Raw genomic sequence first — 72,089 nt, 5'->3', positions numbered from 1 at the left:
CTAAATGTCTGCAAGATCCGTTGAAAATCTAATGTGTATGGGGGCTTCCCAACTGTCCCATGACAGCAGACATGACAAGAGAAACAAGAATCAGGTATGTTGGATTCCAACATGCTCTATCCTTTGATCGGCATATAGATATGCGTAGCATGCCTGGTTATGGGGAGTATTAGATTTAGTATTGGATGTCACAAAAACATTGCCTGGGGCAGTCTGAGCATTGATCTGGCCTGTAAACAGCTTTTGCTGAATATTTTCATTAGGCACCTTGGCGCCATTTTCTTGTTACCCTGTTATGCACAGCTCTACAGGTATGGACACCTAAACAAGCAGTGTCAGAAAACACGTCCTCAAGTAGCCTAAGCTGTGACTGACAGCCGACCCAAGCTACCATGCACGTTCATGTCAGACTACAGTCTAGCTGTCTGGGAGCCAGTCATGCAGAAGCAATCCTCCCAGCTGCCTCCCCATTGAGGAGAAATCACATTTGGAGCTGTAGGCTGGAGTTGAATCCACATAGTAATGACATAATGTGCAAATTACCATCTGTCCATTGGAAGTAAAGTTCCCATGATCTAAAGCACCAATAGTAGCCAACATCTCCACAACCTTAGGCATCATACACATGAACGTCTTGAAATAAGGTAAAGACAGAGATAAAATATGTGCTCAGTATTTATTTCACTATTGTGTCCGTATTTTAGCATTTTTTTATTTGTATTTTCCAAATGAATATATTTTCTGCTTTATAGCGGATAGAAATAATGACCCAATACACAGATGTCATATAAATGTAAAATCTTCATCTGTATTATGGATCATTATGGATCCATTTTGCATACTGCCATTTGGACCCCATATAGAATTAAAGCAGTCAAAACATATAGTAACATAGTAATATATAGTAACATAGTTTGTAAGGTTGAAAAAAGACTCAATTCAATTCAGTCTATTATCCTACAATATTTTTCCAGAGGAAGACGAAAACCCTCATGAGGAAAAACGCCAATTTTCCACATCTTGGGGAAAAAATTTCTTCCCGACTCCAAATCTGGCACTATGAATAAATCCCTGGGTCAATCTAGTAACTATAACTTCCAATATTATTACAGTAAATAAAGGCATCAGGGACCCTTTTGAACTCTTTCAGTGAATTCACCATAACCACTTCCTCTGGCAGAGAGTTCCATAGTTCCACCGCTCTTACAGTAAAGAATCCCCTTCTATGTGTAGGCATGTGAATTGCACCTTTGACTAACATTCGAGGTATTACAAAACATAATAATGTGAAATGCATACAAACAACAAGTATGATCGTATCCATGAGGCCTTATGTATGGTGAAATTAAATTGATAACAGGGTCGGCATTGACAACTGTAAAATCTGAGCAGCTCCTTTATTGTCACTGTTCAGCTCTGGTGTAGTGATGTCATCAGTGCTAGACACAGCACCAGTGTGATGATGTCAACATCTGCTGCTACAGGGCCCACGACTTGAGGGGACCCAGGCCACCAGCTGACACACCCCCCCATATGCCCGGTGGCGCCGCTAGCAGCCGTTATGGCTGCTACAGCGGTAGCGCCGCTACTATGGGGCCCGCACCGCCGAGCCTCCACCAAGTATAGGCCGGATGACACAGGATCTCTCATGCCTGTAGGTGTCGCTGGCACCGGAGGGGGCCCCGGTGCTAGCGACAGCCAAATACATGCATTAGTGCTGAATGGCCCGACCATTCAGCACCTTACAATGACGCTGATTGGCTAGCGGCGCGATGACGTCACCGTGCCGCTTCCATGCTTGAAAGGCGCTGATTGACGGGGCAAGTCATTCTGCCCCACCAATCAGTGTCATTGGACGACGCTCGTCCAGCTCCAGCAGACCTGCTCAGAAGAGAGCAGATCTGCATTGCCAGCGAACAGCGTGGGAACCGGATCATGTGAGTATGTAAACGTTTTTTTTCTCATAAAACTGTGAGTGGGATTATGTACAGGGGGGTCATCTATATGTGGGCCACTATATACAGGGGGTCTATATGTGGGGCGCTAGCTACCGGGGTGGTCTGTATGTGGGGATGTGGGGCAGTCTATAGGGGGGGTCTATATGTGGGGAGGTGGGCCACTATATACAGGGGGTCTATATGTGGGGCGCTAGCTACCGGGGTGGTCTGTATGTGGGGATGTGGGGCAGTCTATAGGGGGGGGTCTATATGTGGGGAGGTGGGCCACTATATACAGGGGGGTCTATATGTGGGCCACTATCTATGGGGGGGTCTATATGTGGGGATGTGGGGCACTATCTACAGGGGGGTCTATATGTTGGGCACTATATACAGGGAGAGCTATATGTGAGACACTATACAGGGGTGGGCTATATGTAGAGCACTATCTATAGGGGAGCTATTTTTAGGGCACTTTCTATATGGTTTAGCTATATGTGGGACACTATATACAGGGGTGGGTAACCTGTGGGGCACTAGAAACAGGGTGTCTATATGTAGGTCACTGTCTACAGGGGTGGGCTATATGTGGGACACTATATACAGGAGGAGCTATATGTGAGACACTATCTACAGAGGTAGGCTATATGTGGAGCATTATCTATAGGGGAAGCTATATGTAGGGCAGAACGGTGGCTCAGTGGTTAGCACTATTGCCTTGCAGCTCTGGAGTCCATATGTGCTCACTATCTACAGAGGCTCTATGGGGGTCACTATCTACGTGTGTGTGTGTGTGTGTGTGTAGAAATGTTTTAAAAGTGAGAAGCTGAAGACATCTGAGCGGAAAACTGCAGAAATTGGTCATGGCCGGTAGAAATCCATCACAGAGGTCTGGACCGGAGGGAGAAGAAAAGAACTAGAATCTGAGACGTCACCAGTGAGTCACTTAATGTAAATGTTTATTCTGCCTCTAAATAGCACTGTAGTCACCGTATGATCTGCAGCGAAATGATGGGTGGTATGATTTTTTTTTTGTGTGAAACAGAATCTCCCAGCATATCCTCACCATTATTCGGGCCATGCTGGGAGCTGTAGTTTGCGCCGTACAAACCTATATGGCAGGGGTTGCACTAAATTGAGCTGTATTTGTTCTGGTGTTGTATATATGTACTGGTTCTGATGCTGTATGTAAGTACTGAGCTTGGTTCTGGTGCTGTGTATACGTATGAGATTTGTTTTGGTGCTGGGTATATATGTAATGAGTTTTGTTCTGGTGCTGTATATATGTACTGAGCTTGGTTCTGGGGATGTATTTATGTACTGAGCTTGGTTCTGTTGTTGTATTTATGTACTGTGTACTGAGCTCGGTTCTGGGGATGTATTTATGTACTGAGCTTGGTTCTGGGGATGTATATATGTACTGAGCTTGGTTCTAGTGCTGTATATATGTCAGAGCTTTGTTCTAGTGCTGTATTTATGTACTGAGCTTGGTCCTGGTGCTGTATATATGTACTTAGCTTTGTTCTAGTGCTGTATTTATGTACTGAGCTTGTTTGTGGTACTGTATATATGTCAGAACTTGGTTCTGGATCTGTAGTTATATAGGATATATTTATAATAACAAAATTGCAGGGCAGATGGAATTGTTCTCAATACATTGTATATTTAAATGGGAATCTGTCAGGTAGTTTTAACCCCTTGAACCGCCACCATGCGGTAATACATGACCTGGCAATATTTCCAAACATTCCCATGTATGTTTTTTTCAGATGCAGCAAAATGCTTAAAATCCACTTTTAAAACGGTGCACACTATATGCTAATTACTCATTAGAGGGTCATGGGGCGGTGACGCTATCCTGAAGAGTCACATATTCCTGCCTCCAAACCCACCTTTCCATGTCTGAGTGACATCTCCCTGGCTGATACAACTTTCTCGGATGCGCCATTGCCTTGTGGCACCATACATAAATGGGGGGGGCTGTGTGGCACTATACACAAGGGGGAGCTGTGTGGCACTATACACATGGGGGAACTGTATGGCACTATTTACAAGGGGGCCTGTGGATGTGGCTCTATCTACAGGGAGCTGAGTGTGGCGCAATCTACATGAGTCTGCGTGTGGCACTTTCTACTAAGGGGGGGGGCTGTGCTGCATTTTCTACTAAGGGGGGCTGTGTGGCACTGTATGCAGTGGGAGCTGTATAGCACTATATACAGTGGGGGCTTTATGGTTATATCTACAGGGAGGTTGTATGGCACTATCTAAAAGGGGGAGGTGGGGGCGCTATCTACAAATGGGGTGTGACACGGTCTATAGGCGGGGCTATATAGCACTGTCTACAGGGGGGATGTATGGCACATTCTACAGGAGGCACTATTTATAAGGGGGGCTGTTTGTGGCACCCGGGGGGGGGGGGCCAAGTCAAGAGTTTGCTATGGGGCCGTCTTTCCTAGTTACGCCCCTGAATGTAGGTAAACTGTGTTGTGACACTGTAAGAGGCACTGCTTGGTTTCACTATGGCTGGCATTGTAAGTGATGTGGTTGAAGGCAGAAGAGGCTAGTCAGTGGGTGCGTGTAAGGAGGTGAGGTAGAGATGAAGCCAGCTGTAACTGGCACCCAAAGGCCCACAAAAGCCTAAAGTCATCTTGATTATGGAAAATGCAATATCTTTCTGAATGTGTCAAAACTATCCTATTGTTTACAACTGATTTATGGCCAAAGTTCACACAAAAAATTGTTCTCTATCTGTACCTCACCACTGTCTCTTTTCCAGGTTTCACTTCGTGTCCTTGAGGTTGCATGTTATCTGATACAAATGACTTTGGCCGGATCTTTCCACAGTCTTCCCATTAGCTGTTTTTTTTTTTTACTTTTTAAATGTTTTCCATGAGATACGCTGGTTCTGTCGGATATTGATCATTTCTACATGCATAGACATAAACATGCATACTCTGAAGACGAATCTACTTAATCAATTGACAACTGTCTGTCCATCTTCCGATCGACCATAAAAATTAGCAAAACTAATTACCACCTTCTGCTTTCTTTCTCACCTATTGCATCTAATGATTATCTCACCTCTTAGGGCTCATGTGCAGTCGGAGCGTGTACAGCAGTGAATAGAGGCCAAGCGGCTCCCTAATATAGGTCCACTCATCCTCCACGTGCTGCCGTACAAGATTCATCGTGTACTGTTTGTTCTGGTTCTAGGAGAGAATACCTCTGTGCATACGGCATCCGATTCAACATTACGCAATTTTTTTCTGTTGGACTCATATGACATTGCAGGCACAAGGAAGTGCAGTAGTGGCCCCATGTACCTCTATAGGGGCCTTATTAGGTCTCCATACAAAACTGAGCTGAAATAGTTCCATGTGCACGAGGCCTTAGATTTATGATCTTTTTGACGAGGGCTCACTTCTCATGTAATTTGTCTTTTTATAAATTTTTCATTGATTATTATTAATTGTTAAAGTGGGGGCCTACTCCTGGATCCTAAACTCCAGGGCAACCACAGCAATGGACCCGCACTTCACTTTGTATGGTTTATTACTCAGTGTGATGTTAAGGTTTCGTTCACGTCTGTGTTGGGACACTTCACGGGTTCCGTCGGACTTCGGTTCAGGGTACCCATGAACGGAATCCAAACTGAAACAAACGGAAACCATAGGTTTCCGTTTGCATCACCATTGATTTCAATGGTGACGCATCCGGTGCAAATGGTTTCCGTTTGTCACCATTGTTTAAGGGTTCTGTCGTTTTGGTGAAATCAATACCGTAGATGACCGCTATTCTTCCGTCAAACGACGGAAACCATTTGCACTGGATTCGTCACCATTTAAATCAATGGTGATGCAAACGGAAACCTATGGTTTACGTTTGGATTCTGTTCATGGGTTTCCCCGACGGAAAGGTCCGACGGAACCCATGAACGGAGTACCAATGCAGATTTGAACGAAGCCTAACATGAGAATGTAACAAAGTGAATCCCTGCTTATTTTAATTTTAAAGAAATTAGGGAATTAAATGAGTAACAATAACCTAATATGCTATTACTGTAGCATATGGGACATGCAGAGCTGCTGGGGGATTCCACATATCTGGAGGTTCTCACAGACATGTTTCAACATCTTTAAGGGCCTGTTCACATCAGCGTTGCCCTTTCGTTGAGGGGTTCTGTCGGATGTTTCCATCGGCTTTAACCCCTCAACGGAAAGGCAAACGGAATCCTTAGATTCCGTGTGCATCACCGTTGATCTCAATGGTGACGGAAACTTTGCGAATAGTTTCCGTTTGTCACCGCTGTGAACGGGTTCCGTTGCTTTGACTGAATCAAGAGCGCAGTCACCTGCGCTATTGATTCCGTCAAAACAACATGACCCGTTCCCAACGGTGGCATTCGGAAACCATTAGCAAAATTTCCGTCACCATTGAGATCAACGGTGATGCAAACGGAATCTAAGGTTTCCGTTTGCCTTTCCGTTGAGGGGTTAACCCGATGGAAACCTCCGACAGAACCCCTCAACGAAAGGGCAACGCTGATGTGAACAGGGCCATAGTTTGCCGTCAATTGGCCCTCTGTATTCTGCTGATGGGTCTGCAAAGCAAGATGTCCAAAGGGTTATTCCCAACACCAAAAGCGATGGCATATTGTTAGGATATGCTATTACTTTCTAATCAACTTTGACTGCAGGGAATCCTAATATTTCTTCCCTGCGCAAACTTAGAAGGGGACGCAGCGCTAAAGGAGTGCTAGATATTTGCCATCACTTTCTGTGAATAACTCTTTAAAATTATGATAACACAATTCCTGTGGCTAAAGGAAGAAATTCTAAAATATATTTGGGGGTTCCTATTCAAGCAATTATATACTTTTTAAAATTTGTAGGGACTGTAGTGTATGGGGCAAGAGAGGGATAGGATTGCAACGTCGGGGGAGTAGTCCACAATCCATAAGGGCAAGATCTATTGGACTATAGACTAAAACTTTGACCTGCAGGACTTCATATACCCGACCTGCAGCCTATTAATTTTGGTCAACATATTGATTAGACAAAACCTTTTATATGTCTTTAATAAAAGTTACCTTTTAGCGAGAACGATCGTCTTTTTTTTTAGTACTAAATCCTTTTAACGTGGCTTCACTTTATGGCAATTGTTTAGTCATTTCAGAATCTTTGCTATGTATTTATTTTGCACCAAAATTAATTGACTGCACTAAAATGATCGAAATTGTTACATCCGTTTTGGGGCTGTGGCAGACTCCATGAGTTTTGTAAGATGTAATTAAGAAGATCAATATCATTTTTTTTCAAGTAATATTTAAGACCCAGTAAGTGGAGTGCCAACTAAGGATTCTGCAATATTTAAGACACTATTTTTAGCTAGTCTATTGAAAGCACATAAATGGATTTCATCGGAGGCCTCGATGGTTGGAGTTTGGAAGAGCCTGGTTAACCATATTATATTCATGGAATGGTTAATGTATTTTAAGAAGCAAAGTATAAATAACTTCCTTCCGATATGAGGGTTAATGTTTGGAAAAACCTTTAGGTGAACGATTAAAAGTTTTTTTGTTTTTTTTATTTTCTCTGCCCAGTCACTTATAGGTTACAAGATCAGCTCTTTAACTATTAACCAAATAATTTCCTTTAGAGGTGGAAAAGATTTAGCTAAAAGAGGAGAGATGTCACAAATGCTTCTGTGCACCATAAGAAAACAACAACTCTATACGTTACAAGCCCATAGTGCTCCCTCCCTACAAAGAGTACAAAACAGCACTTCACACAAATCAAGGACTGTATATCCCATGCTGATCGATGCACCAATCACCTTAGCTTTATTATGGTATTTTATTGATGCCCTAAATTTAAAGTGGTCTGCGCAGGTAACAGGCTACTTTTAAAAGGAAGCTTTTGTAATGGAGGCCTAGGAGATAAAGGGGTATTAACAGAATAAAAAAATGATCATCTAGTCACAGGTTAAGTGATCATATTCTGATTGCTGGGAGCCCCACCACTGGGACTCCTACCGATCGAGAGAACAGGGTCCCAAACCCCAAGATTTAATGTATCCCCCACAGTAAGGAGGAGGTTGAATGTAAGCACGGTCGAGCCGTTCCATTCAACATTTATGAGAATGAGGGCAGCTGAGCGCTGTACTCGGCTGGTTCCGTCATTCCCATAAACTTTGAATGGAGTGGCAGTGCGCATACTCAAACATGTTGAGGAGGAACCGTGTTTTCCGGAAACCCCCATTCTAATGATCGGTGGTGGACCCAGCAATCAGAAATGTATTACCTATCTTGCAGATGTATCAGAATTAAAAATTCTCACCTAACCCCTTTAAGCTGGTCATACGCATAAGAATCGAAATGCTTGAAAAGGCTGATTTATACAATTTTCTGCAAACTGTTGGCACCTTTTGTGACACAAACGAGCAAAAATAACAATGGAAAAGTGATTCTTCCGTGTTGGATTTTTATTGTACGATATTCGGTGCAATTATTGGAAATACTTGGAAAATCGTTTGTGTCAGATGACAGAAGTGTAACCAATCAAAAGAAGCACTGCCTAGATCAGCCCAGGTCAAACATCAAGGCAGAGATTGATCGGCGATTTGTCATTTTAACCTATGGTGTTGTCCAGAATTACCGACCATCACTGAATAACAAGTAATTCATAAAATGGCCTTTTGAAATCTGTGTATGGCCAACTTTATTCTAAGACTGCAACCATCCCTTCACTTTCGTTATTTACACTTGGCAATCGATAATATGAAGGGTGTACATGACAGTAACCTAAAGGGTTAGTGAACTGGTATGATGACCTCTCACCAAGGTTCACAAGAGGACAGTAATGTCAATGGTCAGAAACAGACAATGGATTATGCTCTACTTAAAATGTCAAAGGTCAAACATATGGTAGAAAATGGACTTTAATTGTTCTTGTAGTGATTTCATGTTGACTCGAGTCTTTGTATTACCGAGCTAAATAATAAAGCCGAAATATTGATAATGAAAGTCTTGTATCACTGTGGGTCGACCAATGGAGTACAGCAAAATTACAATCTCCACCACCCATGGGACCACCTAGGGTTTGCTTTATAAGATTTAATCTCTTATCACTTCTTTAATAATCAACCTGATCATTTAGAAAAATAAATAAAAAAAATCTATATATTCTGCCATGTTCATCCCCCAGATTTGCCCTCTAGTCAGTTTTCCCTAGTCCATTGAAGGGTTGTTCCCATCTTAGGCATTTTTGGCATATCCACAGGATATCAGCGGTCTGTCGCTACATTTATAACGTTGCCTCGCTCGTATCGCGCTGGAAGGAAGGAGTCGCCCGCCGAAGATTGATAGCTTTCTCCCTATTACTAAGTTTAGGCAGATCGCTATAAATCATCGGTGGCTGGGCGAGTGCCAGCTCATAAATACGCCAGACTCCTTCCAGAATGATGCGAGTTCTGCAATGTTCTAAATGTAAGTTAAAAAAAAAATCACTAAACTATCAGATATTAGTGACAGATCGCTGTAATCAGCAGGCAGCATAATGTCACGGACAGGTTTCCTTTAAGATAATTACGGTTGTGTCAGGTTTTTTTTTTCTCCCCCTCCTCCTCCTCTGATCCCCTCCTTTTGCTCCTTTCATTTCCTTATGGTAAGGGACAACACGGTCTTCACTCGCTATGGTTTAATCTAAAACGTGATGCTTTTGTTAACCTGTTCCATATATTTCCTGTTAACCCCTTAGTGACCAGCCCATTTTAGGCCCTAATGACCAAGCTATTTTATTCGTTTTTCTATAGCCGCATTCAAAGAGCTATAACGTTTTTATTTTTTCGTCTACATAGCTATATGAGGACTTGTTTTTTGCGGGATTAGTTGTACTTTATAATAGCACCATTTTTGGGTACATATAATTTTTATATTAACTTTTATTAACCTTTTTGGGGGGGGGGGGGGGATTATAAAAAAACCCTGAAATTCCGCCATTGTTCTATGCGTTTTTAAATTGACGCCGTTCATTATGCGACGTAAATAACATATTACCTTTATTCTATGGGTCGGTACGATTACGGCGATACCACATATGTAGAGGTTTTTTATGTTTTACGACTTTTGCACAATAAAAACACTTTTGAACTAAAATTATTTGTTTTTGCATCGTCGCTTTCCAAGAGCCGTAATCTTTTTATTTTTCCATCAATGTAGTGATTTTTTGGGCTTGTTTTCTGCGGGACAAGACGTAGTTTTGAATGGTACTGTTTTGGGGTACATGGGACTTATTGATTCATTTTCATTATGACTTTTCTGGGGGGCAATGGAAAAAATTGCAATTTCGCCATGGTTTTTTGCGTTTTTTTTTACGTTGTTCACCTTGCGGTTTAAATTACATATTAACTTTATTAATGGAGTCATTACGGTCGCGGCGATACCACATATGTGTACTTTTTTTTTTTTTTACACTTTTACTAAATAAAACCACTTTTTATGGAAAAAAAAGGGATTTATTTTTTTACTGTACTTTTTATTAATAATCTTTATTTCACTTTGATGACTTATTTTATTAGTCCCACTAGGGGACTTTACTGTGCGATCTTCCGATCGCTGCTATAATGCTTTGGTATACTTCGTATACCAGAGCATTATTGCCTGTCAGTGTAAATCTGACAGGCAATCTGTTAGGACGTGCCTCCGGCGTGTCCTAACAGGCATATGTCCAGGGCAGACCTGGGGGCTTTTATCAAGCCCCCGGTTGCCATGACAGCCCATCGGAGACCCGCGATTGCATTCGCGGGCCGCCGATGGGTGACAGAGGGAGCTCTCTCCCTCTGTAAACAAAGTTAAATGCCGCGGTCGCTATTGACGGCGGAATTTAACAGGTTAAACTCGATCGCGGGCGTTGGAGCAGGAGCTCAGCTGTCGTAAAAAGGCGTCAGCCTAGCCTAAGGCCCCTTAGTGACCGACGTAAAAAGGCGTATTGGTGGTCACAAAGGGCTTAAATGCTCCACTTTAACTGCACACCGAACGTCTCTTAGATTTCTTCTGCAATTTTCTCCTTGAAAATGAGATTACTGAAGAATAAAACTCCGCCAAAGACTTTCCATTGTAACTACAACAATACTTGAATGACAAAATCGTTGTTTTGTCAAAGATATTGTAACATGCCTGGTTAAAATTTACAGTCAATATCAAGAGTAAATCTCCCAAACCACAGAAAGAAATCGATGGTGGAATTTGTGGGTCATTCTGGACGTGACTGCGGATATCCCATGCTGCGTAACCATCTGGCATTTTTGGTCACATAACATTATGGTCAAATAGTCCGATGTCTACACAGGATAAGGACGGCAGGCAGTGAGTGTTGTTCAGGTAAACACTACGTACAACCAGTGAACATACTTGTAATGAATTATTTACATAAGTCCACCGAACTTACTGAACGGTTATTGGTGATAAAACGGAGCAACCAATATTTCCCTGATATATGAAGTCACAGTTCACAGAGGCCACCAGGGACTCTACCAGCTCCTGGTTACTGCGTTAGTTTTCCCGATGAGATCATTATACTGAAAAGTCCTAAGTGCTACAGTTAGCTATTAAAACATAAATAAGCAACTGTAAAAAGCCCTTTTACACGAGCCAATTATCAGTCAAACTAGCGTTTATATGAACGCTCGTACCCGATAATTGACCTGTGTAAACAGGAAAACGAAAGCCGATGAACAAGCAAACGATCGTATCGTTTATGCAGCATGAAATATTATCATTGTCGGCAGCACATCTCCTTGTGTATGATGAGAATGTCTGGGGACAAGCGATCGTAGTAACATTCGATCGTCTCCATGCATTGCTCCTTGTAAAAGGAGCAAACAAGCGCCCATCAACGCGCTGCCTCGTTGATCAGCGCTCGTTTACACGACCCATGTCGGGCTGTGTAAGAGGACCCTAATGCTCAGTAGGTATCGATTACCTGAACCATGTAACTAAAAGGTGGTTTTGCATGGTAAACAGGCAACGTTCATGTCGATTGGCGCTTGTTTGCTCCATTTAAACGGACCCCATACATTTGCATCTTGTCAGCAGCACATCCCCTGCTTACATGGGGAGATGTGCTGCCGACAAGCGACCATTATTCGGGCCACATAAAAGATCCGATCAGCCAACAAATGAGCATGTGCTCGTTTGTTGGCTGACCGCTACCCTGTTTACTTAGAGCAATAATTGGAAATGAGCGTTCACATGAACACTCCTTCGCCCAATCATTGGCCCGTGTAAAGTATCACCATTTTGTCCTATATGAAACAAACAAGTGAGAGGGCCCCATCCGCTTCATAGTCCTATTCTATATTTTTTTTTATTTTTTTCTCAGTTGATCTAAAAGGCAAAACGTATCTATACTTGAGATGTATGATTTCATAGTCAATTGCTTGATAAGTAGGGAAATAATTTCCAATCCCTAGCATTCTTATTTAAATTACATACTTACCATATTCCTTCGCCCCTCAACACAAACAGTTCTCAATGCAGGGCCGGCTACCCTACCATGGAAAAGCGGTTTGGTTACAGTGTTTGCCGTACACATAGCGAAAGTCTATTCATTTGTGGCAGGCGTGGTTCCCTCACAAATACACTAAACAGAACCCTAGCTCCTACAGAATTATCAGTCACTTAGACACGGCCTCCGATTAAATCCATAAATTACACCCTGCTTAGTGGCACCCTAGGCAATTGCCTACACTGCCTACTCATCGTCTTGGCCCTGTAACTTGTATAAAGGATCTGTTCACTCCCCTAAATTGATTCCATAGGTAAAAGATATGTATTTTTATCCCCTTCATATATTGTTATTGGTGGAAGCACTCTAGATGACATCGGGTGGGATTAGTTCAAACTGCAAAGACATCTTTTACTGCTTTCATTTGTTTATCTTTCTAACTTTCTTCTCTGTATTTCATCCATCACTATACACCATGGATTAGCTCTACTGCCATCCAATATGGCATAAAAATGTGCTGCTGTTCTCTCTTATTTGGATAGCTTTCGGTTATATGTCACTGCAGAAAAAATAAACTGAGGAATGACTTAATATCCTTAGGATAGGCCATCAATATCTGATCGGCGTGGGTGCCAAGAGTCGGATCCCCACCAATCAGCTAACTAAATGTTTAGCCAGGCACAGCACCATAAATTTGGTTGTGGCTCTGCCTGGTACTGCAGCTCTCTCCCACTCACTTGAATGGGACTGAGATGCTGTGAGCCACACTACCAGGCACAAAATAAACCACAACTCACCATGCAGATGTTAATGGCCTACCCAAAGGACAGGCCATCAATATTACAATCCCAAAGAACCCCTTTAAGGCATTCCTCAGTTTTTTTTCCCTCTGCATTGGAAACTCCTCCTTTGTAACTAATGCATGTTTTATTGTTCTAATGCATCTAAGATTAAACCCCAAAAAACAAGCATGAATGAGAAAAGTCTTGATTTAAAAAAAATGAATCCTACTTTTTTTTGTTTTACAGCTCATATACAGAAGTATGTGTCTCCATGGTAACAGACTACGAACAAACACTGTGCAGTCTGATCCTGCGATCATACTTCTTTCCTTCTGTTCAGTCCAGTCCAGTTTTGGTTACCTACTGATTGTATATTAGCAACAAGTAGAGGACAGGTGAAAGGGAATAACACAACTACATGATCAGATTATACATATTTGCTATTCAGGAGTCTGGGAAAGCAGGAAAACAACCACTGTATTGGTACCAGCACTATATTGTAAATGAAATTGAACACCACAGGCACTTATCTTATAGAAGGTCATTCAGGATTAGAAAAAAAAGTCTGCCCCCTCCCCCAGAAACAGCACCAATCCTGTTTATGGGCTGTGTCTGGTATTGCAGTTCACACCTATTGATTTTTATTATTCATAGACAATCTCATGGACGCTGATTTTTTGGGAAAAATGGTGCAGTCTTCGGTCAAAGTGATGCAGTGTACGGGGCGGCACGCTATCTAGGATCACTCTGCTTTGTAATCTTGGATAATTGTGCACTCGAGACACATATAGAAAACACACACCCATATGAACATGTACCCTGCATGCAATTCCTGCTCAGTAATGAGTGGATGTAAGCAGGGAGCAACATGACTCATATACTAATCATCTCTGGCCTTGGTCCAAGGAGAGGAAGCAAACAGAAGACCTGATCACTTAAGAAATGTTTGGGTATTCTGCAAAGCATCTATACTACGCCAAGAAAACATAAACCTTTCTCAAGTCACTTAAAACCCCAGAGTGCAGTCAGAGCAGACAGTCTGTAAACGGATGGAGTGCAGAAGACACAAGCAAGGCCTGGAGCTTAACCTGCGCTTCCCTCAGGAATAATGCGCGACCTTTGCTTTAGCTGTACACAAAGGCATCTCTCAATAGTAGGAGAAAGATGATCGCCAAGGTCCTCAAGGACATATGATATCGTCTCATGTTACCAGCAAACATTGCTATAAACTAACACCTGCAAGGAAATACTGAAGCCCTGGCTGGAGCAGACGGCATGCAGCTGGGGGAGGGGGGGTCTCTGGCAACATGGAGGGGGCATCTGTTCTTTTTAAAAACAGTTAATTTGCGTAAAGTTTTGGAGGGGGATTTCTAAGGGTAGGTTTTTGCAATACGGATTTAAAAAATGAAAAAAAAAACAACCTGTAGTTTGCATTAGTTTTAGATTTCTTTCTGGGGGGGGTTCAGTCCGTATGGTAATTAGGTGTTTTCCTGCCAATGTGCGATTGATTTGGGTCCAATCCCCCGGACAGATGTGCCAAAGTTTCTAGTAAATAGATACTAGTAATCGTAAAAAGGTTGTACCACTTTGCTGGTCCAACTGGGTAAAAAAAAAAACAGCAACCTCAATGTGGTAACCCTCCCCCTCCAATAAAAAAAAAACCATGAAGCCTGAATTACGTACATGGCCGTATTATGGATCGGTGTTGAACTAATCTGTAATATGGTGTCAATAACCTGCTCCGAGCCCATATTGTGCTGCATGCGGATTTTATTGTAGCTTGCAGCACGGCGTCCTGTAGAACAGAGGTATTCTACTCTAGAAGAGTCGTAGGCATTGCAGGAGCCCTCATTTAGCACAGTACGTCAGCGGTACGCTACCCTAGAAGCAAATCAATATTAACAGTATTAGCATATTTTTTTTGAGGTCCAGTCTACTTAAACGCTAATACTATATTAATCTATAGTGTATATGTAGTAGTGACCCTACACAGTAAATAGACTACCCAGTACAGTCCTGCGGTCTACATTACCACCATTTATAACCGGTATGTGCAGATTTCATTACACAGCTTTACAATAGTTTGTCTGAGCCTGGTACATATGCAAATTCTCCAACAGCCACATATCGAGTTCACTGCCCCTTCTGTGGCAATGTAACCCGAGATCCCCCGGATCCAAGTTCCAGTAATACAGGCAGCTAATAATGGCAGGTAGAGTGACAGCTACTGGTCTTCCAAGAGGAGTGTCTACACTGTAAGGAAACTAAAACTGTGCGCCTCAATCTAGGGTGTGTCCAGCTGCTGCATATACAGATTAATAGAATACTGCAGTCACATACTCCGCACCATACCTCCCATTAAAAACCAGGTGAACAGAACTTTTGACAACTTTGCTGAAGAAGAAATGTATATTTACTGGGGACTTTTTTTTTTAAAGTGCTTCCGTGTGGTGCGCGTGATTTTCACGCACCCATTGACTTCAATGGGTGCGTGATGCGCGAAAAACGCAGAAATATAGGACATGTCGTGAGTTTTACGCAGCGGGCTCACGCTGCGCAAAAATCACTGGCAGTCTGCACTGCCCCATAGACTAGTATAGGACCGTGCGACGCGCGTGAAAAACACGCGGGTGGCACGGACATATTACACGTTCGTGTAAATCCGCCCTAAAGGGCATGTCCAGTCATAAGAAATTGATGGCCTATCCTCAAAATAGGCCATCAACATATGATCAGTAGGGGTCTGACTCCCGGCAACCCCCCGATCAGCTGTCTTGAAGGTGGTGCGGTGCTACTACAAGCGCTGCTTCCCATTCATTCCTTACCTGCTCGTACTGTGAATCGTTGACTTACCTGTATCGATGGTTCACACTAATACAGCCTTCACCCATTCAAGTGAATAAGAGTATGCTTTAATGCTTTGAACAGCCGCTTCAAGCTAGGTAAGGAAAGAAGGGGAAGCAGCTCTCTTATGTTTGCCGGGAGTCGGAACCCCACCGATCAGATATCGATGGCCTGTCCTGAGAGTAGGCTATTTCTTATGACTTGACAACCCCATTAACCATTGCTTAGTGAAAAGTAATTTTTCACAGTGTTTTGGATCAAGGTTTTAGGTCAGTGAATAAAATATTCTTGTTCACATACAGCTGCTGAAAACCTATACAAAAGACTTGTCCTGTCTATAGCTGCGAAGATATAACGGTATGCAGGCTAGACAATCCAGCCAAGATATCTGGCTGGTACATTTTACCAACACTAAAACATTGTAGCAAACTATCAAGACAGGAGAGGAATTTCTGCGGTATTCATCTCATAGAGGATTGTGTGGACTGGATACTCTGTAGTTAAATGTCAGCTGGGAGAAGTATTAGGTCTGTCTCTGGATCACTGACAGAAACAGGTGTTTTGTAGGGATTTAAAAAAACAAAAAAAAACAAACTTGAGATAATAAAATTCTTAATATATTTACCGTTAGAATTTCTCAATATTCCGCCGCTGCTGCGGTTCAGGTATCTGACGCATTTCTGATTACATTCCCACATGAGGTTGTTTTGCCCATAGGGACGATAGGAGATGTGAGCGGACCAGCCAGTCATGACCCACCGTAGTGACATCACTATGGTCAACACATCACTGCAGCAGGCCATAATTGACACTTTAGTATGAATGAATGTAAACAGATGCGTTGAGGGATCGAAACAGCGGCAGCGAGGGAATGGTGAAGAATTCTAAAGGTAAGTTTATTAAGAATTTTATTATTTTAACATACTTGGGCTTTTCATTCTAGCCCTGGAAAACCATTTAAAAATGGTGAGGAATTGAAAGAACGACTACATTGGAAAGTTTCATAACTTATACAATTAAGTTTATTTATATAAGACCGTAAACCTCCTTTAAGTAAGGTAAGTAGTACTAGCAAAAAAAAATACAAAAAAAAACTTGCTTGTTAAGCGGATATCCCCATTTGATTTTGCTGGGACTTTTTAAAAAATTCTGTCATCCATGTGGGTGCATAAAGTCCTTAAAGAGGCTCTGTCACCAGATTTTGCAGCCCCTATCTGCTATTGCAGCAGATAGGCGCTGCAATGTAGATTACAGTAACGTTTTTATTTTTAAAAAACGAGCATTTTTGGCCAAGTTATGACCATTTTCGTATTTATGCAAATGAGGCTTGCAAAAGTACAACTGGGCGTGTTTAAAAGTAAAAGTACAACTGGGCGTGTATTATGTGCGTACATCGGGGCGTGTTTACTTCTTTTACTAGCTGGGCATTCTGATGAGAAGTATCATCCACTTCTCTTCAGAACGCCCAGCTTCTGGCAGTGCAGATCTGTGACGTCACTCACAGGTCCTGCATCGTGTCGGCACCAGAGGCTACAGTTGATTCTGCAGCAGCATCAGCATTTGTAGGTAAGTAGCTACATGGACTTACCTGCAAACGCCGATGCTGCTGCAGAATCATCTGTAGCCTCTGGTGCCGATGTGTCCTCGCTCGTCTGACACGATGCAGGACCTGTGAGTGACGACACAGCGTGATCTCTTGAGAACACGGCTGTGTCTGCACTGCCAGAAGCTGGGCGTTGTGAAGAGAAGTGGATGATACTTCTCATCAGAACGTCCAGCTAGTAAAAGTAGTAAACACGCCCCGATGTACGCACATAATACACGCCCAGTTGTACTTTTACTTTTCAACACGCCCAGTTGTACTTTTGCAAGCCTCATTTGCATAAATACGAAAATGGTCATAACTTGGCCAAAAATGACCGTTTTTTAAAAATAAAAACGTTACTGTAATCTACATTGCAGCGCCTATCTGCTGCAATAGCAGATAGGGGTTGCAAAATCTGGTGACAGAGCCTCTTTAAAGGACGAGTGTCACGAAAAAAAAAATTTGGATATCAATTTGCATTTAGTGTTTTATTATAAAATCTTTTATTTGTGTGTGTGTGTTTGACTTTTTTCTAACTTTTACTTCACTATGGGGGCTGCCATTTTGTTTTTCATCTCTGTATGTCGATTAACGACACCTACAGAGATGGAATACGGCAGCTACAGTGCATAGGAGTCAATGAACGGGAGCCGTTCCATTGACTTTGCTCTATGGCTCTGTACTGCGCAGACACAGGTTAGTCACACAGAGCAGAGCAGCTGTTTGCAGGGAGAAAGCAGGCGCCATCTTGAAGACCAGCTGCACTGCAGGTAAGATGTATGTCTCTGCATGTCCCACTCTCGATCTCACAGACCCCCGCTCTCGTGACCCCCGACGGCCCTCCTCCCCCCCTTGTATGAAGGAAACATGATGAAACTGTACTGGGAAAGCCCTGAACGATAAATCTCTAGTTGTGCTGAGACTGTTTGGGGATGTGACTAATGAACCTCTCAGTCTCAGCACAACTAGGGAGATTTATCGTTCAGGGGTCTGGGAAAGCTGGGTGACCACCATTACCCCTCCTACTGGAGTGTGAGATTCATTAGTCACATCCCCAAACACACTCCAGTAGGAGTAATGGTGGTCACCCAGCTTTCCCAGACCCCTGAACGGTATATCTCTCTAGTTGTGCTGATACTGTTTGTGAATGTGACTAATGAACCTCTCAGTCTCAGCACAACTAGAGAGATTTATCGTTCAGGGGTCTGGGAAAGCTGGGTGACCACCATTACCCCTCCTACTGGAGTGTTTTGGGATGTGACTAATGAACCTCTCACACTCCAGTAGGAGGGGTAATGGTGGTCACCCAGCTTTCCCAGACCCCTGAACGATAAATCTCTCTAGTTGTGCTGAGACTGAGAGGTTCATTAGTCACATTCACAAACAGTCTCAGCACAACTAGAGAGATTTACCGTTCAGTGGTCTGGGAAAGCTGGGTGACCACCATTACCCCTCCCACTGGAGTGTGAGCGGTTCATTAGTCACATCCCTAAACACTCCAGTATGAGGGGTAATGGTGGTCACCCAACTTTCCCAGACGCAGATATAACCAGGAAAGGGCTGGATGGACGGGCTGAGGGTGCACAGGGTTTTTGGTGATCCCCCTGTGTCATGTGATCGGACCTAGGTTACCGGTTCATCAGACAGGGTTCATGTGACTATAAATCTGTCCATAACAAGAGACAGTGCACTCAGGACAAGCCCTGCCCTCATGCCGTAGTTGTGTGGTTCTGTCTGCAGTGATGGTGGTGGGTGGCTCTGACACCCTCGTCCCCCGTCGGGTCATCTCAGGACAGAAGGGGTGTCCGGATTGGAGACACAGCGCCGCACCTGTCCTCAGGTTGTGTCTGGCATTGCAGTTAACCTCCATTGAAGTGAATAGGACAGAGCTGTAATACCACACATGACCTGAGGACAGGTGCGGCGCCATGTTTTCCTGGACGACCCCTTTAAGACTTTTCCCGTGTGTGTGTGTGTGGCAGAGCGGAGTGTGCACGGGCGCCGCTGATACTTCATAGCCGCTTATCAGCTGTTTTGAAGAATCAGCGGCGAGCACCCCCTCCCACACACACAAATCAAGTGTAATCAAGCGTTGTTTATGTGTTTTTTTGCACGTAAAATTTGCAAAAAAAAAAAACATGTCAAATACACGGCGTGTGAACCCGTCAACTGAAAAGTCATTCACTTCACTTTCATCATTCTAAGGCTGGGTTCACACTACCTATTTTCAGGCGTAAACTAGGCGTTTTACGCCTCGATTTACGCCTGAAAAGACGGCTCCAATACGTCGGCAAACATCTGCCCATTTATTTGAATGGGTTTGCCGACGTACTGTGCCGACGACCTGTAATTTTACGCGTCGCTGTCAAAAGACGGCACGTAAAATAACAGCCTCGGCAAAGAAGTGCAGGACACTTCTTGGGACGTAATTTGAGCCGTTTTTCATTGAATTCAATGAAGAACAGCTCCAAATTACGGCCGTAATTGATGCCTCGCAAAACGCGAGTACGAGCAATTACGTCTGAAATGACGGAGCTGTTTTCTCCTGAAAACAGCTCCGTCATTTCAGACGTAAATGCAGTTAGCGTGTGCACATACCCTAAGGGTATGTTCACACACAATGTTTTCAGCTGAAAAATCGGAAGCAGAACGCCTACAAGCATCTGCCCATTGGGAAATACGGCGTTCTGTTCCGAAAGGGCGTTTTTTACGTGGTCGTTTTCCAAAAACGGCACGTAAAAAGACGCCTGACCGAAATGAAGTGCACATCACTCCTTGGGATGTTTTTGGAGCCGTTTTTCATTGACTTTATAGAAAAACAGCTCCAAAAACGGCCGTTAAAAAACGCGAGTTTGATTAAAAGATGGCTGAAAATCAGGAGCGGTTTTCCCTTTGTTTAGTAAGCGTGTGAATATACACTCAGCCTTTTGGTGTGTCCTATAACTTCTTCCAGCTGCAGAATCACACCCAATATGGCTGCCGGACTCTGCTTAGCAATTTGAAGACATCTTTACCTGGCTTGTGGGAGGGGGGGGGGGGGGTGAGGTTCTCTCCCACATTTACAGCAGCTGTGAGTCAGGTTGCTTTGCCTTATTCACCTTGCTGTAATTCTGGGAAGTGCTCCCCCTGGTGGCCAACATTGGAAAACATGTCAAATTATTATTTAATTTTTAATACTATCCACAATACGGAAAAAAAAAAAAAAAAAGATACAGCAAAAAACTTAAAAAATAGAATAGAAATAAGTAACGACACTTAAAAAAAAGGTTTCATTTGCGACACATTCCCTTTAACGACTGACCTATAAATCCATATAGCGTTTTTTTTTTTTTATCATAAGGGTAGGAACATACACAGCGTATTTAGGGCGGATATGCTGCGTCAAGCTGCACAGCGTATCCGCCCTGAACACCGCAGGGAATGCCATCCAAAAATCTGCACCACATTGTGATGCGTTTATTGGGGTGGAATTTCTGCTGCTGAAAGCAGTGCTGCAAAAAAAAAAAACAAAAAAAAAAACAACACGTTCATACTTACCTGCTCCCTCTCCTCTGTGCGTGGTCTGGCCTCTTGGGAGGACGTTGCAGGCCATGTGACCGCTGCAGCTATCACATGGGACGAAACCTTATCCCAGGAGGCCAGACTGGAGAAAAAGCTGGGAACTCTGGGTAAGTATGACTTTTTTTTTTTCATACTTGCGATTTATGTGGCAGAATCGCTGCGATTCTGCTGCAAATGTCGCAACACACACTGCTTTGTTGCAGGTTGAAGCAACCCATTGAATTCAATGGGGAAAACCCGCAACGGAAGAGCAATGATTCCGCAGCATTAATGGACATGCTGCGGCTAAAGAAACCGCACCACAGGTCAATTTATGTGCGTTTTTTTCAATAGCTTTTATCCGCTGTGTGGGGGACGAGATTTGTTGAAATGTCACCTACACTGCCGCTACTGTAATACGCTACAGATTTTCCGCAATTAATTAGTTGCGGAAAATCCAGTGTTTGTGTGTCCGTGTGTGTTCCTACCCTGAAGGTCACTGGCTGGTCTATTGGAAAATACAAATAAAATGAGAAGTTTTGTTTTTTTTTTACTTCAAATCAGTTCAAATGATTTCATTAGGGAAGAAAAACTGATGACGACGGATGATCATTTTTGGGACTGGTGCATTGATCTTTATTTTTCTCTTAAAACAGATGACAGTTTGTGGTCAGCATTTCAATCCAGTAAAGCAAAAGCACAACTCAAAAAAGTAAAATTTGCAAAAAAAATGTGCCTTCATTTATGCAAATGCTATAAATTTTTACATAATGTCCATCATTGAATATTAATACTGTATATCTTGACTTGTGATAATGGCGGCATGGAAATACTGTGACGTTGTCTTTTTAAATTTACAATTCTATGTAGTTTTGAAGACTTATGTTTCCTTGATTTTTACCCCAATACAAAAAACAACAAAATAGTTTTAATACACAACGTTGCGTAGAATATAACTGATCTTGAACACTAAGAAGATTAGCTGACGCCTCAAACACTTTTAGAAATTGCTCATTATCTTGTGAAGGTATTACTCATAGCCAAACCCACATACCCGACCTTCTTCCAAACCTGCAGCCTCATTAAATTAGGACAGTCATGTCTCCACACGAACTATTGCTTGAAGGCTTAAAAATTATTATTCGTTCCTTTCCTTCCCCTTACACCTCGCCATGACTTGTCCACTTACGTAAGTTGTAACATTGAAATAAGTCACAATAATGTATTCACTGGCTACTTAATTTTTAAATGTCGATCAGTGTGTTTGGTACAACTTTCTAAATACTTTTTATTAAAAAATATTTTCACTTTTTGAGATACAGCTGCTTTATATCCTGCATACAGAGCTGCTGTATCTTGCGCTGAAACCTGTATCCGTCAGGTCAGCGGGACTGATGGGTTTAGTGACAGCGGGTCGTGCGTGTCTCTGGCACGCAGGATCGAGCGGTTATCGATCACATCTAAGTTCATAACCCACAGGACCCGCTTTCACTGAACGTGTCGGTCCTCAGCGCTAGATACAGCTGGTCTGTATACAGGATACAGAGCAGCTGTATCTCAAAATATGAAAATAATTTTTAATAAAATGTATTTAGAAAGTTGTACCAAACGCACAGACACATTTAAAAAAAAAAAAAAAAAAAAAAAAAAAGAAAATACGAAAAAAAAAACTATTTCAAAATGTGTGTATAGCCTTTAAGTCACATTCTTATGGAAAAACAGTGAGTCAGTAAATTTTCACCCACTAAATGACATCACAAAGTACCCTGCTTTGAGCCCTCGGCCAGCTCACTCTCCCAGGGTACCCGGCACGCGCTCGTGTTTCAGTGTACCATAAAAATACGTTGCTAGGTCAATATAAGGAGAACATATTATAAAAGTGCAACTACATTCAGTTGAATGTGATAAATAAATAAAACTTCATCAGGTTTCAATGGTTTTTCTTATTTAATAGATAAAAAGCACATATATAAATTAAATTCTAGTATAAACATTTTTTACTGTTTGCGCAGACTCTGCATCATTTTGTAGAGCTTCTTTGCACTATAAGAAATGGTTTTCTTTACTCCTGAAAGTGGAAAAAAATAAAAAGAAATGAATACTGTAGTATTTACAGTTTTAAATTAACAAGTTTCTGGATTTTAAAATGATTTGGAAATAGAAGATTCTCTGTTGCCCCTGTAGGGTAAAATTGTCGTCATGTTTAAAGATAATCAGTCACTATGATATAACAGGGTTCTCTACTTTAAACAATCCTTTTTGTTAGAAGGGTCCTCTGACGTTTAGCAGGTCATGGGTTGTCCTGCTGACTCCGAGTAATCAGCTATAATCTTTGGATGGATGCAGCAGCAAGTGTTCAATTTCCCTGCAGCACCACCCCAGGAAAAATGAAGTATTACACAAATCCCATTAAAATCAATAGACTATCTGTGTAATGCAGAAGTGTTTGTTCCTACAGAGCAAGAGACACTCTTTTGTAGGTGCTTACCACTGTTAGTTAATAGAGGCGAGTCCCCCATTCAGGACCCCCAACTATTAGCTAAAGTTTCCTAATAGGGTATTTAAAAATGGTCTTTCTAACCTAGGCAACTGCTTTAAATGAATCTATAAGATTCCCTAATGCAACGGAAATCACTAAACAGTCCCACCAAAGTCCTAATCAGGAGGTTTGGGAGAAGCCTGCATTGTATGCAAAACACAGCTTTCTGGGTTGACTGGAATTTTTAGCCCAAAAAAAAGAAAAAAAACTATTTCCCTCACCCTTCAAATATGGTGTTTAAAGGGTGTAATTGCATTAAGAAATTATATAGATATATACGGATTATTAAGCTTGCCACTAGCCATAGGCACGTCGATAAAAGCTGCCGACCTGACCATAAAAGACAAATCAGTAATGGTCACTTGTCCTACATACCAGAGGGCTGCAGAGATTGGCTATACCTTACAGATTCAAAGATTCAGCCTGAGTGTCCTGCTTCGCCCCGCCAACACAGGCTGATCGACAGATTCCCCTGCATACATGCTCGTCAGTCTGTGTGGGTGAGGGTAGACGGATTCACTGGGTGACCCTGTAAGTCCCGATAGAACGTACTTTTCTTTCTTCAAAAAATACCACAGCAACTTAACATCCATTTTAAATGTATGCAAGTAGTTATAAAAAACATATTGTGATTGTTCGGCCATTAGTAAACCCCAAAAAATAACAATTGGCCCATTAGTTGGAAAAAGTATCTGCGTCTATGGCCAATACGCATAGATCAATCACCGTCTAGAGATGTCCTGGGGAACATTCAACGACTACATCACACAGACAATTCACAGAACACAGAAGACTTGCACCATTGTCTATGCTTTTCAGCAAAGTCATATCTGGAAACTAAACTGGCATTCACCCAAAGTACTCGCAGAACAAAACTTCACTGCTCTGCAAACACTAATGATGCAATTATTTTGGTTATTTTCTGCTTTTGTGGTACATTCATGATCACCGTTTGTTAGAGACCCACACATAGAAAGAGGTTATACCAACGCCAATGGTTGACGCCCTGAAATACCCCTTAACAATAACAACCCCTTCTGCAATTCCAATAAAATAATTGTACGGTTTGCCGCATGGTAGAAGGTTTTAATTTCTATGGCCAATTTAAATGAATCTTATTCTGCACATTCCTTCATTGTTGTATCTACCACTATATATAAGAATATGGATTCCGGAAAAGTTAGGATACACAGGGGAGGTATGCCCCTGAGCCGCAATAGGAAAAGTGGTCATTTTAAATTTTTAGGTATATTTGAAACAAATGGTGAATGAGGCAAAATAAAATGGGGTTCCTAATAATAAATGGGGCCCAAACTTTAGCCCCTTTAGGACCGGGCCAATTTTGGTCTTAAAGAGGATCTGTCACTAGTTTAGCGATAACCAATCCCCTAGCTAATCTAATAGGTGCTGTCACACTGATAATGCTGGTGAAAACTGTGTCCCAAAACGTTTATTAATTTAAAAGTTATGAGCTTTTTCGAGATATGCAAATGGGGCTATAATTGCCAAGTGGGTGTCAACACCAGTGAGTCTCCTGAGGTGGAGCCTCCTCACAGCCTCTGACGCTGTCCTATCAGCATGAAGCTGCTTCATACACAGTACTAACACAACGTGAGGTTTACTGTGAGAGACGGAGGCTGGAGGGATCACTTCAAATAGCCATATCTCGGGCAGTGATTCTGGTGGCATATGAAAGATGAGATTGTAATCTCTGATGAGTCTTCAGGATCGCAGTTCTAGCTGAGAAACAACCAGAGATATCACCAGTTGAAAATACAGTCTGGAATTGAAGCTGTATACTATATGCATATACAATTCCCATTCCCAACTGTGTGTTTAACTGGTGATACCTCATGCTAGAACTGCGATCTTGGTGGCATGTGAAAGATTAGAATTGTTCACTGTGTGTGAAGTAGCTTCATGCGGATAGGACAGCGTCAGAGGCTCTACCTAAGGAGAATTGCTGGTGTGGACACCCATTTGGCAAGTATAGCCTCATTTGCATATCTCGAAAAAAAGCACATAACTTTTAAAATAATAAAAGTTTTGGGACACAATTTTCACTAACATTGTCAGTGTGACAGCGCCTATTAGATTAGCGAAGAGATCGGGCATTACTAGTGACAGAGCCTCTTTAAAGTGCCGGAATAATTTATTGATTACCCCTGCATCCCGGCGCTTACTTTTATATTTTTTGTTTGAAGTAGCTGTATGAGACTTTGTTGTTTGTGGGACAAGTTGTACTTTATGTAAATGCCATTTTTTGATACATTTACATTATTGTTAAATATATATATATTCTATTTATTTTGGCAAAAATGCAGAAATAAAGCAGTTCCACTGAAGGTGTTTTTTTTTTTTTATAGAATACACCGATCATCTTAAATGAGGTTATACATTTATTGTGTAGGTAGGTTTTTACAATCTTGGTGATACCAAATTTGTGTATATTGCTTAATGCTTTGGGACTTATATTTAATAAAGTTTATTTATTGTAAAATATTTGCATTTGTGTTTGGTTTTTTTTCATTAAGCATTACTTTTTTTTATTAATTTAACTTTGTAGTCCAATTGTTTTTTGTTTTTTTATCTTTTTACTTTAATGAACTGGCATATATCTATATGCCAGTACATTAGCCTGTTTACTGATCGTACACAGGAAGTTTTTTGGGGGATTTTAGGGAAAATTTAGAACTTTATAATAAAAAAAAAGGTCCTCTTCATGTTATAAGACTAGAGCAGGAGGACAATTTACGCACGATCTGCTGCGCGCTCCATGGTAATGTAGTGAATTATGCAAGCAGTCGAAAAAAAGTTGCAGGTGACGGCAAGACAGAGGCATCAATAGAAATTAAAGGGTAACTAAACTTTCAACAAACTTCTGACATATCATAGAGACATGTCACAAGTTTTGATCGGTGGGGATTTGAGCACAGAGACCGATAGCTAAAACGAAGCGGAAAGCAGATGTAGCGGTGCACGGATTCAATAGACAGACTATGGACCCATACACCAACCGCTCGGCTTTCCGAGAAAAGCCGATCAGAAACCAAGCGGCTCAGTGCTCACCCGAAATTTCCTGCCCCTTCGTTTTAGCGATCGGTGGGGGTCTCAGTGCTCAGACCCCCACCGATCAAAACTTCTGACATGTCAGAAGTTCATTGAAAGTTTAGTTACACTTTAATACTGACCTTATTATTGACCTCTTCATATATTGTATAAAGTAATATCATGCAGATAAATGGTACAAAATTTTTTTTAGAAACCAAAGCATCCATGTGAATGACAGACAAAGCGGGATCTCACAACTACTCCGGTGATTCCAAATAAAAGTAAACCTATCATGTACACAAAAACCAAACCACAAAGGTCACCCAATTCTTTTTGTCAGCAAATATAAGGGGTTGGCCAGGACAAAAAAATATTTATATAATCCCTATAATAACTGTAAATACCATCAGGGGGGGCCACGGGGGCGTGGGCGATGAGAGAAGACGGGCAGGCAGTGCGGGAACTCCGAGAGAGAGAGGAGGAGGGGGCGTGTAATAGCAGAGACGACATTCACTGTCTTTGCTCAGCCAGAACCGGGAGAACAGAGACACGGCACGTCATCAACTAGGTTTACAGGCAGTGGGCCGGGTGGAGGTTTCAGGAGCGCTTCAGAGCTCCACCTCTGGTCCACTGCCTGTAAATCTAGTTGATGATGCGCCGTGCTTCAGCTCTGCCGGAAGTGCTGGCTGAGCAAAGACACGGAACGTCAGAGAAAGTGAAAAATTGATTCTGGGTGCGGTGACGTGACCACACATTAGAAGTAACACCACAAGATATAAAGATATTATATTAGGTTAATTGTACATGTCATAATTAAGTTAAAATAGAAATAAAATGTATTCCTGGACAACCCCTTTAAGTCCAATTAACACAAGAACTATAATACATAGATAATGTGTAATGCACTAAACAATAATATATGAAATATTCAAAGTCACGGTGGCATAAGTAATTTAAATGGTGCCAACTTCATTCCACACGCTGCATAAAGAAAATCTGCAGAAAACCTGTATATATTCTATATACAGAGCAGCTGTATCTTACGCTGAATCCTGTATCAATCAGGTCCGCGGGCCTGACGGGTTCAGTGTCAGCAGGATCCACTTTTTAATCCATCACATCTAAGGTCATAACTTAGATGTGATCGATTACAGGTGGATCCTGTGTGTCAGAGACACGCAGGACCCACTGACAATGAACCCGTCAGTCTCGCGGACCTCAGGTCTCTTCGCAAGATACAGCTTCTCTGTGTACAGAATACAAACCAGCTGTATCTCAAAAAGTAAAAGTAATTATAATTCTAAACTATTTAGAAAGTTGCACAAAACTCACTGAGAGACAATTTTAATTTAAAAAAAAAAAGTTGCGAATGGGGGCGAGGGAAGGTTAGTCTGCAGATGGCTACTGGTTTACAGTGAATTTGTCACAGCGTGAGATAATCCCTACTGGTCTGCAGGCTTTCATAAAACCCAGATTGGCTTTACCAAGAGAGCTCAGAGTAATTCGCCAAGAGCCCATTGACAGGCAGAGTGTCCTTGATAAAATATTCAGCTGGTACACAAACCAATGTGGATACAACCCCACCGCCCGCATTTACTTTACTCATCTATGGCACTGCAACTGTTCCAGCATGTCTCACCATCTATAACCAGCTGGCACCCAGGATCCAGTGGTTTACATGAATTATCACATTGAGGCTCGAGCGTTGGAAGAACTCAAAGACTGGGTTCACACGTGGAGGTAAAGTAAACAGGTGAAATATTAATTTCACTTGTAAAAATCAGGCAGCCAAAGTCTGCATTGCAAAACTGCGGAAATTCGTGGTAAACCGCGTGTGGTTTTGCCGGACGGTTTTTGGCCACATAGCACACTACCTTAAGAAGTAGTGAACCCTAACCACACAGTGATGCAATCACTAATGCTGGGCAGAGGAATTTTATAAATGTCCCAAGACCAACATCACCAGATTGGAGACATGTTTTCTAAAAGTAAAGCAGGAGATTTTCTGTAAAATAACAACAAATGATGATGAAGGCATGAAATAGGTTTTGTCCATTGGAAAAGCAGAAATAAAAAGAACAAGCAATGAATTAACCATTAGCTGCCACTTAGATATTTTTATGGCCAAAAGTATTTGGATGCCAAGACATCACCTCCATCAGCATGATGAATATCTCATTCCAAAACCATGAAGACGGCAGCGTAAATTGAAAAGATATGTACAGCTTTGTAAGTTTTTTTTATTATTAAATGAATGCAACTTTTAAAATCACTTAATGCAATTTTTCTATGTATCCGGTGTATTCTATGCATGCTGTCTGAGCGGACGGCTCGACTGACGATCACATCTAAGTTCATAACTTAAATATAATCGTTATTAGGTGGATCAGTATGAGACACGCGCCACCCTCTCTCAGCCGAGTCGCCAGTTCATCTGAACTGAAGGAATTAGCACAGACAGAACGATACAGCTTCTATGTAAACAGGATAGATTAGTAAAAAAAAACAGTGATTTTAGAGTTGCATAAAAACACTAAATATATTCATTTAATAAATTAATTTTAACACCTAACACCCTTTCCTCAATAGGATCCTGGCAGTCGTCATGCAACCAATGTTCATGTGACTAAGGATGACCACTTCCCCGCAGTGGCAATATGAGAGAAGCAGTAGACTTGAACACTCCTTAAACTGTGCCGACACTTGTAATTAGACGTCAGCACAGTGTATGTGGATGGTGCGGACGTGATGTACAGCTGGTGAGGTTACCCGCCTGCTCCCTTCTGAAGCCGGAAGAGGAGTAGCAGGTAACAGAGGTGTGTGTAAAACACACACATATATATATATATATATATACTTTATTTATTTTTTTAAGCTTCCACAAGTGCTTAAAGGGGTTAAAGTCCAGGATTAAAAAAAACATGTTTGCTTTGTTCCAAAAACAGTGCCCCACCTGTCCACAGGCTGTGTGTGGTATTGCAGCTCAGCCCGTCCACTTCAATTGAGCGGAGCTGCAAATTCAGACACAACCCACAGACCGGTATGGCGTGGTTTCTGGAAGGAAGCTGCCATGTTTTTCTAATCCTGGATAACCCCTTTAATATACCCTACCAAAAGAAACCCAGAAAGACTGCCTATTCTCAGACTTTTACATCCATTTACTCACAAAACTGTTACTACAAGGTCGAATGCACACAGTTCTCTAGATTGTCTTTGTATGATGTAACGTTAACATTTCCCCTCACTGAAAGGAACGCAACCCAAACCAGAAGAACATTCTCAGACCCTTATCTGTCCTTCACTAAACTTTTTAATTGGCATTAAGCCTTCATCTGTCAGACTGCCAGGTGGTGAAGCGTGATCCATCCCTCCAGAGAACGCGTTATTACAGTCATGCATGCCTTCCATTACTATGGTGATATCCAGCTTGTGGGTGGCTACTAGACCACGGAAACCCAATCTATGAAGCTCCCAATAAATAGTTAATTTTGCTGAAGATGCTTTTAGTAGGAGTTTTGGAACTTCTGTACGTTTTTTTTTTGTCTATGGCAAAACATTATATGGCTGTATTCTTGATTTTTTTGTGGCTGAAATGGTCTAACCCAAGACGTACAAGGCTTATTTATTCTGTGCCTTCTTCAGCTGCTCATTTGAGTTAAAAGGGAACAATTCACCATACAGGCCCCTTTGTATTATGACATATCACGACTAAACTAATAAAAGTACACCCCCAATAACAAAAGGTTCTGTGTAACTATGCCATGCCAAATTCTGCGTGCCCTATGTGTCACTATAGCAATTGGTGCTACATTAAAAACACACAGAAAACAGAGAGGGAATGGCCCTTTTTAGGTGTATATAGAGACATGGGTTACAATAGCGTGTCAAATACAAGAGGATATTTTTTACTTTCTTTACTTCGCCTTAAAGGGCCCGATTTATTTTCCCCCAGAAACGGCGCCATGTTTCTTAAATGGCTGTGTCTGGCAGTGAAGCTCAGTGAATGGGGCTAGGCTGCAATACCAGACACAACCCTTGGGAGAAGAGTGGCGCTATTTCTGCGGGGGGGACGGGGACCTTTTTTTCTAATCCTAGACAACACCTTTACGTTTATAAAGCATTTTTACTAAACAGAACTGGGATTGGAACCGAAAAGCGTCAGAAGTGCAGAGCTTTCTTTTATACTCCTAGCTTTAGGAGCCACTCCACACGTGGAAATACGCGTTTACAAGCTCTTAAAGTATTTTGTAATGTATAGTGGTCAGAGGATTTGTTCTAAAGCTCTTACCAGCAGTGACTATCCCTTTAGCGCTTTGACTCAAACTGGAAGATTTCACGATGCCAAATATCGCTGTAGAGAGATGAAAAACAGATATTACTCATCTCGTTCACTTAAACTAGTTACCGTTATTCTTCACAAACATGCTTCTGAAAGGGGTATTCCCAACTTCAGCATTTATGGCATATCCAGCAGATATGCCATAAATGCCATTCAGGTGTGGGTCCCAGAGGACCCTTACATATCACAGGTGTCTGGTGACCCCTGTTCACCGATTCCTGACCTCCGCCTGCTCCATTCAGTTCTACAGAAAGGCAACGGTCAGTGTCTGTGGCCCTCACCACTGAAGTCTACGTGAGTTACAGAAAAAGTGGCATACTACTTGTTGGAATCGGAGAACTGTTCTCCTGATAGGTGCAGGGGGCAGAGTTTGGACCCACACATTTCCCGTGGATATGCCATAAATGCTGAAGATGGGAATATTGCTTTTAAGGCTTAGTACACATACACCAGACAAAAAATTGTTCCGCGTATGGGCATCTGTCTATGGACCATCCTGTTTGTTATTAGGATTTACACAAACGAAATACATCAATCCATAGATTTACAATTTGGCTATTACTTCATTACATTTTGTTATAAGCGACACAACTACAAGAACATGGAGGATTTTTTAATAAAGGACTATTTAAGCATTTTTTATTTCACACTGTGACCCTGTGGGATCATTCAGGACCTCAGGCCCCTCTTCATTCTGTCATATCTCAGGTCATGAAAGTAGGAGGCCCCCAGGGCAAACAATAGAGCGCTCTGGAACGCCTGTCAGTAGGAAGAGATGTAAGAGGATGAGGTGATGAAACAAATGCCTTTAGGAAGCAGAAGTAGACGGTCTTATTCTTCTGTCATAAACATGATGGAAAAGGATATTCAGACCCTGCAGTTACTTTGGTTGTCTGACAAATATTTATGAAGTCTCATACATTGCCAGATTCTCAGATATGCGCCATTGTCTGGGAGCCAATTAACATCGTCGATCGATCGCCGTTACAGATAGATGTGGCATTAGTGTCTTTTAAAATGCTTGTCTGTTTTAGAAAATCCATTTTAAAATACCGTATTAGCTCATTCTAAATTAAAGGGGTTTTCCATTGAGAAAAATAAATAAATTGATGTCCTATCCTAGATCGGTGGGGGTCCGACTCTCGGCACCCCAACCGATCATGGGGCCGCGGCGCTTGTGCGGCGCTTCCCCTTCATTCCCTTTACTGCTCTGTTTTGTCAAACACAGACACACTTGTAGTGGCGGTTCACAGTATCACAGACTTCTCCCCCGTTTGAGCAGAAGAAGGCTGTAATACTGTGAACTACCGTACAAGTGTGTCGGCATTACGGAGCAGTCACAGGAATGAAGGGGAAGCAGCACTTGCATGACCACAGCGACCCCTTTAAAATAGCTAAAAGGTGGGGGTGCATAGAGTCGAACCAGTAACCACGCAGCGTTTGGCAACAGCAGCAGAACCCCCCCCCCCCCCCATTCCACCACCCAGAAGATGGGGGAAGGTTTTCAGTATATGGATGATTGGCTGTAAAACATATAAGATTAAGCGCTACTATCTGCACTCTTAAATCGATTGCAGGCATTACTGCTGTCCACACACTACATCTGGCATGGTGGCATAGTTTGATGACTTTAGACACTATGTAAAACTGCTCCTCTACAGGAATCTTCTCCAGATTGTAAACACCATTACATAAAAGCCGATTCCACTTACAAAGGAAATCCCCGCAAAAACTCGCGTTTACCATTGTCATTATTCATCATCGGAACGAGTAATTATTCGGCCCTCTGTTTGCTAAGCAATGGCTGGATATGTTTCATTTGCAGATCTCCATGCTCTAGTACAGACCTGGCCCACCATCGCCCCCATTGTGCTGGTGGTGCATATTGATATACAGCGTGGGCTCCTACCCTCCCGCTAGTTGCGACTGCAGGCAGCCAGAATGTTATGTTCTAACTCTATAGGGGGGGGGGGGGAGAGAGTTGTTAAGGCTGGCGTTTTATACACCAGACTTAATCTAGAGAGCGCCGGATTTAGAAGTGCCTAAATTTAACACATCGCTGGCCATCTGTGCCCCAAAAAGTGAAATCTACTCCAGCTATGAGCTTTGTGCTGTGGTTTATGCCAATTTCTGGCATAAATTATAGTAAATTTGTTGGACCGCGGAAGGCTACGGCCTTTCCGATAAGTCTTGCCCACTTTTTGGTAGAGTACCGTGAGTAGCGTAAACGCGGAAAAGTTGACATTTTGAGGCTTTTCTACGCCAGCACAGAAACTACATACACTGCAGCAAAGTGTATAAATACCCCATTAGAACTAAAGGGAAGACCAGCAGTATTCTCACTATGAAGCTCTTACCTTGCTGTACCACAAGCCCACAGTCCGGGTCCTGGGCTACTTGTAGTAATACCTCTTCCACATCCCGATTCCTCCCTGGCTGGTCCACAAGAACGGTTATATTCTGTTGTAACGTCTTTGGCAAACTCATTAGCTGCAAAAACTGACCCTCTGGACTCTTATCTACCTAAACATAAAATAAGAAAATTATTACACAGCGCGCTAAAAGTGAGTTGTCAACTTTGTTTCTAAAGTGGTGGTACATCAATGTCCGATCGTTGGGGTTCAGACTCTCGGCACCCCAGACAATCAGCTGTTTTTGTTTCACCTTCCCACCCTTTACTGCTGAATACTGTGAAACGCCGACACACTTGTAGCAGCGGTTCACATTATTGCAGCCTTCTCCCATTTGCAAGCGTCGCAGCCCCTTCAAAACCGCTGATCGGTGTGTGACGAGACATTGACGGCCTCTCGCTGCAAAAACCCCTTGTACTTATATTGATATTTACTACAAGTAAATCATGCAAGAAAATGATAAGAAACTTTGTAATACATTTTATTAGGGGGAAGGAGCATCTTTTTCACCTTCTAGCAGCCTGTGATTCCCCTTTCCCTGCCTGCAAATGTTCACAAACCTCCTCAGTCTCTAAAAGGCACATCTTCAGTAAAACAGTAATTGAAGTCCCATAGGAGAGGAGACGTAGGGGGCAGTAAGGGAGATGAAGCTGCAGTCCCTTTACCTCAGCCTGTGTGTGAGACTCATGTTGTAAAAAGGAGGGGAATCAACATGAGGCAGATATCTGATCGGCCAGAGAATACAGCACACTCTCCAGCTCCGCATTACAAAGAGCGCCCCCACTTTATTAAATGAAAACGAACATTTACATAAACGAAGAGGGAAGGAAAAATACCCAAAACATGCAGGTTATACGCAATAGTTCTGGCCGCACCACATCTAATACACATTTAGATGCTTAACCCCTAAACGACGGATAGATCAGTCACAAGAAGGAGCTAGTTCCCGCATAGCGATGGACACTGTACCCACAAGATCAGTGGCAGGAGCACGGCTGTTATGCACAGCCAGGCTCCTGCCGCAAGCGAAGCGCTCGATTACGGTAGTTTAACCCATTAGATGCCGCTGTCAATAGCGACAGTGGCATCTAATGTGTTTGACAGAGGGAGAAAGCTCCCTCTGCCAGCCCAACGGTAGCCCGCGACAAGATCGCGGGCACCGATCGGTTTCTATGGCAGCCGGGGGCCTAGCAAAGGCCCCCAAGGTCTGATTCAGCAACTGCCTATTAAGCCATGCCAGAGGTATGGCCTAATATATTGCCTGCCAGTTTTACACTTATAGGTAATAATGCTTTGTTATACTTAGTATGCCAAAGCATTATATAAGCAATCAGAAGATCGCAAAGTGAAGTCCTTTAGTGGAAGAAAAGAAAAAACAGATAAAGTTTATGAAAAAATAAATAAAAAGATTACAGTAAAAACAAAATAAAACCACTTTTTTTTTCCCAACGTTATTATTCGAGTCGTTACAAACGCGGTCATAACATATTTGTGTATGTGTTATTTTTTGTACACTTTTACTAAATAAAAACTCTTTTTCTCAAAAAAAAGTGGTTTTATTTAGCAAAAGTGCACAAAAAATAACACATACACAAATATGGTATCACCGCGTTTGTAACGACTCAAATAACGAAGTTAACATATTAATTAAACCGCTGAGTGAACGGTGTCCAAAAAAACATAAAAATTCCTTTTTTTCTCCTCTGCAAAAAACAAGCCCACATATGGCTATATCGGCGAAAAAAAAAAAAAAAAAAAGAAGATCCGACTCTTGGAATGCGACGGTGCAAAAACAAATAATATTTTTTAAACGTGCAAACATAGGAAGACATAAAACCTTTATATATTTGGTATACCCATAATCAAGCCGACCCATAGAATAAAAGGTAACATGTTATTTACGCAGCATAGTGAACGGCGTAAATTTATAACGCGAAAAGCAATGCTGGAATAGCTGCTTATTTTCAATTCTCTCCTAAAATTATGGTAATAAAAGTTAATTAATGTATTATATGCATCCAAAAATACAACTCATTCCGCAAAAAAACTGGCTCACAAGGCTATGTTGACGGAATAAAAAAATAAAAAAAAGTTATGACTCTTGGAATGCGATAGTGAAAAAACAAAATAATAATCCTTGGTCATTAAGGGGCGATTGTGAATTATTGTTGTTAGTTTTTTTTTTTTTTAACGGTGACAATGACCCTGTAAGCCACGAAAAGGAATAAAAGGTTTTCACCCTCCTTCCAATGTAACGAGCGCTGCAGAACAACAATATTATGACCTTGTGTACTGTTCTGATCTGTTCCAGCATATATATGTATATATATAATTAAATGAGTTTCCCGCAATTACAGGAGTGGGCAGTTAACAAGCAGAACAATATTTTTAGGTCATCAGAAACAAGTAAAACAAATAATAATATTGATCAACTGAGGTTTATACAATTCCCTAATATTTACTGCACCTTCAAAAGTAGTTTAAGATGTTCCCTTGAAATGACAGTATCCTCAGTTACGCCCCATGCACACGCACGTGCTTTTGCGGCCGCAATTCCCCCGAAAATCCAAGGGAGAATTGCGGCCCATTCATTCCTACGGGGCCATGAACACGGCCATGGTTTTCACGGTCTGCGCATGGCCCCGGTGCCCGGACCGCAGAAAGAACGGACATGTCTTATTACGGCCGTGTTCTGCGGTCCGGGCTCATTGAAAATAATGTGCACAGGCGGCTCGCGGCTGTCACTCCGTGGCCGGCCGACCCGGAAATCACGGCCGTGCACATGGCTACGGTTGTGTGCATGAGACCTTAGAGCAGTATGGAAAAAGTCACATAAATAATAAAGTACATATTGAATTCACAATCAATTTCTTCATACCATATTCTTTATACAACAAATACCGTAAGCCCCTTTTACCTCTATTTTGCCCTGTGCCGGTTTAAACACAGCCTGCGGACACTCCTGTAATATGTTACTGTATAGCTTCTGAAAATGTCCAATGTTTGGTCTGACAATATTCATCACCTTGGCTTTATCTTCACCAATTATCATCCTAAAGTCGCCTAGCAAGAAGGCATAAGGAGAGAGGGGTAGAATCGCAAGTGGTTAATATGATCATTAAAATATCTACAGACATGCTGGATAACAAAGAACTAAAGCTGCCCATACACCTATAATACCTGTCGGCAACCGATATTCCTTCCGACTCCCCCATACACCCACATGCTCGGTCAAGTGTACAGGTGTCTTCAATGGGGAGAAGGGAATAAGCCGCAACCAGACTCCTCTTACCTCTGCAGGAACAAAGGATTGGGCATTCTTAAAGGGAACCTGTCACCAGCATTTCACCTATTGAACTTTACTTATCCCTCACTGGCCGCTGCTATCAAAACTTCATTGCCGTTATCCCCTCTCCTAAACTCCTCCTCCAATTGTAAATAACGGTCTGCAAACATTTTGCGTTTTTTATCGTAATAATCCGGTGTTCCTTTGTGCGCACACACCTGAAGAGGACATCAATGCACAAGCGCTGGATTTTGTGTGATGGGGAAAGGCGCGGAGCTGTCAATCAAAAGTAAGGCGGCGGAGTAAACTCGGAAAGACCTGAGGAATGAAGATTTTACTCTTTTCCGCTCATTAGCATATGGTGTGGAAACAAAAAAAAAAAAATATACTAAAGCTACAGAGCCGACTAAGAAGACAATTATAGGTTATATAGAAATGATTTTTCACCCACTAACACCAGGTAGTTGCTGGTTTAATAGGTGAAATGCTGGTGACAGGTTCCTTTTAAATTTAACATGACTGATCCTTTTTTCACTTGACATCAAGAATGGATCGGGACTAAACATACACAAAAGATGGTCGCCGTCCCGGCGAAATCGGCAGGTTCAGCCGACTTTCATCTAATGTGTATAGGCACCGTTATGCTGAGAACATTCAGTGCCTCTCCTCCTGCTCACAAATACTAATAAAACAGTTATGAGCAGCAAACCTGCATTTTAATTAAAGAAATAAAATTAAAAAAAAATCAAGGAAAGAAATTTTATTAGTTTATTTTTCATATTTGATTCAATTTTATTTATTATGTTTGAAAACCTTCTAGTGAATCTTGTAACCATAACAAAGGCAAATCCGATTGTCTGCTCATCATTCAATTATACAACAGCGACCTGGAATAAAAACCATTCAAGGCAATTTAGAACAAAAGACAGATAATTGCCACACAAAAATAAAATAAATTTACCCCCCGAAGGAGATTAAAACAAGGAATTCAACCAGTCCCCGATATGAACACTCAGATATTAGGATACATCTTACTCCCGTTCATTCTCGTGCAAAAACTGGAGCAAATCTTCAAGAGGATCTGTCACCAGTTTATTAATTCCCGATCTCCAAACTAATCTAATAGGCGCTTTGCTGCTGATAACTACACTGTGATTGGTTTTAAAAAAACGTTTATTATTTGGAAAGTTTGAGCATTTTTCTAAATATGATAATGTGGCTCTAATAGCCAAATAGGAGGTGACTATTTCTTTTCTCTCTGGGTGTAATGTTTTCTGTATGACGCTGTCCAATCAGCATACAGCTTCTCCCCCTTCCCTGCCCAGCAACACAGGGTGATCATATAGTATACAGCTTCCATTCCCGACTGTGTATTCAACTGGTGATATCTCCAGCAAGAACGGCGATCCTGGCATCATGTGGAAGCCCGAGATATGGATATTTGAAGTGATCCCCCTTCCCTCCAGCCTCAGTCTCTCACACGGTGTGAAGCAGCTTCATGCTGATAGGACAGCGTCAGAGGCTGTGAGGAGGCTCCACCTCAGAAAAATCGGTGGGGTTACTTCCCACTTGTCTAATAAAGGCTCATTTACATATTTAGAAAAAAGCTCATAACTTTTAAAATAATAAACGTTTTGGGACATAATTTTCACTAGCATTATCAGTGTGACAGCGCCTATTAGATTAGCTAAGAGATAGGGCATTACTAAACTAGTGACAGATCCTCTTTAATTTCTGTATATACAAGGACTAAATGTGCCTCCTCATACCGGACCATATAACAAGCTCTCACCAGAGTATGAGAGGCCAGTAATCTGTAGGTAGAGATCTTCTTCCGAAAAGCTTTCAGGTAACATGAGGAATGAAGCGAGGACGGCACTCTTCAGATTGGTGGTCAGTGCGGCTCGGAGCCGCCCGTTTTCTTTCTGCACCAGAATTTTCACCTGTAAGGGGCATGTTTGCGCAGGATGAAGATGTCTTTCAAACGTCACATTGTATGAATACATGAAAGCTATCAGAAACGAGAAGGAATGGAATTGACATCTATAAACGCTTAGGTCGCCTCGGATTTAATATTCAGATTTTACATAGATTCTCTATTTGATTCTCCTCAGGATATGTTCATTCCTGAGACAACCTCTGTAGATGGAATAAATGAGATATGGAAAAAAAATAAAAAGACTTCATGGCAAACACGGATTGTAATAAATGTATTAAATTACATGACCTAGAATGTCAAAGTAACATTTTCTGCCATCTAGTGGAGAACATGAATACTGTTTGTGTATATGTCACAAAACCGAAAAAAAGAAGCTATACAGGATTATGTAAATTATGTAACAAAGGTATATAATCATTTAGCAAAGGGTAGGATTAAAAGAAGATACCCACATTTATTTTTAATGTGGGTGGCTGCAGCTCCTGTAACCAGTGATCACATCCTACCCAATTACACCACAAAGTTAAAGTTTGCAAATGTTTTGCTTTGCCTTTTTTTTCTCTCTTTACATACACAGCCGCTTTCAAAATGCAGCTGGTTGCCCTTGGAAACAGACAGCGGCAAAGCCCCACTCTGCGGACAATCAACTGATGTGTATGGCCTAGCCACAGGACAGCAAAAGATTTGGAAACGTAACGTTACACACGAATGGAGAAGAAACCATAAATTACTCAAAAGCCGTACAAGATGAGAAGAAAAGAGTTTCCAAAGTTATTTAATATTTTAACACCTTAATGACCAAGCCTGTTTAGGCCAGGGTTATTCTCATTACAGAAAGTGATGGCATATCGCTAGGTTATGGCATAACTTTCCTATTAGTGTTGGTTTGACCCCCACCAGGAGCACCGCTGTGAAAGAAGAACTTAGGCTTCGTTCACATCTGCGTTGGGGTCCCGTTCTGACGTTCCGTCAGAGCTTTCCTTCAGAACGAGACCCTAAACAGACACAAACGGAAACCAGAGGTTTCCTTTTCCATCACCATTGATTTCAATGGTGACGGATCCGGTGCCCATGGTTTCCATTTGTCTCTGTTGTGCACCGGATCCGTAGTTTTGCCGGAAGCAATAGCATAGTCGACTACGCTATTGCTTCCGGCAAAACAACGGGTCCGGTGCACAACAGAGACAAAAACGGAAACTATGGGCACCGGATCCGTCACCATTGAAATCAATGGTGATGGAAAAGGAAACCTCTGGTTTCTGTTTGTGTCTGTTTAGGGTCCCGTTCTGACAGAAAGTTCAGACGGAACGTCAGAACGGGACCCCAGAGGACGCTGCGAGGTGGGGTATAGAAAAGATTTTGTCATTGTTTTTTTATATTGATCTGGGTTCACATATTACATAAATTCTTCAGGTCATGGAGATACCGAATGTGTAGGATTTTTGCTTTTATGTAATGTGTGCATAACTCGATGTATTGTATTCCCTCTAACTTAATGGCTTTAGGGTTACCTCCACGCATTGCCCATATGTGTCTAGCAATTGGCGTGTCTTTTTATTGAGGATATCATTGTAGTGGTCCCTTATGCATCTCCTAAATTCACATTTAGTTTTGCTTGACCCGCTTGGATAGACAATTAATAAATTCTCTATTCGTATATTCTTTGCCAGTGGTTGTGCTCACAAAAGGTCTTAGATATGAATATGGAGTCGCAGGCCAAACATTTGCCACATTTGAAGGTCCCTATAGGTTCTCTGTTAAGCCAGCAGTTATTCTGAGGTGAAGGTTTGTAGTGACTTTGTACCAGTTTGTCTCTCAGGCTTTTATTTCTTCTGAGGGTGATCAGAGGTCTTTCACCTAGCAGCTCCTTCAGCTCAGCATCCTTCATGAGGTTCCCCCAATGTTTCTGGATAACCCCTCTGACTTGTTCATGAGCCCCATCATACGTCCCTACAATGCGCGTCTTATTATTATTTACAGGTACTTTTACTTTGGGCATTAGTAGGTCACTCCTTTTGGTTTTGATCCGAGAATATGGTCTGGATAGGCTCTTTGGCGGAATCTCTCTCATATCTGCAGCTTGTAGCAGAAAAACCCTAGTATTTGAGCAGTTTCTCCTGAGACGGAGGTATTTTCGCTTTGGTAGGCCTCTTTTGAGGGCATATGGATGGGCACTCTCCCATCTCTTTATCTCCCTGACGAGCCAGTATAACTGATGAAACGCGTAGGAGCAGGAGCTCTAGTTAAGAAAACGGACTGAATCATAGGGACAGGTTCCTCCGATCCAAGTCCGTTTAAGCAGGAGCTAGGCTGTCATTAGAAAGCTGCGCACCCACTCCAGTATTGGCACGGGACATTCCTGCAAGACTTATTCTACAGCACGGTAAAAAGACGGCATTATAGATTACGGCCCCTTAAAGGGGTTTTCCTATATTCAATATTTATCACCTATCCTGCGGATAAGGCCGGATTCACACAAGCGTGTTCAGTCCGTGTTATATACGGTCCGCAGGTCGGCCGCATTTCCCGGACTGAGCACACTGCAGGGAGCCGGGCTCATGTTTTCAGTACGGGACAGTTTTCCCGCAGCGAGGCAGTGACCCCTAGCGTCATAGATAACGATGATGCTAGGAGCCCGGCTCCCTGCAGTGTGTTCAGTCCGGGAAATGCGGCCGACCTGCGGACCGTATATAACACGGACTAAACACGCTCGTGTGAATCCAGCCTAAGTGATAAACATTGATTATCTGAAAACCCCTTTAATGACCGCCATAAAGATGCATATTAGCAGTCATTAAGGGGTTAAGTAAGTGATTGGTTGTTTTCATATCATGGGGGACAGTGGTTACTGCTCAGGACTCACAGGTTTGTGTAAGCGGCCAGCAATATACAACGTTCTCCAATGCAGTAAATCTTCAATGAGCGTATCCGTGCTCACAATGCCATACTTTATCACCTGGAAGAGAGACGCCAGTGTTAGAGGTGTGAGAACTATCAGAATATAGCAGAGTGGCGCAACATGGATTAATCTATGGATACGACAACTGGGCCCTTTCCATTGTCAATAGGGTGTGGCCCTACACAAACATCAGTAGGGATTGCCAGACTTTGTAGGGACACATCCCGTTGACAAAGTGAAAAGGTCCAGCTGAGAATTGTCAAATTTCCAGGAGGAATAATAGAGGAACGGCACAATGCATTTTTGTAAGATACATCATATTTTTCATGGGGACTACAAGTATTTACTAAAACAGAAGTAATATGGTATAAAACAAATACTGCAATATCAGAGACTACAATACCACAATATGGTGTCCCTATTAGGGATGTCACGATACCAGAATTTGGACTTCGATACCGATACTTCGTTTAGTATTGCGATTTCGATACCAATTCGATACTTTGCCAACAGTAATAATAAAAAAAAAGTTTTCGGATGTGAGGCGCGAGGTGTGATGAATTTAACCTCCATGTTCCTCACATTAATAGTAATTAACCCCATCATGTTTCTCAGTCATAATGGGTTAATGTGTAAGGTACATGATGGGGTTAATTACTATTAATGTGAGGCACATGGAGATTAAATTCATCACACCTCGTGCCCCACAATAAGTGATAGAAAGCAGTTTTTTTTTTTTATAGCGTACACATCATAAATGATGCAAAAAAATTGTTGTGAAGGTTATTACGGTTGCGCCAATATGTGAATATTTTATGTATTGATACTTATTTTAATGTTTTAAAAAAAATACACATACACCTTTTTTACATTTAACATTACTTTGTTTTTACTTTATTTTTAAACTTTAATGTACTGGCATAGATCTATATGCCAGTACATTAGCCTGTGTACTGATAGGTATGTCCTAACAACTGCCTGTGTACTAAGTATGCCCTAACAGGAAATATGGTAGGACAGCCCTGGAGTCCTTCAATGGACCCTGGGCTGTCTGCCCATATATGGTATGTCCCTCAATCGCGTCACAGGGAATTTCTGTGACGCGATCCAAGTTGCATCCCCCTTTCACACTTCCTCTTGAACGCTGCAGTCCGCTGTGATCGCAGCATTCAGGGGAATGGCGGCGGAGATAAGAGGTTTCTCTGATCTCCGCCATTATAGAGCGGGGCTGCGGCTGTGTAATACAGACATTGCCCCGCTCCTGACAGTAAGTGCACGCGCGGTCTGCATGAGGTGATGCGGCCGACGCTGCACTAATGAGCGGCAGTTCAGGCACGGAGGACAGAGCATGGGGGTGTTTTGCAGTGCGCCTGCCATGTTCTGTCTTCAGTGCCGGCGCTCATTAGTGCAGCGCCAGCCACATCACCTCATGCGGACCGCGCGCACTTGTCAGGACTCCGGAGCGTGGCAATGACTATCACACAGCCGCAGCCCCGCTCTCATACATTCATGTGTTACTATACTTAGCTGTGCGGACGCACAGCTAAGTATCGAAATACATGAAGTAACGGTATCAAACCGTTTGGGGATGCACAGTATCGAAACAGTATTGAAGTTTCGATGCATCGTGCATCCCTAGTCCCTATGGATTCTTGGTTCAGCATCCCCACGCATGTCGCTCTCAATAATTGATACTGCATTATTTTTATACCGTATCACTTATTGTAGCATTTTTTTTTAATTTGACAAATATACGCTATTGCACGGTTATCTTTTGAGTGAAGATTTTTACACCATATGTATGCGTCCCTTGAATTCAATCTGCTCCAGTCCTCCCAGCCACTGATTGTTGACACCGCTGCAGCAACCCGTACACCCGTGTGATCGTTGCAGCCAATCACTGGCCTCAGCGGTACTGTGCTGTATTTACTCACTTAGGCCAGTGATTGACTGCATCGATCACTTTGGTATATAGGCACATCATCACTGCAGCCTGTCAACAAACAGGGCGTGGGAGGACCGGAGAAGCTCTGCTGGAACGCCAGATAATCTGTTGCGTGAGTAATGGCTCTTTTTCTTTTATTGTATCCCCCCTAAGCCACTTTTTTGATTAAAGAGGCTCTGTCACCAGATTTTGCAACCCCTATCTGCTATTGCAGCAGATAGGCGCTGCAATGTAGATTACAGTAACGTTTTTCTTTTTAAAAAACGAGCATTTTTGGCCAAGTTATGACCATTTTTGTATTTATGCAAATGAGGCTTGCAAAAGTACAACTGGGCGTGTTGAAAAGTAAAAGTACAACTGGGCGTGTATTATGTGCGTACATCGGGGCGTGTTTACTACTATTACTAGCTGGGCGTTCTGACGAGAAGTATCATCCACTTCTCTTCAGAACGCCCAGCTTCTGGCAGTGCAGACACACAGCGTGTTCTCGAGAGATCACGCTGTGTCGTCACTCACAGGTCCTGCATCGTGTCAGACGAGCGAGGACACATCGGCACCAGAGGCTACAGTTGATTCTGCAGCAGCATCAGCGTTTGCAGGTAAGTCGATGTAGCTACTTACCGGCAAACGCTGATGCTGCTGCAGAATCAACTGTAGCCTCTGGTGCCGGTGTCTTCGCTCGTCTGACACGATGCAGGACCTGTGAGTGACGACACAGCGTGATCTCTCGAGAACACGCTGTGTCTGCACTGCCAGAAGCTGGGCATTCTGAAGAGAAGTGGATGATACTTCTCGTCAGAACGCCCAGCTAGTAAAAGTAGTAAAAACGCCCCGATGTACGCACAGAATACACGCCCAGTTGTACTTTTACTTTTCAACACGCCCAGTTGTACTTTTGCAAGCCTCATTTGCATAAATACAAAAATGGTCATAACTTGGCCAAAAATGCTCGTTTTTTTAAAAAGAAAAACGTTACTGTAATCTACATTGCAGCGCCGATCTGCTGCAATAGCAGATAGGGGTTGCAAAATCTGGTGACAGAGCCTCTTTAACTCGGAAAACCCCATTAAGTTAAAAAAAGACACATCCAAAGTTCAAGCTTTCCCAGATCTATATATACAGTGGAAATAAAAAGTCTACACACCACTGTTAAAATGGCAGGTTTTTGTCATGACAAAAAAAAAAGATTCATCATTTCAGCACTTTTTCCACCTTTAATGCGACTATAAATCTTTTAGGGTGGAAAAATCAAAATAATGTGGTTGCATAAATATTCACACCCTTAAACTAATACTGTGTTGATTTACCCGTTGACTTTATGACAGCATTCAGTCTTTTTGGGTAGAAGTCTATCAGCATGGCACATCTTGACTTGGCAATTGTTGCCCACTCTTCCTTGCAAAAGTGCTGCAAAACTGTCAGGTTGCGAGGGCATCTCCTGTGTACAGCCCTCTTCAGGGCACCCCACAGATTTTCAATGTGATTCAGGTCTGGGTTCTGGCTGGGCCATTCCAAAACTTTGATCTTCTTCTGGTGAAGCCATTCTTTTGTTGATTTGGAGGTTCTGCTTTGGGTAGTTGTCGTGCTGAAAGGTGAAATTCCTCTTCATCTTTTTAGCAGAGGCCTGCAGGTTTCTGCCAATATTGCCTGATATTTGGAATGAACGGTTCATATTTCCCTCCACCTTGACTAAAGCCCCAGCTGCAGAAAAACCGCCCCAAAGCATAAGGCCCTGTTCACACAGTTTTTTTTGCAGGCAGAAAATTCTGCCTCAACATTCCATCTGGAATGTTGAGGCAGAGTTTGATCTGACTGCTCGCCGTTTGCCGCGTTTTTCGCCCATGGCCATTGAGCGCCGCGGGCAAAAAAGCGGCGAAAGAAGTCTTCTCTACCTCCCATTGATGTCAATGGGAGGTCAGAGCCGTAAACGCCCAGAGATAGGGCATGTCGCCTCTTTTTCCTGCGAGGCTGTTTTTCCACTCGTGGGAAAAAAAACGCCTCCCATTGAAATCAATGGGAGACATTTTCGGCTGTTATTTGGCGCGTTTTCCAACACGGTTTCTGCGGAAAAAAATACTCAGTGTGAACAGGGCCTAATGCTGCCTCCACCATGCTTCACTGTGGGTATGGTGTTCTTTTGGTTATGTGCAATGTTGGCTTTGCGCCAAACATACCTTTTGGAATTATAGCCAAAAAGTACCCCCTCGGTCTCATCAGACCATAACACGTTTTCTCACATGCTTTTAGCAGACTTGATGTAGGTCTTTGCAAAACAAAGCCGGGCTTGGATGTTTTTCTTTGTTAGAAAAGGCTTTCGTCTTGCCACCCTACCCCACAGCCCAGACATATGAAGAATACGGGAGTTTGTTGTCACATGCACTACTCAACAAGTACCTGCCAGAAAGTCCTGCAGCTCCTTTAACATTGCTGTATGCCTCTTGGTAGCCTCCAAGACCAATTTCGTCTTTTCTTTTCATCAAGTTTTGTGGAACATCCTGTTCTTGGTAACGTCACTGTTGTGCCAAATGTAATCCACTTCTTGATGACCGTCCTCACTGTGTTCCATGGTATATCTAATGCCTTGGAAATTCTTTGGTACCCTTCTCCTGACTGATGCCTTTCAACAATCAGATCCCTTTGATGTGCTGTAAGCTCTTTACGGACCATGGCTTTTGCTGTCACATGCAACAAAGAAAATGTCAGGAAAATCCTAATAGAACAGCTGAACTTTATATGGAGTTACTCAGAATCACTTTAACTAATGGCAGTTGTGTACGGACTACTATTTAGCATGAGTTCAAATTTAATTGGCTAATTCTGAACACAACCACATCCCCATTTATAAAAGAAGGTGTTCACACTTATGCAACCACATTATTGTAATTTTTTCATTCACTCCTCTAAACGATTTCAGTTTGTTTTTCAATGGAATTGTACAGATTATGGGTCACATTAAAAGGTAGGAAAAGTTCTGAAATTATTCATCTTGTACTGATTTTTTGATATGACAAAAACTGGCATTTCAACAGGGGTGTGTAGACTTTTTATATCCACTGTCATTCATTGCTAGATTAGTTAGAACCCTCAATGTCATTGTTCATTAATCTTAGCCCTTTTTTAAATGCTGACATTATCTGCCATTACTACCTCTTGGGGTCAGGCATTCTATAGTTTAAATGGGTTGTCCAGACATGGGGCGGTTTTTCATGCTAATGACCTATCCTCAGGATAGGTCATCAGTATACGAACGATAGGGGTACAACACCTGGACCGCACACCGATCAGCTGTTCTGGCTGCAGTGGTCGGTGCTGGAAGCAGATGGCTCTGGTCACAGTATAGCGGCCGTGCTGCAGTTCTGCTCCTATGCAAGTGGATAGGAGCAGAGGTGCAGTACGGCCACTATACAGTGTAACTGGAGCTATCTGCTTCCAGCACCGACCATTGAATAACATTCGATGCCCAGAGGCAGCCAGAACAGCTGATCGGTGTCAGGCCCCCACCGGTCATACAGGTCATTAGTATGAAAAACAGCCCCATGCTTGGACAAACCCTTTAGCTTCTCTAACTGTAAAGAACCCTTTCGTATAATGTCTGAAACACCTTTGCTCCACACGTAATGAATGTCCCCTGGTCCTTTGTACAGTTCTAGGAATAAATAAAACATTTGCTAGTTCTTTATATTGACCACATATACGTGTAATTAAGATTACCTCTAAGGCTATGTTCACACTGAGTTTTTTTACATGGAAACCGCGTCGCAAAACTCGTCAAAAACAGCCCGAAAATGCCTCCCATTGATTTCAATGGGAGGCGGAGGAGTCTTCCTCCCGCGTGCGGTAAAACCGCCTCGCGGGAGAAAGAAGGGACATGCCCCATCTTCGGGCGTTTACGCCTCTGACCTCCCATTGACTTCAATGGGAGGCAGAAAAAGCGTATTTCGCAGCATTTTATGACGAAAAACACTGCGAAAATCGGCGTGCAGGGAGAGGAAAATCTGCCTCAAACTTCCAAACAGAATTTTGAGGCAGAAATTCCGCCTGCAAAAAAACTCAGTGTGAACATAGCCTTAGGAGTCTTTTTTTTTTTCCAATCTGCATAAGCCTGAACTATCCTCTTACAGCTAAAAATCTAGTCGCCTGCACTTGAACACCCTTAAGCTCTGCTGTAACTGATATTCAGTCATGCTGGAGGCTTGTGACCCGACCAGGTTTAGTGCTGACAGAGTGAGACTGTGTAGGGACACGCGCCCCTTGACTAGGAGACAACACTTCATGAATTTCTAGGAGGAATAACAGAGGAATGGCACAAAGCAGAGTTCTAAGAAAACATGTTCCAAATTATGTAATCTCATGGGGAGTATTTACTAAAATAGACATATCAGGAGAGCTGGACAGATTCTAAGGCTATGTTCACACGTACAAGTAAAAACGGCTGAAAATTACGGTCCGGTTTTCAAAGGGAAAACAGCCTCTGATTTTCAGCCATTTTTGAAGCAGAAAACGTTTTTTTGAGCGGTCTATCAATTGACCCTATGAAAAACAGCTCCAAAAACTTCTCAAGAAGTGACATGTTCCTTCTTTTTAGGCAGCGTTTTTTTAAAATCAGCGGTGCAAAAAAACATCCCGTCTGAACTAAACATTGATTACAATGGGAAGGTGTTTGAGTACCATTTTTCGAGATGTTTACGAAATACGCTGCGTGTGAACATACCCCAACACACTGAATAAGGAGAGATTTGTGGATTCCTCATACCAGGGGTGAGGCTGAGAATTCAAGAGTGAAGTAGAAGACAATCCAGGGCATTACTGGTTACACGATTCCAATAAGAAAAATGTACTGATGCACCAAGTGCTGCAAAACCAGCGACATTTAGGTCACACAACCTTCGCCCAAGATCTGCACATCAGATACATTGGTGCACATGTCATTTTCTCTATTTCACTGGTACATTTCCAGACATACTGAAAAAATAGATTGTTACACCAGGACAAGGCAGAGACAGGGGAAGCTTTACAGTATGAAAGACCATGAGATACTCCTGGAAGAGAACCAAGAATATTATACAAAGCTCTCCCACATACCTTCCCATCACATGGAACCAGGGTGTTATAATAGACACCCGCGCCACATTTATTCTGTATGTTACTTATTTTCTTTGGTCCCAAATATTTCAGGACAGAATAGTGACTTTTGTTCTGCATCAAGTTCATAGTATGCCAAGTGATAGGGTCATCAACTGCAAATACAAAGTCCACCATGTTCTAGGGGAAGAAAATCAACATCATTTTTACTAATATAAAGTAATAAAATAAAATTGTTCATGTCATGAGAAATATATAAAAAAATTAATAAAATAAAAAAAATGTGTAACGCTCAAATTATCAGGGAAAAATCTTTACGTTTATGGCTGGCCTTATATATGTTGTGCAGGTGAATCAAATATATTGTTCCCTGTTATCAGCCAGTATGGAAATGATATTGCCAAGCACTAGCCCTCATGAAAGAGTCAGTACGGATATCAATAACGCCCCCTACTGGATACAGTAAAAGTTGCAAGTCAATAGAAAAGGCATTTGAATGATTGTTAGTGATTATATATGTAAGTGGGATGCGAATATTTAGTATTGGGCAATAATCAGTGATCCCCTGTCCTCTCATCTTACCTTGGCATTGGTCTGTGAAGCCCCAATCTGCTTGAACACTGCAGATCCATAAGCAAAAGCGAGGCTGATATCCTGGGGGAAATAATTCAGGATCCTACGAAACTGATATCCTGTGCTCTGGAGAGCTGGCAGTGCCATGATCTGTGACCACCAGCCTCACACACTGCACATTGTAATCCAGGTGACTACTGACAACACATCAGAATGCTGACACACACAAGAAACGTAGTGCAGAGCTTACAGATCACTGCACACAACAAGCAACGACAATACACACACTGCAATCCAACCTGCACACATGCACACTCACTTCCGGGTGCTGTGGAACGCACACGTTGATTGGTTATGTCTTACACCTTCTACTATTGGCTCATGTGTGCTCTGGTTCGATTAGTCGGGTCTGACCTATTCAGGTAGAGGGAAGGCATGAGGCGATAGTACTGCGGTTGAGCCTAGAATGTATGCACTTGGAGTTTTTTGCAGGAGGGAAATCTGCCTCAAAATTCCGTTTGGAAGTTTGAGGGTATGTTCACACGAGGGCGTCCGTTACGGCTGAAATTACGGGGATGTTTCAGCCTGAAAACATCCCCGTAATTTCAGCCGTACCGGCATGTGCAGGCGCTTGAACGCCGCGTCAATTACGGGCGTAATTAGCGCTGCTATTCATTGGAGTCAATGAATAACGGCTCTAATTACGGCCAAAGAAGTGACAGGTCACTTCTTTGACGCGGGCGTCTATTTACGCGCCGTCTTTTGACAGCGGCGCGTAAATATACGCCTCGTGTGAACAGACAAACGTCTGCCCATTGCTTTCAATGGGCAGATGTTTGTCAGCGCTATTGAGGCGCTATTTTCGGGCGTAATTCGGGGCAAAAACGCCCGATTTACGTCCGTAAATAGGCCATGTGAACATACCCTGAGGCAGATTTTCCTCTCCCTGCACGCCGATTTTCGCGGCGTTTTTCGCCCGCGGCCATTGGGCGCTGCGGGCATTAAACGCCGCGAAATACGCTTTCTCTGCCTCCCATTGAAGTCAATGGGAGGTCAGAGGCGGAAACGTCGAAGATAGGGCATGACGCTTCTTTCTCCCGCGAGCCGGTTTTACGGCTCGCGGGAGAAAACCGCCCCCGCCTCCCATTGAAATAGACGGGAGGCATTTTCGGGCTGTTTTTGACAAGTCAAATAACTCGTCAAAATACTCTGTGTGAACATAGCCTAAATTAACAAAGAGGTTTTTTTTTGTTTTTCTTACACGTTTTTTGACGCGAAAACCGCGTCAGAAACTGCGCCAAAAAACGGCCGAAAATGCAGAAAAACCGTCTTGCGGTAAAAAGAAGCGTCATGCCCTATCTTCGTGCGTTTACGCCACTGACCTCCCATTGACATCAATGGGAGGCAGAGAAAGCGTATTTCGCAGCGTTTTTTGCCCGTAGCACTCAATGGGCGTGAGCGAAAAAACGCAGCGAAAAATCCCAAACGGAATTTTGAGGCAGAATTTTCCTCCTGCAAAAAACTGTGCATGTCCCTTCTTTTTCCCGTGAGCCGTTTTTACCGCTCACGGGAGAAAACCGCCCCCGCCTCCCATTGAAATCAATGGGAGGCATTTTCGGCAATTTTTTGTCGAGTTTTGCGGCGCGGTTTCCGCGTAAAAAAGCTCAGAACGCCGCGAAAATTGGCGTGCAGGCAGAGGAAAATCTGCCTCAAACTTCCAAACGGAAATTTTAGGCAGATTTTCAGCCTGCAAAAAACTCTGTGTGAACCCGGCTATGTTCACACGGAGTATTTTGCAGGCAGAATTTCTGCCTCAAAATTCTGTTTGGATGTTTGAGGCAGATTTTCCTCTCCCTGCACGCCAATTTTCGTGGCGTTTTTCACCCGCGGCCATTGGGCGCTGCGGGCATAAAACGCCACGAAATACGCTTTCTCTGCCTCCCATTGAAGTCAATGGGAGGTCAGAGGCGGACATGCCCGAAGATAGGACATGTCGCTTCTTTCTCCCGCGAGCCGGTTTTTCCGCTTGCGGGAGAAAACTGCCCCCGCCTCCCATTGAAATCGACGGGAGGCATTTTCGGGCCGTTTTTGACTAGCTTTTTGGCGCGGTTTCCTCGTAAAAAAACTCTGTGTGAACTTAGCCTAAGGGTATGTTCACACGAAGTGTTTTCAGACGTAATTCGGGCGTTTTACGCCTCGAATTACGCCTGAAAAAACGCCCCTAATACGCCTACAAACATCTGCCCATTGCTTTCAATGGGTTTTACGGTGTTCTGTTCCCACGAGCCTTAATTTTACGCGTCGCTGTCAAGGAAGTGCATGTGACTTCTTGGGACGTTTTTGGAGGCGTTTTTCATCGACTCCATTGAAAAATAGCTCCAATAACGGGCGTAAAATACGCTGCGAAAAACGCAAGTACTTACAAAACGTCTGAAAAACGAGCTGCTTTCGCCTGAAAACAGCTCCGTATTTTCAGACGTTTTTGGTCACTGCGTGTGAACATAGCCCTAATGAGTTTCTCCCAGCATATAATACGTTGTAACCTTTTCAGTACTGAAGTGTCTAGAATGTATGTGCTCTGTTGGCCTCCTTGCAACCCATACATCGTATCCTGTCCTGTGCTGAAATACCTAGAATGTATGGGCTCCTGTGAGTTTCTCCCAGCATCATATATAGGCTTTTTTTTTTACCTCTTCCTTCAACAGGCTCTTTTTCCGTCTCCCATTCTGTGTTTTTTTTTTCGGTGCGGTTTCCTCGTCAAGAACAGCGCCAAAAAAAGTCTGTGTGAACCGGCCCTAAGTTCTCTCAACATCACATATGGACTCCTTTGAGTTTCCCCCTTATCCTTTAGATTCCTGTACATGTTCCTGTGAGTTCCCCCTCCCCAACACAGACCCCCAGAGCAAACACCACCTCCCCAACACAGACCCCCAGAGCAAACACCCCCTCCCCAACACAGTCCCCCAGAGCAAACACCACCCACCTCCCCAACTAAGGGCCCCCAGAGCAAACACACCCTCCCCAACATAGACCCTCTAGAGCAAACACCCCCCTCCCCAACACAGACACCTAGATCAAACACCCCCCTCCCACACACAGACCCCCAGAGCAAACACTCCCTCCCCAACTTAGACCCCCAGAGAAAACACCCCCCTCCCCAGCACAGGCCCCCAGAGCAAACACCCACTCCCCAACACAAACCCCCCCCAGAGCAAACACCCCCCTCCCCAACACAGACCCCCCAGAGCAAACACACCCTCCCACACACAGACCCCCCCAAACCAAACACACCCTCCCACACACAGACCCCCCCAAGAGCAAACAGCCCCCTCCCCAACAGACCCCCAGAGCAAACAGTCCCCTCCCCAACACAGACCCCCCAGAGCAAACACCCCCCTCCCCAACACACGCCCCCAGAGCAAACACCCCCTCCCCAAAACAGACCCCCTAGAGCAAACACTCCCTCCCCAACATAGACTCCCCCCAGAGCAAACACCCCCCTCCCCAACACAGACCCCCCAAGAGCAAACACCCTCCTCCCCAACACAGACACCCCAAGAGCAAACACCCTCCTCCCCAACACAGACCCCCCAGAGCAAACATCCACCTTCCCAGGACAGACCCCCCCAGAGCAAACAACCCCCTCCCCAACACAGACCCCCCCAGAGCAAACATCCCCCTCCCCAACACAGACCCCCCAGAGCAAACAACCCTCTACCAAACACGGGCCCCAAGAGCAAACACCCCTTCCCCAACACAGACCCCTAGAGCTAACACCCCCTCCCCAACACAGACCCCCCCAGAGCAAACCCCCCTCCCCAACACAGACCCCCCAGAGCAAACACTCCCCTCCCCAACACAGACCCCCCAGAGCAAACATCCCCCTCCCCAACACAGACCCCCTAGAGCAAACAACCCTCTACCAAACACGGGCCCCAAGAGCAAACACCCCTTCCCCAACACAGACCCCTAGAGCTAACACCCCCTCCCCAACACAGACCCCCCCAGAGCAAACCCCCCTCCCCAACACAGACCCCCCAGAGCAAACACTCCCCTCCCCAACACAGACCCCCAGAGCAAACATCCCCCTCCCCAACACAGACCCCCTAGAGCAAACACACCCCTCCCCAACACAGATCCCCCAGAGCAAACACCCCCATCCCCAACACAGACCCCCCAGAGCAAACACCCCTCTCCCCAACACAGACACCTAGAGCAAACACCCCCTCCCCAACACAGACCCCTAGATCACACCCCCCCTCCCCAACACAGACCCCCAGAGCAAACACTCCCTCCCCAACACAGACCCCCTAGAGCAAACACACCCCTCCCCAACACAGATCCCCCAGAGCAAACACCCCCATCCCCAACACAGACCCCCCAGAGCAAACATCCCCCTCCCCAACACAGACACCCAGAGCAAACACCCCCTCCCCAACACAGACCCCTAGATAAAACACCCCCCTCCCCAACACAGACCCCCAGAGCAAACATCCCCCTCCCCAACACAGACCCCCTAGAGCAAACACCCCCTCCCCAACACAGACCCCTAGATCACACACCCCCCTCCCCAACACAGACCCCCAGAGCAAACACCCCCCTCCCCAACACAGACCCCCAGAGCAAACATCCCCCTCCCCAACACAGATCCCCCAGAGCAAACACCCCCATCCCCAACACAGACCCCCCAGAGCAAACACCCCCCTCCCCAACACTGACCCCCCCAGAGCAAACATCCCCCTCCCGAACACAGACCCCCTAGAGCAAAGACACACCTTCCCAACACAGATCCCCCAGAGCAAACACCCCCATCCCCAACACAGACCCCCCAGAGCAAACACCCCCTCCCCAACAAAGACACCCAGAGCAAACACCCCCTCCCCAACACAGACCCCCTAGAGCAAACACCCCCTCCCCAACACACATATCATAATAGAAAAACCCCTCCAAAGCACAACTCAACAAATGAAAACAATCCGCATGAACAGGCAACAAACGAAAAGCGGACGCAATATCGGACTTGGCCATAAGGGCACCTGCCCCCGCCCGACACACCAAGTCGACTGCCCGATCAAACGACACATATGAGACCGTCACCAGCTCGCTGTCGATCCCGTCATTCACCGATCGCCCCTTAGGATGGGACAGATGATGAATCAGACTGAACTTTCCAGCCTCCTTCTTAGGAACCACATCCAGGGGAGACACCCTAAGATTAGGAAAGGGCAAAACAGAAAATGGGCCGGCCCTCTGGCCCAGCTCAACTTCTTTTTCCACCTTCTCCCAAATGGCATCTGGAAACTCCACAGCCGACTTCAAATTACTTGACATAACCGGGTTCGCCTGGGTCGTAAACTAAATAAAGAAACCACAACAAAAACCAACTCCAAGCAGGGCGGCTTCCGCCATCTTGGGATACCGGTTTAACCACGGGAGCATCGCGGATACGCCCACTGGCGTCCTCCCCTCGACCAACACCCGCAGGGCGGGTGACCGCTGCAACCCGACGGGAACACCTAACCGCTGCGTGAGTGCCTCCACACGAATTTACAAGAGGCATAAAATCTACAGTGTCCCTCATTAAAGAGCCAACAGGCCCCCGCTCTACGGACACCCCCAACCCCCCCGCCAACCTCGCCACCACCGGAAGGGGAAGAGGCGGGGCGGCGGGCTGAAAGGGCCGCTGCGCCATCATCAAGCGCAACCAAACATCAGTGGCTTTGGTATCCCAACTAACCTCCGGCCTCTGAGCCAGCCTCCCATGGAACTCCTCATCGTACCGCCACCAAGCCGTGCCACCATGCGATTTATACGCGCTAAAAATAGTGTCCAAATAGACAAACAACTGCCCCGCACACTCAGGCTGAGCCGTACTAAACACCCCCCCCCCCCCAAAATAGCAAAGGCCTGCACCCAATTATTAAAAGACTGCACGACCTTAGGCTTACCCAACACACCCCGCTCCATTCGACGCTCCTTATCAACCGTCGACGAGTCGACCGACAAAAGAGACCAATTGTCAATGTAAGCATTCTTAACGATTTTCTCACGCACCTCCTCAGACACATGAGCACCCAAGGGAGACACACTACAAAAATAAGAATCTCTGAAAGCAGGGACCGACGGAGTGGACTTAGAAGTGTACGCCACCGCCGTGGACCTCGCAACCACGGCCTGCGACCACGGTCCCACAGGCAACGAGACGGCTCCCGCCACCAGAGATTGCACAGCAGACAATAAATCAGTGGCAGACATGTTATCGGCATTCCAAGCCCGAAGGCAGGCAAACTCACCGTGTCCAGCAACAGAGGGACCTCCCGGGACGGATGGAACCACTTCAGCCAGCGTGGCAACTGGGACCTCCGAAACCACATCTGGCGTAGGGGGCGCGACCCCTGGTGCGCCAACCGAGGAACGGCGACTCTGAGTACCCCGGTCAGACGCAGCGTGAAAACTCCTGCTACTGCTCCGTGCTGCCCGCCAACTACCCCGGGAGACGTCCAATGATGACGAGTCAGATGGAGACTGCCTATATCTCCTAGAGTGACGATGCCGATGCCGCCGCAACCGACTGCGACCAGACCACTGACGCCGACCCGATACAGTCCTACTAGCCCCATGTCTGCTATGGGAGTGCTGCGTGCGAGGTGAATCGGGCCGCAAAGAAGAGCCCGTGGCCACCACCGAAGGCCCGGGCAGGACAGCCGCGGATCCCTTAGTCCCCTGCGTCGGGGGAACCACGTCCCCCACAACGGCCCCCGGCAACCCCGCTAACGGAAGCACCGGCGCCGGAGGAAGAACTGACAGCGGGGGAGGGGCAGCAACGCGTGCGGTGCCGGCGGCCGCAACCTACCGGAAGTCGCGGGAGAGAGCCGGGCCGGTGGACGAGAAGTCTTCGCAGAGCGCCGACGACCATCAACAGGGGAGGGAGCCAAGACGGCCGACTCCTGCAGGATGGACTGCAGCCAGTCACTCCACTTAGCAGAGATTGTGGCGCGCAGCGCCTGAAGCAGCTCCTGTCTATCCATGGCAGAAAAAAACGGGAAAGAGGCCGCACACCAAGGTGAGTGGCCCTATATACCCCTATCCCATTACCCTAAACACACCCCTTCCCTGCCCTAACGCCCCTAACTAACTCTGACTCCCCCAACAAGGGGAGGGGGAGGGAGACTACACATACCTTAGCCCCTTACACGCAACAGTCCCTGGCTCAGTGGTTAAACATTTGTGAGCCTCATATTTTTTAATAGAAACCTTTTAGGGTATATATAATTTATTGCCATCCCATCCCTGTTACTGTACACCCGTTTGCTGCGGCCAAGACATATCATGTCTGCAGTGGGGAAAGCCTCCTGTGCAATGTACAGCATATATAGCATAGACAGGGCCATGTATTTTAGCGCCATTGCAATGTTTATAAGAAGCAGCGCTTAGTTTAATGGATGCTGTAGGTATAGCGGATGGGGATTTTTTTAAAACAAACATTATATTGAAAAGCCCTCTAATTCCTTAAGAATACTCCATTAGCTGCTAAAGAATAACAAATGATTGTAGTAGGGGACGTCACTTGTATGTTACTGAAGATTTTATGAGATAAAGGAAATTGTGTGCATATGTCATACACCTTTATGGCCAGCAGATGGTGCCATCCTCACTTCATGAATGCATGAATGTGTAGCAGTGCAGATATCTATTAACATGCAGTTCAGTACTTAGAAATGAAGCATGTATTTTAAGCGTAGGTGGAAATTTCGTTTGAAAAACCCATGAGAAAATATGTTCCCCAAAAGTAAAATTGTCATTGTAGTGTGATTGCCCAGCTTTAGCTTGCATTAGTTGAATTTGCCCTGCAGGAGCATTTAAAGCATTTAAAACATCTAAAACTGAGCTCCTTGTGTTCCCACCATCTACTTACCTCCCTAAACCTGATGTCTCCATCTCTGTGTGTGGCACTATCATAACTCCTAAGCAGCACGCCCGCTGTCTCGGGGTTATTTTTGACTCAGATCTTTCCTTTACTCCTCACATACAATCACTTTCACGCTCCTGTCATTTTCACCTCAAAAACATCTCCAGAATCCGCTCTTTTCTTAAGGAGGAAACTGCCAAAACTATCATTGTTGCTCTGATTCACTCTCGTCTTGACTACTGTAACTTATTACTAGTCGGTCTGCCCCTCACTAAACTCTCCCCTCTCCAATCTATCCTCAATGCAGCAGCCAGGCTCATCTTTATGACCAACCACTACACCAACGCCTCTAATCTGTGCCAGTCACTGCACTGGTTGCCCATCCCCTTCCGAATAAAATTCAAACTTATTACTCTCACCCACAAAGCTCTCCACAGTGCTGCACCTCCTTACATCTCCTCCCTCATCTCTGTCTACCACCCTACTCAGGCTCTACGTTCTGCCAACGACCTTAGATTAAAATCCTCCATAATCCGAACCTCCCACTCCCGTCTCCAGGATTTCTCTCGTGCTGCACCTGTCCTCTGGAATGTGCTACCCCAGACAATTTAGATTAATTCCCAATATCCACAGTTTTAAACGTGCCCTGAAAACACATCTATTTAGACAGGCCTATAACATTCCCTAATCTGACTCCTTTCCATGGCCCTCCATTTAGATTAGTCATCAGAATAATGTTCCCTCACACTCCTTCTCTTCATGTCCGTCATACACGGATACTGGCTGGGGACCGGCTCATGCAGCTTTATGTTACCACCGCATGTGTATAAAAATGGCCGGACCATTGTACAGAACAAACACTATTACACTTTGTGTCTCCCTTATGTCCTCATAGATTGTAAGCTCTTGCGAGCAGGGTCCTCACTCCCCAGATTTGAATTGTAAATGAACTTTGTCACTATGTAATGTCTGATATTGTTTGTTTCATGTTCCCTCTAAATTGTAAAGTGCTGCGTAATATGTTGGCGCTATATAAATAAAGATTATTATTATTATTATTAGGTAATAAAACGGGGACGCTCCTGTTGCTTCCCTTTCTTATGGGTTGATTCACACATATCCTATAAGACCTTATTGATGATAAGAATAATAATTGTTTTGCTTCTTTATGCGTTACTAATTATATTTGTGTGTTTGTGTTATTTTACAGGTTCGGTCGTTGGACTATGTCGGATTCGAGGACTACTTCAATGACAGAGTTTTTTTTATTCTCAATAAAATGGTTAATGAGGGTTGTGTGAGGGTTTTTTTATTTAAAAAAAATATTTTTTGTATGTCCTTGTATTTTTTTAAACTTTATTATTACCACCTTAGTAATACCTTAGTAATAGCTGCTGGCTGATTGACAACGTCCATTACTAAGACGGGGCTTAATGTTAGCCGGTGCAGAGGCTACACTAACCCCCATTATTACCCCGGTACCCACCGCCACCAGGGGTACTGAGAAGAGCCGGGTACGAACCAGTACCCGACCATCTGTAGTGATGGCCGGGCACTGGGGCGGCCGTAGGCTGCTAGTACTAGGCTGGGGAAGGTCAAAAATAGTGGCCCTTCCCACCCTGGTAATGCTGCCTGCTGCTACTATGTTGTATCTGGCTGGTTATGAAAATTAAGTGGGGATCCCACATCGTTCTTTCCAATTATTATTTTTTTTCTTTTAAATGACGTGGGTTTTTCATAACCAGCCAAATACAATAAAGCAGCAGGCTAGCATTACCAGGGGTAGGGGGGCACTGTTTCTGGCCTTTCCCAGCCTGATAATACCAGCCCACAGCCGCACCAGTATCCGACCATAACTACAGATGGTCAAGTACTGGATCGTACCCGGCTCTTCCCGGCATCCCTAGTGGCTGTGGGTACCAGGGTAATAATGGGGGTTAGTGTTAGCCTCTGCACCGGCTAACACTAAGCCCCGCCTTAGTAATGGACGCTGTCAATCAGCCGGCAGACGTTACTAAGGCGGTATTAATAAAATTTAAAAAAACACAAAGACATAAATATTTATTGAAATAAAAAAACGCACACAACCCTCATTAACCATTTTATTGATACTAAAAAAAGCCGTCATCGAAGTAGTCCTCGCATCCGACGTAGTCCAACGACCGAACCTGTAAAAAAACACAAACACAAAAAAACGATTAGTAACACATGTGGTAGGCTTAGATACAGGGCCCATGTGTGATACCGTCTGTTGGACCCTGTATCTAAGCCTACCACAAGGTAGGCTTAGATACAGGGTTAAGCAGACAGTAATCTTATACAGTATAAGATTACTGTCTGCTGGAGCCTTGTATCTAAGCCTACCATGTGGTAGGCTTAGATACAGGGTCCAACAAACAGTATCACATATGGGCCCTGTATCTAGGCTTACCATGTGGTTATGTAAGATGCTTAGATACAGGGCCCCAGTAGACAGTATCTTATACAGTATAAGATTACTGTCTGCTAGGGTCCTGTATCTAAGCCTAACGTGTGGTAGGCTTATATACAGGGCCCATCAGACAGGATCACACATGGGCCATGTATCTAAGACTACCACAGTGTGAGCAAGTGACCGGAATGAAGGGGAAGCAGCTCTCGACCTATCAGCTTCAGCAGACAGGGATATTAATCTTACCCTCCTCTTCAGCCGCAGCGGAGGTCCTGTTGGGACTCTATCCAGGGTCGGAATGTTGTGCGCATAGCGTTGCTATGTCATACGCTGCGCACAGCGCTGTGACATCAGGACATCCGCTGCACTCCGGAACCAGGCGGGTAAGTACTGTCAGTTACTATAGTAACAGGGGCCCCCTCAACTTTTTATTGATGTGGTGCGGGGGGGGCGATGGGTCCCCCTGGCTTCGAGGCCCGGTCGCAATTGCGACCACTGCAACCCCTATAGCTACACCACTGTCTGTGTAGAATAATTTCGCCTAATCGGCCCAGGGCAGCCTAGTCCAAAACGGCACTGAACTACCAAGGCTTCATGCCTCAAACCTGTGACAGCTAGCACTTATAACAGAAAGGGACCACCCAAATAAAAGTAGGCTTTATGATACAGCTGTATAATACAGTACTAAAATGATTCAGGTCTGAATGTCTATCAACGCCTCAGTTTATAACCATTCCCAGCTTCTGACCTTACACTGCTCAAGGTGCAGTCCCCTAATCATTACCCCTGCAGGACGTGAGCATGCCCTATTGGGTTAAGGACACACAGGGCGGATACGCTAGGTAAAAGTACACAGTGTATCCGCCATGGAACCCACAGGGAATTCCGGCTGAAAAACCACACCAAATTCTGGAGCAGTTTTTCGTGCAGAATCTCTGCTGCGGAAACCAGTGCTAGAAAAACAAGGTTAAGGCCACGTTCAGACGTGGTGGAATTTTTCAGCAGAAAATGTTGCCACAGATTCATTGCGAATTTGCAGCAACATTTTCATATTTGACAGGTAATTCAGACGTTGTGGATATCACAGCAGACTTGCTGCAGATTTCAGCCTTTGCAATGCAAATGCTGACATCACAGTGAAATTCCGCAGCTTCTCCGCAACATAATGTGCATGCTGCAGAGGGAAAATTCTGCCCAGCAGCCTAAATTCTGCACAGTTATTTTCTGCAACGTCTGAACTAAGTTTCCTAAAAATGTATAGAAGCAAATGTAAAAAACGGCTGCTGCAGAATTAGGGTATGTTCACACGGCCTATTTACGGACGTAATTCGGGCGTTTTTGCCCCGAATTACGTCCGAAAATAGCGCCTCAATAGCGCTGACAAACATCTGCCCATTGAAAGCAATGGGCAGACGTTTGTCTGTTCACACGAGGCGTAATTTACGCGCCGCTGTCAAATGACGGCGAGTAAATAGACGCCCGCGTCAAAGAAGTGATCTGTCACTTCTTTGGCCGTAATTGGAGCCGTTATTCATTGACTCCAATGAATAGCAGCGCCAATTACGTCCGTAATTGACGCGGCGTTCAAGCGCCTGCACATGCCGGTACGGCTGAAATTACGGGGATGTTTTCAGGCTGAAACATCCCCGTAATTTCAGCCGTAACGGACGCCCTCGTGTGAACATACCCTTACACTGCGGACTGTTCGCAGCGGAATTCAACAGCAATTCCGCCACGTCTGAATGTGCCCTAATACTTAACCCCGGAATTGTCATAGCGATGGATGCCTCTGTCCTGAGTGCAGCCCGTCCTCTTGGGATGATGCTGCAGTCCATGTGAACCCAAACAGAAGAAAAAAATAAAAGGAAGACCTTATAGGTCTGTCCTCCTGAATCCAATCCTGGTTTTGGCATAAAAAATGCATGCAGAATCTGCAGCAAATATACACTGTTAATAGTTGTTTACAGCTTGTTTTATATCCACTAACTTCATGTATAGTGTGTAGAACATTTTCTAGAACAAGAATCTGTTAGGCAGAAAATGTATTATATGAGTATGTATTGTATGTTTTGTATGTGTATGTGTCCTATGTGTATGTGTCGTATGTGTATATTGTATATGTATGTGTTGTACGGGTTATTTTGTGTGTGTTGTATGAGTATGTGTTGTATGTGTATGTTGTATGTGTTGTATGTGTATGTGTTTTATGTTGTGTTGTATGTGGATGTTGTATGTGTTGTATGTATTGTATGTGTATGTTGCACAAGTGTATGTGTTGTATGGTCTATGTGTTGTATGTTGTGTAGTATGTGTATGTTGTATGTGTTGTATTGTGTATGTTGTATATGTTGTATTGTGTATGTTGTATGAGTTGTATATGTATGTGTTGCATGTGTATGTTGTAGTGTATGTGTTGCTTGTGTTGTATTGTGTATGTTGTATGTGTTGTATATGTATGTGTTGTATTGTGTGTTGTATGTGTATGTGTTTTATGTTGTGTTGTATGTGTATGTTGTATACATGTATGTGTTGTATATGTTGTATGTGTTGTATTGTGTATGTTGTATGTGTATCTTGCATACGTGTATGTGGTGTATGTGTTGTATGTTGTGTTGTATGTGTTGTATGGTGTATGTTTTATGTGTTGTATTGTGTATATTGTATGTGTTGCATATGTATGTGTTGCATGTGTATGTTGTATGTGTTGTATTGTGTATGTTGTAGTGTATCTGTTGCATGTGTTGTGTTGTATGTTATACACGGGTGAAATGGCACTCACTGGCATTGTAAGATGCAAGGTTTCCTATATGGGTTTGCACCAACTTCATGGGGTATACACCCTCATATACCGATCTATCCCTGTATGCTGCAGAACAGAATATATACCTGCTGTTGTCTACCATAGTATTTTCTGTGTTTTTGCAATTCACTCCTCTTCAGACAATGGAAACATTTTGCTGGTATCTTAGTCCTGTCAGGCTTCTGTAGCCCTGCAAATCTAAATATAGCAAAACTTGCTGCTGAATTCTTGAGCAGATTTAGGCTAAGGGACTCGCCATTCTTAGCAAATAAGACAAAGATAAATCTGTACATTTGATAAATGAAAAAAGGGAAAGGTTTGAAGTTTTCTCAAAGAATAAAATTTCTCTCTTTGAAGCTGGGTGCCAACCCTGCACTGGGGACAGAACCTTTTGATGTTGACACATTTTATGAAGCCACTAAAACCCTTCAGGTGTCGATAAAACTCTTCCAGCAAATGTGCTTGAGATAATGTGTGATTTATTGATGAAAGCCTTCCCAAAGGTGCAATAATTCTACTCTTTTATTAGGGTATGTGCACACACAAAACCAAAAACGTCTGAAAATACGGAGCTGTTTTCAAGGGAAAACAGCTCCTCATTTTCAGACGTTTTTTAAGCCACTCGCATTTTTTGCGGCATTTTTTGAGCTGTTTTTCTATAGAGTCTATGGAAAAACGGCTCCAAAAACGGCTGAAGAAGTGGCATGCACTTCTTTTTCGCGGCCATTTTTTTACGCGGCCATTTTGAAAAACGGCCGCGAAAAAAATTGCCCGTCGGAACAGAACGCCGTTTTTCCCATTGAAATCAATTGGCAGATGTTTGGAGGCGTTCTGCTTTCAATTTTTCAGCCATTTTTCAGGACATTTACGACACACAGGTTTTTGAAATTAGTCTGTAAATGCGAAAATCTACTTTTTTTCTGAAAAAACTTAGACATTTTTCTTTTTTACAAAGGATAAAAGGAAAAAAAGAACCTCAACATTTGTAAAGCAATTTCTCTTGATTACGGCAATACCCCACATGTGGTAATAAATTGCTGTTTGGACCCACGGCAGGGCTTAGAATGGAAGGAGCGCTATTTGGTTTTTGGAGCCCAAATTTGGCTGGAATGGTTTTCGGGTGTCATGTCGCATTTGCAAAGCCCCTGAGGGACCAAAACAGTGGAAACACCCCAAAAGTGACCCCATCAGGGAAACTAATCTAGGGGTATAGTTAACATTTAGACCCCACGGGTCTTTTGCAGAAATTATTAGAATTAGGCCGTGAAAATGAATATCAAATTTTTTCAAATGTTGCATTTTTTCATTTTCACAAGGGATACATAAGAAAGAGTACGGCATTACCCCACATGTGGTCATAAATGTTATTTTTATTAGAAATGAATTAACCCTTTCAGGACGTAAAGGGTTAATTAATTGAATTTTTTTTTCATTTTCGTTTTTCACTCCCCACCTTCCAAGAGCCATAACTTTTTTCTTTTTCCGTCAATAGAGTGGTGTGAAGGCTTATTTTTTTGCGGGAGGAGCTGTAGTTTCTATTGACACCATTTAAAGTACCATATAATGTACTAGGAAACTGAAAAAAAAATTGGAAAAATCTGCGATTCCTTCATTGTTTTTTGGGTTTCGTTTTTATGGCTTTCACCGTGCGGCAAAAACGATAACTCAATTTTATTCTGCGGCTCAATATGATTAAGGTGATACCAAATTTCTATAGTTTTTTTTTAATTCTTTACTACTTTTACAAAGAAAAAAACTATTTGTTAAGAAAAAAAATAATTGTTTTGTTTCACCAAATTCTGAGAGCCATAACTTTTTTATTTTTTGGTCGATTGAGCGGTGTGAGGGCTTATTTTTTGCAAGACGTGCTGTAGTTTTTTTTGGTACAATTTTTTGGTACATACGTACTTTTTGATCACTTTTTATTACAGTTTTTTAGCGCTAAGGTGACCAAAAAACAGTGATTGGCGTTTTAAATTCTTTATCTTTTACGGCATTCACCGTGCGAGTTAAATAATGGTATATTGCAATAGTTCATACTTTTACGGACGTACCGATACCAATTTTGTTTATTTTCTATTTTTGTACATTACTTTAAAATAAAATCGTAAAAAGGTTTTTGTTTTTTTTAAACTTTTTTTTTTTTTTCACTACTAATAACTTAAGGGGTTAATGCGCAGCGGATGGTGCAATCTGAAAATTGCAATTTTACAGTGATATGCCATTTTAATGCACAATATGTTGTGCCCAGTTTGTGCCACGGAAGACAAATACCTCATAAAAATTTTCAGCGAGTTTTCCCAGGTATGGCGATGCCATATATGTGGACGTAAACTACTGTTTAAGCACACTGTAGGGTTCAAAAGGGAGGGAGCGCCTTTTGCAGCGCAGATTTAGCTTGGTAGTTTTACTTTCCGCAGCAAATCCACTACCTGTGAATGTAGCCATAAGCCAAATTGCATTGAAAGATATCCATTTACGTTTATTTTGGCCTTTGGTCTAGAATAACGCAAATTGATCCATTTTATACAGTCTTTCCCTATTCTAAATCGCTTCATAACTACCCACAAAAAAATCCCATTCCACTCTGTCAAACATTTTTACGGCGTCTAATGAGAGGATGGGGCGATATCCGGTTTCTAAGGTCAACTGCATATTTTCGAATAACCTGCGAATATAAAATTACGTTGATTTCTCCAGAATAAATTTTTTATAAGAATGAATAAGACCTGCAATTACTTTGTTCAACTTGGAAGCCAAGACTTTGGAGAGCAGTTTAGCATCCCCGTCGAGGAGCAAAGTTTTGGCGTTAGGAGTCTACCTCTAAGTGGGTCCTTATCAGCCTTGGGAATTAAAACAATAACCACTTCTGTCATAGTCTGAGGGAGATAACCATTAAGTGGTGCGTCTTCTATTACACTCAATATGTTTCCTGATAGCAAATCTCTATATCTTCTATGAATTTGAAACGGAAAACTGTTCGACCCTGGGGCTGTGATTCCCTTTGTATTTTTTACAGCTTCTCTCAACTTATTTAAATACGGACATCTAAAAAAATTGTGTGTTTCTGCAAATTTCAGGATTTCAATACTTTTTAGGAAATTAACCATAGATTTTATAATCTGCTTCTGTAGCAGGGCCGATTCTAGCTTTTCTGCTTCCCTGAAAATGTAAATGGCGCCCCCAGATCTTGATTGACATCCCCCTGGCTGTTCTACATCATTCGCAGCCTCCTCCAACTCTTGCTGATGTGTTGTTGCCTTGTACTTCCATCGCATGCGCGGTGCAGCGATGAAGCCAGGCAGAGTACACCTCACTATACGATGCGTGCCCATGGAGTACACCACAATGGCACATCTGAGAAATTTGGAGGAGACTAGTAGTGATGTCGAGAATGCAGATGCACACCATAGGCGCTAAGATATATTTAAATATATATATACACACACACACTTTATGTTTATTATGCATTTCTATTATTTTAATCTCATTAATGCTATAGTTATTATGTTTATAAATGTGAGGTTCTTAGCACTCAGTTTGATAAAATTGTGCCTGCCACGACAAGGTGACCTCATACAGGGGGTCCCTACACTGAACATTATATCCATATTATATCTCCAGAGAGATACCTCCCTGCTCTGCTATAGTATTCAATAGAATCTGCGTCCTAAGGACGCAAATACGATTGAATGTGGCACCCTCATGCCCGGTGTTGCCGCGAGCAGCCGATATGGCTGCTACAGTGATAGTGACGCCACTGAGAGAAGAAGCGCCCGCGCAGAAAGGCAGCTGTTGAGTCGCCAAGCCCGGGCGCTTCTGAAACAAACAGGGGAAAGGAGCCAGCGCAGCGCCACCTTCCACCGGCTGGAGTGATGCGCCCTGTGCAATGGAACAGGTCGAACACCCCTACGGCCGGCCCTGGCCATGACTTATTACCAGTAACAAGAGAATGCAGATGCACCCTGTCGTGTGAATTCCGCCTTAGTTACAGCTTCTGCTTAGAGGATGAGCTCTTGCACTGCCTACCGTCAAAAGACAGTGGTCGGTCATAAGGGGTTACAGCTCTAAAGAGGAAATATTATACAATAAGCAGCTATTTTCAAGTTCTACTAATAATATAAATGTCAAAGAATATATCTAGAAAAGAGGAATGTGTAGTCTACATCCTGCTGTGTTGTAGGACAGGATTTTAAGAAGATAACCTATATTTGGTTACAGAGATGAAAAGATCTCATATAAAGACCCGAGGAGCAAAATGTTCTAAAGATTCCGGCTGACTGTAAGACCCGTGTTCTGCAAATTCTGACTGAGCTTATCATGATACTCCCATTTGTCAGCTTTTGTAATATTAAAAGAAAATATTAACTATAGTATATGGGATATGTTGAATTTTGCCCTTAACTAAAATTTTCCACTGCATGTTAAGTATATCTCAGAACCACACTACTGTGACATCCAGAAAATGAGGCAAAAATCACACGTTAATGCTTGTGGTGTTGCCATGGTTTTAGTAAAAAAGGCAGTTCTTTACAATACATAAAAAATGTGAAAACTGATTTTCAGTTTCTTATTCCTATGCTGAGATAATATCACTTGAAGTTACAGGCCCAAACCATGAGACTGCACTACAGAGTGTTTATGACAATATGCCACTTTCTGATTTCTGTAAAGTGCAGTGTTGTCATGGAGACCAAAAACATCAATCTCCACACGTATACACACATACCTGCCACTATTCAAGCCAGGAACCAAACAGGACATATAGGACACGTGAAGTTTGAGTAAAATTTTATAGTTCACAATCATGCGGATCAGAAATGTTATGCACTGACTTGTGGCAAAGGTAGCTTCCCATGAAGAGTGCCACATTTCAAGTAATTGAGCTCTTCAGTATGACCCATACAACTATCAATGTTTATCTACGGAGATTGCATGATTAAATGCACCTGTTTGCAATGGGTGTGGCTGAAACACCTGAACTCAATATTAACCCCTTCCCGTCATAAACAACTTTCAGATTTAAATTTTCTTTTTTTCCTCCCCACCTTCCAAAAGCCATAAATTTTTTATTTTTCCGTCGATATAGTACTATGATTTTTGCGGGACGAGTTGTAGTTTTTCGTAGCACCATTTATTTTGCCATATAATGTACTAGGAAACGGGAAAAAAATATTTGTGGGGTAGAAAATGAAAGAAACAGTGATTCCCCCATGGTTTTTTGCATGCCGTTTTTACGGAATTCACTGTGGAATTAAAACAACATGTTAACCTTATTCTCTGGGTCAATACGATTATTGCGATACCAAATATATATAGTTTTTTCTATATTTTACTACTTTTAGAAGTAAAAACCTAAGTGTAAAAAAGACAATTTATTTTGGGGAGCCATAACTTTTTTATTTTTCCGTTGATTAAGTGGTATGAGGGCTTATTTTTTGCGGGATAAGCTGTCGTTTTTAATAATACTATTTTGGTGTACATGCGACGGTTTGATCACTATTTATTTAATTTTTTTGTGGGAGATTAGGTGACCAAAAAATAGACATTCTGGCGTTTACAATTTTTTTTTTACGGCTTTCACCGTGCGGGTTAAATAATGATATATTGTAATAGTTCAGACTTTTACGGACGCGGCGATACCAATTATGTTTGTTTATTTTTTTTTTTTACTATTCTCTAGGGGGAAAATGGGAAAAGGTTTTTTTTTTGAGCTTTTAATATTTTTATTTTGTTTTACACAAAAAAAACTTTATTTAACTCATTTTTACTTTTTTTTATTAGTCACCCTAGGGGACTTCAACCAGCGATCGTTAGATTGCTTGCACGATATACTGCAATACTAATGTATTGCAGTATATCGTGATTCTGACAGGCATCTATTAAGCCCTGCCAGAGGGCGTTGCGGGGGGCCCGATGAGCTGTTAGAGGGGGTCGCCCCCCTCTTTCTAACGATTTAAATACTGCGGTCGCTATTGACCGCAACATTTAACGAGTTAAACGAGCTGGATCGCGCTCGAGCGTGATGCCGCTCGTTACTCTGAAGTGTCGGCTGTAACATACAGCCGACGCCCGCATCGTATGGAGCGGGTTCTTTCCGTGAGCCCGCTCCATACTACCCTTACCCGGCTATGATGTAACTGTATGTCATATGTCGGGAAGGGGTTAACCCCTTCCCTCTTTGGCAACTTTTGACCTTCCTGACAGCCTCATTTTTCAAATCTGACATGTTTCAATTTATGTGGTAATAACTTCGGAATGCTTTTACCTATCCAAGCGATTCTGAGATTGTTTTCTCGTGACACATTGGACTTTATGTTACTGGCAAAATTTGCTCGATACATTCAGTATTTAATTGTGAAAACCACCAAAATTTTGCAAACACTTGCAAAAATTAGCATTTTTCTAAATTTAAATGTATTTGCTTGTAAGTTAGGCAGTTATACCACACAAAATTGTTGCTAATTAACATCCTCCATATCTCTACTTTAGATTGGCATCGTTTTTTGAATATCCTTTTATTTTTCTAGGACGTTACAAGGCTTAGAACTTTAGCAGCAATTTCTCACATTTTCAAGAAAATTTCAAAAGGACATTTTTACAGGGGCCAGTTCAGTTGTGAAGTGGCTTTGAGGGCCTTATATATTAGAGACCCCCAATAAGTCACCCCATTTTAAAAACTGCACCCCTTAAAGTATTCAAAACAGCATTTAGAAAGTTTCTAAACACTTTAGACGTTTCACAGGAATTAAAGTACAGTAAAGGTGAAATGTACCAATTTTTTTTTTTTTTTCCAGAAATACATTTTTAATCTATTTTTTTGTAACACAGATAGTTGTACGAGAGAAATGCAACTCAATATTTATTGCCCAGGTTCTGCAGTTTTAGTAAATATCCCACATGTGTCCCTAGCGTGCTAATGGACTGAAGCACCGGCCTCAGAAACAAAGGAGCACCTAGTGGATTTTGGGGCCTTCTTTTTATTAGACTATATTTTAGGCACCATGTCAGGCTTGAAGGGCTCTTCAGTACCAAAACAGTGGAAATCCCCCAAAAGTGACCCCATTTGGGAAACTACACCCCTCAAGGAATTTATCTAAGGACAAAGTTAGCATTTTGACCCCACAGGTTTATTGCAGAAATTATTGGAATTAGGCCGTGAAAATTAAAATCTAAATTTTTTCGAAGAAAATGTAGGTTTAGCTAATTTTTTCTCATTTCCACAAGGACTAAAGGGGAAAAAGCACTGCAGCATATGTAAAGCAATTTCTCCAGAGTAAAACAATACCCCACGTGTGGTCATAAACTGCTGTTTGGACACATGGCAGGGCTTAGAAGGGAAAGAGCGCCATTTGGCTTTTGATACTCAAATTTAGCAGGAATGGTTTGCGGAGGCCATGTCGCATTTGCAAAGCCCCTGAGGGACCAAAACAGTGAAAATGCTCAAAATGACTCCATTTAGGAAACAAACACCCCTTGAGGAATTGATCTAGGGGTGTACTGAGCATTTTGACCCCACAGGTGTTTCATAGAATTTATTAGAATTGGGCAGTGAAAAGAAAAACAATCCCTTTTCTTCAATAAGAAGTTGATTTAGCTCAAAAGTTTTAATTTTTTCAACAAATAAAGGAAAAAAAGCACCCCAACATTTGTAAAGCATTTTCTCCCGAGTATGGCAATACCCAATTTGTTTTCATAAACTGTTGTTTGGGCACACGGCAGGACTCAGAAGGAAAGGAGCGGCATTTGGCTCTTGGAGTGCAGATTTTTATGGATTGGTTTCTGGTCGCTATGTCGCATTTGCAAAACCCGTGTGGGACCAAAACAGTGGAAACCCCCCACAAGTGACCCCATTTTGGAAACTACAACCCTCAAGGTATTCATATAGGTGTGTAGTGAGCATGATAACCTTGCAGGTGTTTTGCAGAAATTAGTGTGCACTCGATCTTGCAGAGTGAAAATGTGATTTTTTCCATATGTATGCCAATATGTGGTGCCCAGCTTGTTCCACCATAACAAGACAGCTCTCTAATTGTAATGCTGTGTTTCCCGGTTTTAGAAACACCCTACATGTGGCCTGTAGTAGTGCAGCTACTGGACAGTGCAGAAACTGTCCAGTTTCAAGCAACCAGGGAACATGTACAGCAGAGAGGGTTTTCCCTGCTGTTGCTTGGGTGTAAAACCCGGAATAGGGCCTGGTTTGGGGGAGTGTGAAGAAGGGCGGCTTGCACTCCATACAGACAGTCCATGTCTTGGGCTGTCTGATGAGCTTAGTTAGGCTTTACCTGAGGCGGCTCTTTAATTGAGGTGTGTGCAGTTCACAGGCATGCTAGCCTGTGAGAGTCACCAACGTGTAAGGTAAAGCTGCCTATGTTGTGAGGTGCTGGGCACAAGGCTCAGTGTCTCGTAGTGAGGGACACTGAATGTGTTAGTTAGAGGCCTAGGGTTTATTTTGTATGGTTTATTGTTGTAACCCTGCTTGCTGTGGTGAACACAATAAAGCTAGCTGCGGCTGGTTTAAACTTTTATTCCATGAGTTGGAGTGAACTTTCTATGTGTGCCAACCATCTCACCCGGGAGATGGCGATCCTGTGAGCAGGTCTCCATTGCTGCCGGCCGACGTGGGAACGGGATTAAGGTGAGTTTGAATTTTTTTTTTTTATTGTAATAAAAAAGTGTGTGGCTGTATCTACAGGGGGGGCTTTATCTACAAGGGGACTTTATCTATGGGGGGGCTTTATCTACAAGGGGGACTTTATCTACGGGGGGTGCTTTATCTACAAGGGGGGCTTTATCTACGGGGGTGTCTATCTACAGGGGGGCTATATACTGGGGTGGGCTATCTATGGAGCACCATATACAGGGGTGGGCTATATCTACAGGGGGGCTATATACAGGGGTGGACGATCTATGGAGCACTACACCGTGTTCCAAATTATTATGCACATTGGATTTAAGTGTCATAAACATTTAATTATTAGTTTTTCACTTATACTCATGGATGGTATTGTGTCTTAGGGCTCTTTGGATCATTGTAATCAATCTCAGACACCTGTGATAATTAGTTTGCCAGGTGTGCCCAATCAAAGGAAAACGACTTAAGAAGGATGTTCCACATTATTAAGCAGGCCACAGGTTTCAAGCAATATGGGAAAGAAAAAGGATCTCTCTGCTGCAGAAAAGCGTGAAATAGCGCAATACCTTGGACAAGGTATGGAAACATTGGATATTTCAAGAAAACTTAAGCGTGATCATCGTACTGTGAAAAGATTTGTGGCTGATTCAGAGCACAGATGGGTTAGTTCAGATAAAGGCATAATGAGGAAGGTTTCTGCCAGACAAATTAATAGGATTAGGAGAGCAGCTGCTAAAATGCCATTGCAAAGCAGCAAACAGGTATTTGAAGCCGCTGGTGCTTCTGGAGTCCTGCGAACCGCAAGGTGTAGGATCCTCCAGAGGTTTGCAAGTGTGCATAAAGCTATTATTCGGCCACCCCTAAACAATGCTCACAAGCAGTGGGCTCAGAAATACATTAAGACTAATTTTCAAACCGTGTTGTTTACTGATGAGTGCCGTGCAACCCTGGATGGTCCAGATGGATGGAGTAGTGGATGGTTGGTGAAAAATTCCAAATTATTATGCAAATGTTATTTTTCGCTGATTTTCCTAAATAGTCGATGCAAATGACAGTC

At 43.2% G+C, this 72,089-nt stretch overlaps 1 protein-coding gene across 2 annotated transcripts; it reads right to left on the bottom strand.

Annotated features, from left to right (window-relative positions):
- Nucleotides 1–23,121: 23,121 nt before the first annotated feature.
- On the bottom strand, nucleotides 23,122–49,584 carry TAMM41 (TAM41 mitochondrial translocator assembly and maintenance homolog). Of its 2 annotated transcripts, XM_075832350.1 has the most exons (8): nucleotides 49,267–49,584; nucleotides 48,685–48,864; nucleotides 41,622–41,714; nucleotides 38,612–38,762; nucleotides 36,451–36,596; nucleotides 33,480–33,645; nucleotides 31,072–31,134; nucleotides 23,122–23,261 (listed from the first exon to the last, which is right to left on the bottom strand). In XM_075832350.1, the coding sequence occupies exons 1-8, from the start codon at nucleotides 49,402–49,404 to the stop codon at nucleotides 23,191–23,193; spliced, it is 1,008 nt and encodes a 335-aa protein (XP_075688465.1). In that variant the 5' UTR covers nucleotides 49,405–49,584; the 3' UTR covers nucleotides 23,122–23,190. The 2 variants fall into 2 exon arrangements, with proteins under 2 accessions (XP_075688465.1, XP_075688466.1); XM_075832351.1 differs by lacking the exon at nucleotides 48,685–48,864.
- Between the last annotated feature and the right edge of the window lie 22,505 nt (nucleotides 49,585–72,089).

Source organism: Rhinoderma darwinii, chromosome 7 (assembly GCF_050947455.1).
Source record: "Rhinoderma darwinii isolate aRhiDar2 chromosome 7, aRhiDar2.hap1, whole genome shotgun sequence".
NCBI classification, from domain to species: domain Eukaryota; kingdom Metazoa; phylum Chordata; class Amphibia; order Anura; family Rhinodermatidae; genus Rhinoderma; species Rhinoderma darwinii.
Note: the sequence above shows the minus strand (reverse complement) of the source record. Positions and strands in the feature narration are given on the sequence as shown.

Excerpts from the sequence above, each read along its gene's own strand:
- TAMM41 (XM_075832350.1), bottom strand. The coding sequence starts at position 49,404 with ATGGCACTGCCAGCTCTCCAGAGCACAGGATATCAGTTTCGTAGGATC. Across the intron at positions 38,763-41,621 it reads CTGGCCGCTTACACAAACCT|GTGAAAATTCTGGTGCAGAA; the intron begins GTGAGTCCTGAG and ends TGCCCCTTACAG. Across the intron at positions 36,597-38,611 it reads TACTGGCCTCTCATACTCTG|GCGACTTTAGGATGATAATT; the intron begins GTGAGAGCTTGT and ends CCTTCTTGCTAG.